Source organism: Gobio gobio, assembly GCF_949357685.1.
Source record: "Gobio gobio genome assembly, chromosome: 9".
In the NCBI taxonomy this organism is placed as follows: Eukaryota; Metazoa; Chordata; class Actinopteri; order Cypriniformes; family Gobionidae; genus Gobio; species Gobio gobio.
In genome coordinates, this window is record NC_137115.1 from 52613732 (window position 1) to 52685820 (window position 72089).

General features: G+C 40.4%; 1 protein-coding gene across 3 annotated transcripts; it reads right to left on the bottom strand.

Annotated features, from left to right (window-relative positions):
- Window positions 1-22256: 22256 nt before the first annotated feature.
- Window positions 22257-44218, bottom strand: LOC307131647 (uncharacterized protein). Of its 3 annotated transcripts, XR_013817189.1 has the most exons (12): window positions 44167-44218; window positions 44020-44068; window positions 40605-40690; window positions 39428-39562; window positions 39123-39293; window positions 39011-39038; window positions 32094-32113; window positions 31794-31879; window positions 31469-31689; window positions 24931-25277; window positions 24309-24817; window positions 22259-24218 (listed from the first exon to the last, which is right to left on the bottom strand). XR_013817189.1 is itself a non-coding variant. In XM_079825404.1 (11 exons), the coding sequence occupies exons 1-11, from the start codon at window positions 44189-44191 to the stop codon at window positions 24555-24557; spliced, it is 1431 nt and encodes a 476-aa protein (XP_079681530.1). In that variant the 5' UTR covers window positions 44192-44218; the 3' UTR covers window positions 22257-24554. The 3 variants fall into 3 exon arrangements, 2 of the variants coding, with proteins under 2 accessions (XP_079681530.1, XP_079681531.1); XM_079825404.1 differs by having other exon boundaries at window positions 22257-24817; XM_079825405.1 differs by lacking the exons at window positions 44020-44068; window positions 44167-44218 and adding an exon at window positions 40809-41181 and having other exon boundaries at window positions 22257-24817.
- Between the last annotated feature and the right edge of the window lie 27871 nt (window positions 44219-72089).

The window sequence follows — 72089 nt, forward strand, 5'->3', positions numbered from 1 at the left end:
CTCCCGGTCACCGTACTGAATCACATAAGTGTTTCCCGATAAATTATCTTCATTCACCAACCACTGTTAATTTTAACAGAAAATCAAGCTTAGGCTACTGGATGTTTGAGTTGGCATGGCAGAAAGCACGCAAAGAGCTGTCCCTTTATAATCACTAAAAATGTGTCCCTCGTTTTAATTACAATCTCGCAAAGTTCCATTATAATCTGTCTACACTGTACAATTAATTATTTATTTATATAGTACATATTGCTTTTATTAACATCAAAGTGCATACAGCACCATGTTATGACTGTTGGGAAAGCATTGGTTTGATAAATGTCTTTTTTCTTGTGCTTGCAGGTTCAATCTGAGAATAAACCCTGATGGCACCAAATGCCAATCAAAATCACAGATCAGCCTGACATCTGGAAAAAGGGTCCAGAGAAAAATCGCCAGCCTAAATCCCCTTGTGGTATCTTTCATCAGAGAGCTTGTTGACTTCGATTGGCAAAATTATTGAAGGCTTGTTCTGATTTTCAGCATGTTTACATTTTTAGCCATGTTAAATACACGGGATGAATTCAAACACATTTGTAAAATGTACTTTTTAAAGTAAATGTTAAACAGTTAAACAATTAAACAGCATATTTTAATGACAAATGTTCATGAGGACTCATTCATTTTTTGGGGGTAAAAAACATAGTTTACAGTGCTGTAGTGGTTTTTCATTATTTAATCATCAGTTACACCTGTTGTTAATTTCATTAATTGCTTTGTCTTTTTAAACTGTGTCTGGTTTGGTTGTTTTGTTCCTTTGTTTTCTGAGTATTTTGAGTTCTGTGTTAAATAAAACTGACCGCTGTGATTAGATCCGTTTCATCAACTTTATTGCAACGTTACCTATGGCATGTAGATTCAAATCAAATTAATTTTGTTTAAAGTAAATTAAGCTAAAAAAAAGTAAAGTAAATTAAGTAAAAAAAATTATAATTCTGTAATAGGAAATCAATTCTAATACTGTAAATAAAAATACGGTACTTGTACTGTAAATAAAAATACAGTATTCATACTGTAAATAAAATATACAGTATTATTACTGTAAATGAAAATACGGTACTTGTACTGTAAATAAAAATACAGTATTCATACTGTAAATATCAATACAGTAAACATTATTATTACTGTAAATTGAATTACAGTAATGATACTGTAAAGACTTTTACAGTAACTTACTGGCATCCAGCTGCCAGTAAGTTACTGTAAAATTTACAGTGTATATAAAACTGCTTTACTCCTCTGATGTCACTGACCCGTGGTCAAGACTTGTAGATCACATGTGTGTGGCAGAGCTCAGCCGGTTGTACCTTGTTTTGTAGTTGCTGTAGCTCTGGTATTTGTTAAGTAGCTCCTGGTTTTTCTGTCTTTGAATGTCCAGTTCATTTCCAGCTTCTCTTCTTAACTCCATCTCTTGCCGTTTCAGCTGTTTGTCCTGCTCAGCCTGTTTCTGCTGGAGTAAAGCCTCCATCTCCATCATTAACATTCGTGCGAATGAGGCAGAATCGCGTCCATTGCGCCGCAGGACCTCCAGACGTGCGTTGTCGCGCCTTTCCATGGAAATCACTCGCACCAGACTCTATTCGCGTTCGGTGTGAACGCAGCATGAAGACATCGAACCTAAAAGGCATACGTTCACCTTCAACCTGATTGGTCGGATTTTATGACGTATATTTTGACAGAACTTACCAAACACCCAAAACTATGCTGTGCGGCTAAATAAAACGTAGCTACATATGATGGTATTTTTACCAACTGAGAACTCGTGAAGAGCTTATAAAGCGTTTAAAAGGAGTCAAAACAAGCGTCAGGAAACCCTCCTTCACACACAAACCTGCGATGTGGCGCGGTTGTAACGAACTGTGGCGGGCAACATTGAGAAAAAAAAACAGGTGTGCTTGAGCATTCTGTCCATTTTATGCTGCGTTTACACCAAACGCGAATAGAGCATCTGGTGCGAGTGATTTCAATGTTAAGTCAATGGAAAGGCACATTGACGCGCGTCTGGAGGTCCTGCGGCGCGATGGACGCAATTCCGCCTCTGCAAGTCACACAGCCATAGGGTTTCAGACTAAATGGGACTTGCAAAGGTACAGTCAGTTCAACAACATTTGCAGAATAAGGCACTTTCCAGGTCAAAAGCAGTTAAACCAGACATGAAACAGTGACAAGTCAGATACAAGGAAGGATTGACATTAGTTTTATTGAGAAACTTTCTTTTGACCTTGAACAATTACAGGACCAAGAGTGGCCTTGCCTTCCCACTGAACACCTAGAAAGAGAGCAAAGTTAGGAGCACTTAAAAAAAAAGCAACCTTAAAAGCAAGAGCTACCAACCTCCATATGGAGAAGCAGCAATACCACCACCATGACCACATGTTGAGTCACAGCAATCACAAACTTGGTCACTTCCATCAGCAGCAGACCACCTGCAACAAGACAAAGCACTTTCAACATGAGCCATGTCAGCTTTAAAAAAAAAAAATAATAAACCCATTGGCGAAGGAACAGGATTTGCGCGGAGCGTCATTGGGTGCAGAAGCAATAGTTGCCTTCAGAACACATGTTATGTAGATCTGCAAAGGATGACAGACAAGTCACAAAACCAAAGCAGATGGGAAGAGAAGTCGAAGTAACTCGTGATATTCATAGTACATACAGAAGGACTATAGCTCTCCTGGAACATGAATGCCTCCAGCTGGAACTGGATCTTGTCAACCTGGGACCGAGGCATGAAGCGGGAGCTGGAAGCTGTAGCCTTGGCATCCACAAAGCACCTGATGACAAAGTCACCACAAAGAGACACATTAATGTCAAGTCTGAGTCATGGGCAAGATCTAGTTGCTTGATATAAATGACAAAGAGCAACCAAAACAGTCCTATAGCATCAAGGGCCATGACCTTACCCATGATTATCAATGAAGGAATATCTCGGAAGGGAGTTCACATCAGGTACTTGAGTGGCCACACAGCGGTCCACAAACACACGCAGAGGCACATGATTGTACTGCTCCACAGATGCCTCAATGTTAATAACGCCACCCAGGAAATAGGAGTATGAAGGCCTCTGGTAGGACCAATCGTCTACAAAGAGAAGGGAACACTTTAGGCACAATCACAAATTTAAAGGTGCATTAAAAAACCTGTACCAACCTATCATGAGCTTCAGGGAGAACATCAAGACTTCTTCACCAACCTTCGTTGAGGCATGAGGGACCCATGTTGGCCTCAAGGCATCACTACTTACATTTTGAAGCCTGCAGTTAATGAAAGTACTCATTAAACGGTCTCCCAGTTGCACAAGCAGTGAAAGTCAGAGACCACTTACCTTTGATAGTGGCATTGAACGCCAATAATTGCACCATCAGCCCGGGCAATTGGTGTTCCTGCAAGAGCCTCAGGGGTGTAGGTAAGAGAGAAGGTGTAGACAAGCTCATCCTCATTCATCTGTAAGAGACTGAAATTGTTAAAGCAAGACAGTTCCTCATGAAGAGGTCACATACCAAGGCGGGCTTATTGGTTTGAAGGGTTATTTAAAAGGCAAGTTTAAAACGTTTTGAGAATTCAGGATTTCCCCATTCAAATTGTTAGGACTTGGTCTTGCTACCCTGGCATTTCAAATGTGACACCCAAGTGATCTGACTTTCCTTAATCCTCTGCCACAACAAATAACCCATTTAGATTTAGTTCTTACCATCTGCACGCTGTTGCAGTCCTGTAATTCATATTCAAAGATGAGCACCCTAGACTCAGAGTCCTGACCAACAACAGGACATCCACCTAAAGACAAACCAGTTGGCTGGATCAACTGACCATTGCTAAACAAGTCCTGCTAGACTTCTACAAGAACCCGGTTCTCTCCGCATTGAACCGCTACGCTGCTGGGAGTCACAGGTTGCCTCAACTGGAAGTCCACCGCCAACTCGCTCTGCACCTCGGGAACGATGGGATACCTCCAATCCAAAGGCTTCACTGGGCCCTGCAACAGCTGCTTCTCCTGAAGGCCAAAAGGCTCCTGTGCAAGGACTCTGGAGGCAGGACCCAAAGGACTCTGAAACGGAGAAGCCACTTGCAAAGGGTTCCAGTGCCCTGGAGGAGAAAGGGCAGGACTTCTGGAAGCTGGATCTAATTCTGGCCCCATGCTTCTTGGACTTTGACCTCAAACTTCCCCATGCATCAGGCAGATCAAACGCAACAATCACAACCACCACTAACACACCTTTCGGAAGCGTCATCCTAGCAAACTTTGACACAAATGCCACAACACACACCAGTGCTTGGCTTTGCCATTTTGTACAGCTTTGAATGAAGGTGGCTCCTCCCCTTTTAGTTTAATTGATTGCCTTTGATTCTCCTCTGGACCTGTAGAGTTTATGCATCTCTGGGACCCACAGCTCTGCACAATTTGTATGTCTCTCTTATCTGACAAATTGAGAGGGACATTTACATGATACCAATTTCAAATAAAACTTTTAATGCATTGTGTTCATTTACACAACAACAGTGCTTTGTGGGGCAGTCATGGGCAGTTGTGGCCCAATGGTTAGAGAGTTGGACTTGTAACCTGAAGACCCAAGACCCTTAAGAAAGGCACCGAACCCCCAACTACTCCCCGGGCGCCGCAGCAATATGGCTGCCCACTGCTCTGGGCGTGTGTTCACGGTGTGTGTGTGTGCACTTGGATAGGTTAAATGCAGAGCACAAATTCCAAGTATGGGTTACCATACGTCACTTCGCTTCACTTCACTTGTGGGCCTTAAAATGCAAACTTTTAAAAACAGGATTTCAAAGTTCAAGTTTTTGAAAATGATACCATTATTGTCTCCATGTAAACTACAAAAAAAACATGAATTTGTGAAAACTGTGACATCATGCGCATACATATTGCCTGTTTAGTCTATAGGCACGTAGTGTTTTTTTTCAAAGTGTCATCGCCATCTACTGGATTCTCTGCAGTTTGTGCCATTTCCAGACTTTGTACTTTAACAATCTCCTCCTAGAGATTTAATCAGATCAACATAATATTTGCACAGTCTAATCTAAAGGCCTTGGTGATGTTAAATTTTGTGAAGATCTTGAGTTTTCCCTGAAGGGCGTGTCAGTGGCGGCCTCACAAAGTTCGATGGTTCGCCATAAAACAGGAAGTTGTTGTAACTCTGGCATTCAATTTCCTATCTATCCCAAACTTCACATGTTTGATAAGAGTCCTGGCCAGAAGACATCTACATATGAGTTTCAGAATTAGGCATAGCAAAATGGCTCGATAGCACCACCTACAACCAAGGTTATTTTCGTAAACGAAAACTGAAACTAAGACTAAAACTATTGGTCAAAAAACATTTTCGTAAACTGAAATAAAATAAAAAAATCATAATAAATGAAAAACTAAAACTAAACGAAACTAACAACTCTTACTGAAAAACGAACTGAAATAAAATAATAATTAGCAAAAATAAATATTCGTTTTCGTAATTAATAAGCTCTCTTTACTGTGGCGGAAAATCTGCCCTGTAGCGGTCGAGGGAGTGTCTGTATATGGCGCTACAGCGCGTGAAGTGAGCTGAGGAGATTAACCGCTGTCCTGTGACACAACGCGTTCAGTGAATGCACACCGCTAGTCCTGAACGGCTGCTCACAAAGAATACGTTCGTGGCAGTGAAATGGGAAATTACCTATATTTTTTACAGTCTATGGAAATGACACAAGGTAATGAGACGCACGTTGAACTTAAGCTCACTGCTTTTGAACGCCGTTTCATATGTGAGAGACGCAGGTGCAACAGCAGCTATAGTAGCAAGCGATACTGTGTGTTTGAGATTTCATGTTCGCATAATATTGACAGGCTCAAAGGTGTTATCATTGTTTTTACAAATCATTTACTACTAATAATATTGTCATCCGTGTGGAGACATTTCCCCACAAAGTAGGGAATACCAAGACACACACACACTTCACACACAATACACTTCATTATTTATTCACACTGTCTTCACAACAGTTTGTGTTGGCTGTAGTCAGATGACTTTAGCTGTGTGTTTTGCTTAAAGGTAAAGACCAACTTTATGCATGTTTTGTAAGATTCCCCTTTCTGTTAAACATATTTTGTTGGACTGTCCTGGGTTAAAACAAAAATGCTCTTGTATCAAATTATATCACTTTAAGGATTTATTTAGTAAGATTATGCATGAAAAGGTTTTGAATTTTTTTTATCATAAGTTGATTAGTAAAAATCTTGCATATGACATGTTGTGTTTGTTTGCTTGGTTTTGTTGTATTTTTTATGATATTTTTATTTTTGTCATTTAATTTTTGCCATGAATATTGACTCAGCTGCTGACATGGCATCAAACAAAACAATCTGTATTCCATTATTTTATTTATATTATTAAGATGTCTGCATAAGAGTAAATCAAATCGGTGCAAACATTAAACTTTGCTGAAATTAAAAATCTTGATTGGGTCTTTACACTTCGTTCTGGTAACTCTGCTAAACTATAATTACTAAAACTAAAACTGAAACGAAATATATAAAAACTAAATAGAAATGTGTTAACAAAATAAAAACTAAACTAAAACTAGCAAAATAATTTATAAAACGAACTAAAACTAAACTGAAATTTGTTGCAAAATTGAAAACAATAATACAATAAAAACTAATTTAAAAATGCAAAACTGTAATAACCTTGCCTACAACATTTCAACGCAGTGCCCCTCCCACTACATTTCATGTACAGGTATGAAATTCGGTACACACATGTAACAGCCCAATACCTACAAAAAAAATATCCTGGTACAAAACCAACGACAAAGAGGGAAGATAGTGAGGGAAGGGCATGAAAAAGTGAATTCATTCATTTTTGTCCACTTGCCCTCAGCTTCTTATTCTTTAACATCAGCAGTTTATGCAACTGGCCACAGACCTACGTTTTCTCAAATTTTCCACCAAAATGGCTCTAGGAAAAATGTGTGATACAAAGAGCAAGAAGAGTTAACAGGACTAAGACTTAAGTTGATGGGACACTAAAATGGTCAAATATAATAGGTTTGTGAAATAAACATTTCAAAATGGGGTCTAATACATCAACATTTAGCTCTTCAAACCAGTTAAACAATTAAAATTGGATGCATTTCCTTGACAGCATGGATACTAGTCAAATTGCCTTCCACGTTGTGTTTTTAATGGTGCAATAACAAGCACAGACAGTTAAACAAAGTAGCTTATTGTCCAAATATACAGAAGTGACATGGTTTGGACCAGTTAATGTCACATTCTGGAAACGGTTTATAGAGGACTCCTTTCATGAGTGACGGTTAAAAGTAAAAAAACAAGACAAGTTTTGAAAAAACTATAATAAATTATAAACCCCATTTACACCTGCATTTAACACGGTCCACTTGTGATTGGACTGATAAACGCTTTAGTACCAGGTGTAAACAGGCCCTCAGACAGCAACTCTAAACCAGCTTTTAAAGCACCAGTCTACTTTTCAATAAACATTGGGGCTAGCCTAAAAAAACAAAAAAAACAAAGGGACTTGGTTGGCATGCTTGAATATCAATACAAGCAGTTATGTTAGTCCAGCCATAAAGCCACAAGTAGAGACCAAAACAGATTAAACAACCCCTAATTTGATACCATTAAGAACAGGGACCCAGGTTAGCAACTGGAACTTGACAAATAGTCAGGTTTGGGCAGAAACTTGGCTTGTTTAGTTCAAGTCAAGCATAACCTTGAAGCAAAAAAGGGAACTCTGGTTTAGTAGTGTAGCCCAATAAATCAAAATGAGAACAGTCATGAAAGATCAATACTAAAGAGACAGTTGAGTTAAGTTTATTAAAACTACTAAAGTCACATGACCAGGTTAACTTCTCCACTAGACACCACAGTTTGCCCACTAGAGATGGTCTTGATGTTAGCATCTCTTCCTGGAAAAGAAATGTTAGAATCGTGATGCATTTAAAAACCAAATTCTCATGGTTCCTGAAGTCAGTTTACAACAAGCACTCACTTTTCCTAGTGCAGCTTTGCTCACAGGAGCCAGAAGAGGGATGGCACGCAGCTGTACTACAGTGGATGAAGATCTAACAGAGGGGGGAAAGGGTTAAGCCACAGAAAAGAAAATAACTTCTAATATTAAGGATTCAGGTAAGGCTGCAGAGCAAACAGTTTCCTGTAGAGGAGCCAGTGATGCTGGATCCACAAATGTGAACATCTTCACAACAAAGCGCTTGTAGTGGGTTGGGAACTGAAGACCAGAAGATCCACCCACGGGAACCAATGTGGTCAGGTAAAGGTCATCCTGGTAAGGGCATCTGAAAGGTAAAGAGGCAGTCAGAAGTGCCTTACAGCACACTAGATGGATAAAGACTGGCCTTACTCACCCATCGACCAGAAGGTCCCACTGGGGTAAACTGAGTGGACTGGGGGTTGATGTCGCCCAGCAACGTCCCAGCATTAGGAAAATGTTGGGGTCAGTCCTCTCCAAAATGCGCACCTCAACATACACAGGCTCCCGCAGGACTTTTGTGACGGGATAATCAGCATCACTGTAGTAGGACATGTATGCCTCATCCCCTGAGGAAGAAAATCAGCGTTTAACCACAAACTGGAGTTTCAGAAAATACTTATGCATACTTGGACACACTTACCTTCTGCACAGCCTTTGGTGACACATTGACCATTTGCCAGTCTAAGCTCCATCCTGAGGGGTCCAGAAGCTGCTACTGGTGGAGGTGCAGGAACAGAGTTGACCTCCACAACAAGAGCTTCCACAGAAGTAGCAGAGTACCTACACTGGAAGAGAAGCCTAGACAACAAATAGTGAGCTTGTAGCCTTTGTCAAGGCTTCTTAAAAATAAAAATAAAAACACCTACTCAAAATGGCTGTCCCTTGTGATGGAACCAAGTGGTCCAACACCCACTTCATACGAGGTGGTCATTCGGTTCTCATACACCACATATCCACCGTCCTCCTGCAAATAGTAACTGCCATCCAGGCCATTCTAAGCCATGCAGAACAGAACAAAAAGCAGCTACTCACCATCATGCTTGTGCCACATGCGGTGACAGGGAACTGGTATATAGCAAAGGTAGGTGTGGATCCCACAGGACTGCAAGGTGGGTCATTTCCTCCCAGGAGACTGACTGAATCCAGGCTCAAGCGAGATAGTGTAACATCTCTAGCCACCACTACCACAAACTGACCATCTCTTATACACTGGAACAAGGTACAAAAACAGGTTATTACCGAGTGGTTTAACATGAACACCTTTACATTGACTCACTCTTACCTGCCTTCCCATAGAAACACTGCTGTCTGTTAAAGCAGCAGTTGATAGTTTCACACTCAGCACCACTGATACCAGGTGGGCCACATTGGATCTGCTCATAATCAGCTACAGCACATTTGTCAAGGGGCTCTGCCTGCACCACTGGCTGCTTAGACTGAACCTGCTGAGGAAACTGTTGACTAGCTTGTTGTTGAACCTTCTGAGGAAACTGTTGACTAGCTTTCTGTAAGGATCAGTTTTGGTGCTAAGACAAAAGCTGAGATACACTCAGAAACTGTGTGACAACACCCTGACAAACATTTCTCCCCCCCTCCCCATTTTGCCCTCTCCTTGCCCTGTTTTCAAGTTACCAAATGCAGATATACCAGTGATGATGCATCTTGTAAATCTATTGTTTTATCCCTTTCATGTTTGATGTCTTTTTAAAGGTCTCGGTGCGAATGGTAAAATGGTCTCAGTTTCACTGCAGTCACTAGTAGTATTAGAAAGATTGAAAACTAATGAGAATTCAGGAGTCTCTTCAAATATATCTGATCCAATCCCCCAAAACCAGGTGGTTGTGTTGCAAATATTTACAACCCTTTTGTTCTAGTTGGAGTATTTAACCTAACTCTCGGGGGGAATATTCTGTAGTCAGAACTCCCATGTGGTGGGGTCAGTGTCTTTGAGACACTGACCCAAACTGCATGTATTGTGCCAGACATGATGACTCTTAAATTATTTTCATATTGCTTTGCAATTGTGTTGTATGTTTTTACGCTGATCAGTTGTGTACCATGGATTCTTGTTTACTTATTTACTTTTCCTGTCTGGCCAAAATAAATGTTAATCTAGATTTCTCTTGTATGATTCTGAAATCATTATTCTAGTATGGATCGATGTATACTCCTTTTTTACCTCAAAATCTAGGGTTATGATAGATTACACCGATGACGCCACGACTGAAGCATGGGGCGCAGTGTGCGCGATATTCCGATTTCTGACTAATCGCTGGATTGGCAAGTTGCAGTTCGTGAATATTACTAAAATTACACTTTGTTGAGTGAGCATGTGCAACCACTTAAAGGTAAAATATTCACTCTGCATCCTCTGACTAATTACAGAAGTAATTATTTAGTGCCCGTGAGCGCGCGAACCGGACTCGTCTGTCTCTGCGATATTGGGTCTCTCGATGAACGAATATGAAAACTAGGAAGATACAAAGAAAATCAACGATCTAAATTAAAATCGCAACTAATCGTAAAATCAGCTGATAAACTCTAAATGTAGCACACTTTATGGAGTCACTTAGAATTGGAGTCAGATAAAATTATTAATGGAGTCAGATTTAAAAATGAGATATCAATAAATTAAGAGAACTTCACCGAAAGGCTGAAAAGGCTTACACGCAGAATTCCTTTTGACCAAGCCATTAGCATCCAGTTTTTGGGCTAAATGGATGGAAGTTTACATTGTTGTTGAACCTTCTGAGGAAACTGTTGACTAGCTTGTTGAACCTTCTGAGGAAACTGTTGACTAGCTTGTTGAACCTTCTGAGGAAACTGTTGACTAGCTTGTTGTTGAACCCGCTGGTCAGTTTGCTTTAACATCAGAGCTTGAGGATTCTGGGGCAGATTACTCCACTGTGGAACAGCACGACAAAAAGCACAAAACCACATACAACGTGCCAGCGATTGAACAGCGCACCAGCTTCCTGCCATTGTTCAACAGCTAGTCACTCTATTGAGCTGATGCCCTTTGGTCATTTTGTATTCTACAGATTTTGGCTAATTAACGATAATCCCTCCCTCTTCATTAACAGTCATGATTCTCCAGACTTGCCCAAATGGGAGCTTATGCTACCAGAAAATTCTCATTGGTTCTCAAAATTATACGCATGGGATGTATCTTGACTCCAATTAGTCAGATTTGTCATATTAAAGACAAATAAAAAGGTTCATGCTCAGGTTTGCTACTGGAGCTTGCATCTACTTTGGGTAGATGTTTGGTGCATTCCGCTTTACTTGTAGACATGCAGAAATATTAACTAGCATTACTACTTTTACAATATCTTTATATGGCAGAAATAGTAAGAGTAGTCTGTAGTTCCAAATTTAGCAACACGCTCACAAACCTCCCTAGGCACTTCCCCTCGGGGCAATCCCTGTCGCCAGTTTGAAGTGTTCCACAAGTGGACAAGAGAGGTTTATTGTGACAGGCCCTCGACTCCTTGATTATGACAGAGGGGACGAGTCTACTCATCAGTGTTGGTCAAGTTACTTGGAAATAGTAATTAGTAACTGATTACTGATTACTTCTACAAGAAAGTAATCCAGTTACTTTACTGATTACTTATTTTCAAAAGTAATTCATTACTTTACTAGTTACTTTACCACGTTATTTTTCAAAACATGATGCACGACCTGAATACGATATAAAGCAATAGACATTTCAGCCTAATACTATTCTTTCTGCATATTCCATCATCTTAAATTGAATCAAATGAAACATTCTCTTTTTTAAACTTGTTTTATTAGTTTCAATATTTTAACTTTATGCACATTGCATCAAGCAAAAATTTAATTAAATGCAACTGTCTCAGACTTGTTGAACATTTAAACCTATTTTCTGCACATTCCACCATATTTTAATTAAATAAAGTCCTTCTTCTGTTAACTTATATTTCTGCATATTCCAGCATAAAAAAATAAAAATATTTTTTGTAAAATCCTTCCTTAGATGTAAATAAAATATAGCAATAAAATAATTAAAATGAAAGTCTCTCCTGACTGTATTACAAATTATTAACATTTACATCTTTTAACAGTAAAGTGCAGAGAGGAGTACAAATTAGTTTACCAAAACAGAAAATGCTGTTGCATGCCACATTTAGGCTGTTAGTCCAGTCTCATTTTATGGCTACCCTGACAAGGCCCTATGTTTTTTGTATTCTTTCGGAGTGAAACAGTGGTTATATCGCATCAGCAGAAGCTTCTCAAACCTCATATCCCACAGTCTGTTCCTTTTCGGGGAAAGCACCAATCCACATAAACTGAACAGCCGTTCCACTGGTGCACTGGATGGAGTTGGAGTGTTGTATTTCATGTACATCTTTTTGAGGTTTGGGAACTGATTCAGAATCTCAAGCTCATACCCTGACCTTAAATAGTCAGTTACTTCATTTTCTGCTGAGAAGCTTTCTGTGGGCTGGTTCTCAAAATCAAAAAAGTCAATTTCAGCTGGGCTGGCTGCCAGTTGGGACACATTAGCATTGTCAGCTGCAGGAGCAGCTTCACGACACTGTGTTGTCAGAAGCTCCTTCAAATGCTCTCTCCTACGCTCATCTTTCAGCCATCGAAGTTTGAACTTGGGACAAGTGGCCGCTGCAAGAAGTCCTTCTCGGCTATCCAGAACAGCATCAAAACGAATCTTGATGGCCTTTAAAATACAATATGATATAACTTAACTAATATATTTATTTTACTATATAAATTGGCTATTTTAACTATTTTGTGGGCTCTACTGACCTAAACCATCTCATGTGCTATCAATACTGTATGAGATTTAATTTAGGTTGAGGCTGTTTTTACCTCTTTATTTCAATCTTCTATTGATGTTAAGATTAATATTCATGATTAATGATGATCAATATCCCTGATATTGAACAGGGGATGAATCATTTATATTTTATTATATTCTATCATTTTAATAATTGTACTCACTGCTTAAAACAAACAATGTGTAAGATCTGCCCACCATGAATGGTATAATAAATTCAACAAATCCAACCAAATCAATGATCAAATAATAATCTTACCTTTACAATAACATCTGGAAGGCTGGCTGTCATTCTAGAGTGGTCATCTTTCAGGGCAAGTGTCTTTGACATCAGGCTGGTGAGTGTTGGTATTAAAGTCCCATAGGTGCACTCATCCCCTTGTAAGATGTCTAGTGCTACGGTCAGGGGCTTCATCACGGTGCAGTACTCTTGTAAGAATAGGTACTCCCTTTCATTAAGACACTTGATTCCCAGTTTTACGCACAGGGGATTCAGCTCATTCATCGGAATTGTGATGATTCTGGAAATGGCCTCGTACAGGGAATTCCACCTTGTGGATGTGGGTACCATTAGTTTCCTGCGGCTGACTTCCTCCACCTGTTCAGAGGCTAATGTTGATCGACTTGCTTTAGTCCAAAAAGCAGAGCATTTTGCAATACTACTCCTATATACAGCCTTGGTGTCTGCACAGGAATTTAGATGTTTGTCAACATTGCTTGTTGAAATTAGGTTAATTGTGTGTGATGCACACCTGTAGTGTGGAGGGAGGCTAAACTGTCCATCACCAGATGTGGTTGAAAGAGCTTCTATGACATCTGTAAAAGTCGGTTCCTCATCATCACCTTCTTCATTTTCATTTTCAGATTCAGACTCCAAATTACAGGGCTGACACACTCTGAATGCTTTGGCAAAATTAGATGCATTATCAGTTACAGTGGCAACAACTTTGCCATGTAGTCCATATGATGAATGGATTTCTTCAATCTCTGCTCCAATTACATCATAGGTGTGCCTGCCTCTAATTATCTTACATGCTAGGGCGGCCTTGTTGCGCTGTAAAGAGGAATTAATCCAGTGAACTGTTACACCCATAAAACTTTTCTTATTCACCGTCCAGATGTCAGCAGTGGTGGAAACAAAGTCTACATCTCCGAGTGCAGCCTTCAAATTAGCGTCCATTATGTCGTATTCTATCTCAAGGTATGCTGCAAATTACTTTCTCTGACACCGTGTTTGGTCGGTATTTTTTCTATGATGCGTCGGAACGATTCAGAGTCAACAGTGGAAATTGGCAGCATGTCCTCGACAATATAGCCAGCGATGAGCTTCTTCAGTTCCGGTTGAACTGGATCTAGCTGCGGTGGTCATGTCAGTTGGGGGTTCAGGGGTTTTTTCAGTAAGTTTAACATTTCTGTGCCGGCTTGCTAGGTGCTTGCTCAGATTTGAGGTAGAATTTTTTGCTGTAGATAGACGTTTTCTTCCCACGCAGAGTGTACAGCGGACGCTGATGTTTTTGTCTCCTTTAACCGAGTCAAACTCAAAGTAATGTCGGTACTTCCAAGCATTAAACGCTGAATGGTCCTGCTCTCTCCCGCGCTCCATGTTGTCTTGTTCAACACTAACGTTACACATGTCGCTGTTACCACTGACGTCGCGGCGCTCATACGTCATTGTCACGACTCACGCCACGGGACAGTCTCACGAAACAAAATCACGGTTAACGCAGTAACGCAGCCTGCTTACGGAGAAGTAACAGTAATCTAATTACTGTTTTTGCTATTTTAATCCCTTACTTTACTCGTTACTTGAAAAAAGTAATCGGATTACAGTAACAAGTACAAGTACAGTTACTTCTAACGCGTTACTGCCCATCACTGCTACTCATATATACTTAGCAGTGTTGGGGAGTAACTAGTTACATGTAACTAGATTATGTAATTTAATTACAATATAAATGTATCTGTAATCAGTTACAGTTACGGAGAAAAATTGTGTAATTAAATTACAGTTACTTATGAAAATGTTAATTATTATAAAGGGGGTTATATCTGAATATTTTCTGTAAAAAGCTAGGATATGTTGAATAATATTAATAATTTGTTGCTTTGCCTGTTTTTGATGTGCAGGATGCCTCTTGCCATTTACGGTGTTTTTTTTATTATTATAATTTTGTTTTTAAATATATATATATATATATATATATATATATATAGATACAATTGCTAGGACCCATTTCTTAATACTTAGGTCACTTTTTCAAAACTCTTCACACCGTTCTCCTAACAAACTTTTAGCTCGGCACAGCAGATAATTTCACAATAATTTTCACAAATGCATTTCAACCAACACACACACTTTGTCAATCCCCAAACGGACGAGGCGTTTATACTTGACGCACTCGCTGTTGTACTATTCTGTGAAACGACGGAGGGCGACTCGGAGTAATTGTTCTATAAACCATCAGGAAACAGCAGTGAGAGAAGAAGTAGAAGAATGTAGCTACACAGGTGACCATATTTATTTTAATACACTTCACCAAAAAACACACTACAAAAGAATCGTGTAAAACTCAGTAAACCTTGATATTATTACTTGTGACATGAGAACAAAATGTATGCACACATGTATACACCTAAATTAACGATCTCTTAAATATTTCCTAATTTCACTAAACATTTTCATTTAGTTTCGTGAAAATTTGTTTATTAAATGTTACTCCCTCGAGGTTTAATAAAGGCTCAAGTCGTTCCTGGGTTTTAACGGGCATTTATTCGATGACAACGTCTTCAAACAAAAATGTCTTTACGCTTCCTTATTGCCACATTTCCACATTGCCGTCAGAACTGATATAAATAAACACAGAAAATGTAAATTAACCTTAAATTCTTAACATACTTGCAGACAATACGAGATGAAATTACATATAAAAATAAAGGATACATTTATGCCATGTAAAATAATATCGTAATCGGCTTGTTACACACACACACACAGTCACGTAACCCAAATATAATGAAAAGGAAGGAAAAATATACCTCATTGGCCGCATGAACCCGAGAGGGTAAACTTAATGGTGCGTTCACACTGTTTTTTGTATTCTTTCGGAGTGAAACAGTGGTTATATCGCATCAGCAGAAGCTTCTCAAACCTCATATCCCACAGTCTGTTCCTTTTCGGGGAAAGCACCAATCCACATAAACTGAACAGCCGTTCCACTGGTGCACTGGATGGAGTTGGAGTGTTGTATTTCATGTACATCTTTTTGAGGTTTGGGAACTGATTCAGAATCTCAAGCTCATACCCTGACCTTAAATAGTCAGTTACTTCATTTTCTGCTGAGAAGCTTTCTGTGGGCTGGTTCTCAAAATCAAAAAAGTCAATTTCAGCTGGGCTGGCTGCCAGTTGGGACACATTAGCATTGTCAGCTGCAGGAGCAGCTTCACGACACTGTGTTGTCAGAAGCTCCTTCAAATGCTCTCTCCTACGCTCATCTTTCAGCCATCGAAGTTTGAACTTGGGACAAGTGGCCGCTGCAAGAAGTCCTTCTCGGCTATCCAGAACAGCATCAAAACGAATCTTGATGGCCTTTAAAATACAATATGATATAACTTAACTAATATATTTATTTTACTATATAAATTGGCTATTTTAACTATTTTGTGGGCTCTACTGACCTAAACCATCTCATGTGCTATCAATACTGTATGAGATTTAATTTAGGTTGAGGCTGTTTTTACCTCTTTATTTCAATCTTCTATTGATGTTAAGATTAATATTCATGATTAATGATGATCAATATCCCTGATATTGAACAGGGGATGAATCATTTATATTTTATTATATTCTATCATTTTAATAATTGTACTCACTGCTTAAAACAAACAATGTGTAAGATCTGCCCACCATGAATGGTATAATAAATTCAACAAATCCAACCAAATCAATGATCAAATAATAATCTTACCTTTACAATAACATCTGGAAGGCTGGCTGTCATTCTAGAGTGGTCATCTTTCAGGGCAAGTGTCTTTGACATCAGGCTGGTGAGTGTTGGTATTAAAGTCCCATAGGTGCACTCATCCCCTTGTAAGATGTCTAGTGCTACGGTCAGGGGCTTCATCACGGTGCAGTACTCTTGTAAGAATAGGTACTCCCTTTCATTAAGACACTTGATTCCCAGTTTTACGCACAGGGGATTCAGCTCATTCATCGGAATTGTGATGATTCTGGAAATGGCCTCGTACAGGGAATTCCACCTTGTGGATGTGGGTACCATTAGTTTCCTGCGGCTGACTTCCTCCACCTGTTCAGAGGCTAATGTTGATCGACTTGCTTTAGTCCAAAAAGCAGAGCATTTTGCAATACTACTCCTATATACAGCCTTGGTGTCTGCACAGGAATTTAGATGTTTGTCAACATTGCTTGTTGAAATTAGGTTAATTGTGTGTGATGCACACCTGTAGTGTGGAGGGAGGCTAAACTGTCCATCACCAGATGTGGTTGAAAGAGCTTCTATGACATCTGTAAAAGTCGGTTCCTCATCATCACCTTCTTCATTTTCATTTTCAGATTCAGACTCCAAATTACAGGGCTGACACACTCTGAATGCTTTGGCAAAATTAGATGCATTATCAGTTACAGTGGCAACAACTTTGCCATGTAGTCCATATGATGAATGGATTTCTTCAATCTCTGCTCCAATTACATCATAGGTGTGCCTGCCTCTAATTATCTTACATGCTAGGGCGGCCTTGTTGCGCTGTAAAGAGGAATTAATCCAGTGAACTGTTACACCCATAAAACTTTTCTTATTCACCGTCCAGATGTCAGCAGTGGTGGAAACAAAGTCTACATCTCCGAGTGCAGCCTTCAAATTAGCGTCCATTATGTCGTATTCTATCTCAAGGTATGCTGCAAATTACTTTCTCTGACACCGTGTTTGGTCGGTATTTTTTCTATGATGCGTCGGAACGATTCAGAGTCAACAGTGGAAATTGGCAGCATGTCCTCGACAATATAGCCAGCGATGAGCTTCTTCAGTTCCGGTTGAACTGGATCTAGCTGCGGTGGTCATGTCAGTTGGGGGTTCAGGGGTTTTTTCAGTAAGTTTAACATTTCTGTGCCGGCTTGCTAGGTGCTTGCTCAGATTTGAGGTAGAATTTTTTGCTGTAGATAGACGTTTTCTTCCCACGCAGAGTGTACAGCGGACGCTGATGTTTTTGTCTCCTTTAACCGAGTCAAACTCAAAGTAATGTCGGTACTTCCAAGCATTAAACGCTGAATGGTCCTGCTCTCTCCCGCGCTCCATGTTGTCTTGTTCAACACTAACGTTACACATGTCGCTGTTACCACTGACGTCGCGGCGCTCATACGTCATTGTCACGACTCACGCCACGGGACAGTCTCACGAAACAAAATCACGGTTAACGCAGTAACGCAGCCTGCTTACGGAGAAGTAACAGTAATCTAATTACTGTTTTTGCTATTTTAATCCCTTACTTTACTCGTTACTTGAAAAAAGTAATCGGATTACAGTAACAAGTACAAGTACAGTTACTTCTAACGCGTTACTGCCCATCACTGCTACTCATATATACTTAGCAGTGTTGGGGAGTAACTAGTTACATGTAACTAGATTATGTAATTTAATTACAATATAAATGTATCTGTAATCAGTTACAGTTACGGAGAAAAATTGTGTAATTAAATTACAGTTACTTATGAAAATGTTAATTATTATAAAGGGGGTTATATCTGAATATTTTCTGTAAAAAGCTAGGATATGTTGAATAATATTAATAATTTGTTGCTTTGCCTGTTTTTGATGTGCAGGATGCCTCTTGCCATTTACGGTGTTTTTTTTATTATTATAATTTTGTTTTTAAATATATATATATATATATATATATATATAGATACAATTGCTAGGACCCATTTCTTAATACTTAGGTCACTTTTTCAAAACTCTTCACACCGTTCTCCTAACAAACTTTTAGCTCGGCACAGCAGATAATTTCACAATAATTTTCACAAATGCATTTCAACCAACACACACACTTTGTCAATCCCCAAACGGACGAGGCGTTTATACTTGACGCACTCGCTGTTGTACTATTCTGTGAAACGACGGAGGGCGACTCGGAGTAATTGTTCTATAAACCATCAGGAAACAGCAGTGAGAGAAGAAGTAGAAGAATGTAGCTACACAGGTGACCATATTTATTTTAATACACTTCACCAAAAAACACACTACAAAAGAATCGTGTAAAACTCAGTAAACCTTGATATTATTACTTGTGACATGAGAACAAAATGTATGCACACATGTATACACCTAAATTAACGATCTCTTAAATATTTCCTAATTTCACTAAACATTTTCATTTAGTTTCGTGAAAATTTGTTTATTAAATGTTACTCCCTCGAGGTTTAATAAAGGCTCAAGTCGTTCCTGGGTTTTAACGGGCATTTATTCGATGACAACGTCTTCAAACAAAAATGTCTTTACGCTTCCTTATTGCCACATTTCCACATTGCCGTCAGAACTGATATAAATAAACACAGAAAATGTAAATTAACCTTAAATTCTTAACATACTTGCAGACAATACGAGATGAAATTACATATAAAAATAAAGGATACATTTATGCCATGTAAAATAATATCGTAATCGGCTTGTTACACACACACACACAGTCACGTAACCCAAATATAATGAAAAGGAAGGAAAAATATACCTCATTGGCCGCATGAACCCGAGAGGGTAAACTTAATGGTGCGTTCACACCGGACACGATTCGCGCGAGTGATTTACATGTTAAGTCAATGAAGAGACGCGAAATGGCACTCTGCGGCGCGATTCGCGCGATTGAGGCGACGCGAATTGAGCGTTTTGAACGCACGAAACGCTCAAGTTGAAAAATCTGAACTTTGGCGGATATTTCGCGCCGCGTTAACCAATCAGGAGCTTGCTCTAGTAGTGACAACAATGAGGAGAAAATCTGTATATTAATATCTGGTTCAGACAATATGATTATCACTGTGATAACATTAAATTACATGAAACACAACCCAGTCTCTTTTTGTTAAATGCAAGTTTATGTATGATCAATAATACAAAAGTATAAGTAATGTATAACAAGCTATACATGAAATAAAGCAAACAATGCAGTCAAACATTCAAAGTCAGTGCTAGTAGGCTAACGTTACAACTCCAACGTACCGTTATAGCCTAAAAATATAAAGTAATGAAACTTATCTTTGCCCTCAGCCTAAACGATTTGCCAGGGAACAAATTATAGATCCATGACACCAAAGATTGGCCGTTACAAGACGAATTATAGCTCGAGACACACCACAGAGACATCAGAGCCAGCGGCAGACGGCAGAAGGACTGGCCGAGGAAAGGTTGCCCTCGCCGGCTTTGACGTGCGCTGAGCACCGCTGTCCGCTGGAGCTCACAACTCCGACAACGGCAGATAAAATGTTCAAATAGGCACTCTTTATATAAATAAACCACAGATTTGAGCTTTAAACAACTACATTATCGACTGAAAAAGTCTTAAAACTACGTTTTGTCACACATTAACAGTAGATTTTAACAAAAAAAAGACATGTAAACACAGCCCATGTCAGCCATTTCTCAACGAGACGAGCTGCTGGCAGAAGCCCCGCCCATGACGCGAATTCGCGTCTGTTGTGCAGTGAATGTCACGCGCGATTCGCGCGAGTAAACTCAAAATGTACACGCGTCCACCTTCGCGCGATTAGCGCGAATTATTCGCGCGAATCGCGTCCGGTGTGAACGCCACATAAGGGGGTTTCATCTTCACGCTTCAACGTCAAACTTAAAGATAACTTTGCAATCTTCCGTGGCTTTCAGACAGCCGGCTCGCAAGCCGCAGCACATATCTCACTGATCTTAGCGAGTGCACCCATACAGCGTCCACATAGCAACAAATTATAATTTCCACACGGAACAAAAAAATAAGTTCCACCCTTTCTCTCACAAAAGTTTTTAACAGAAAGAAATAAACATGAAATTATTATTTATTGGCCATGAGATACTATTTGCCTCAAACATATGATTTTTAACCTCTGAACTGTGAACCATATTAAGCTGAAATATGAGTTACCTTTGATGGCAGCTACATTAAACATGGATCTTTATTTTCAATAAAAGGGAAAATGTATGCTTTTGTAGGCTCATTTTGTAAATATAAGCAACTAATCGGTATGTGCAAACTAGGTGCCGGTGTAATGAGACGTCATGCTTGGCTTGATTCGCCTAGAACTCGTGCATCTTCGGATGCAGAACCGCGCGAAAAGTTGTGCTGTACACCACCACGCGAAATGGGGCCTCGCACACTCAACCCACACTACCGCCCACTCCGCGATAACGTCATTTTTGCTGCGCGCTCCCTCGCGCTCGTGTGGACACGTCGAGTATAAACAAGGCTTAATTCACTGCAATTTATGTGACATAGTCCATTTTTACATTTCAGTACAAAATTATTCCTACGTTTTTCTTTTGAATGGATGGTAATGTGTGGGTGTTCCGCTGTGTAGGTGTTTGGTTACATCTAGTTTCTTTGATTTTTTTGTATTCAGAATATATATCAATATGATATTACTGTAAAAAAGGTTTTTTGTGCAAATTTCTGTCTTATTAGGGCCCGAGCACCGATGGTGTGAGGACCCTATTGGAATTGCTCTCTCTATTCTTCTTCTCCAAAATTAATCGCATTTTGGAGGGCCTAAACATGCTCGAAATGAAACTTTGCACACACATCAGAAGTGGTGGAAATCTACATCTGATACGGGTTTCAGAATTAGGCGTGGAAAAATGGCTCAATAGCACCACATGCAAAATTTCAATTAAGCGTCATTCGCACTACGTTTCACATACAAGTATGAAATTTGGTACACACATGTCCAATACCTAAAAAAAGAGAATACCCCGGATTAATTGTTAACCATGGGAGAATTCTGAGCAGTGTGAAGCAAGTTAACCCAGGATTTAGTTTAGAGTGACCCAAGTTTGAAAAGCCCTAAGGTGTCCAATAATAATTTGTAAAGCGTATATGGATTTTACAAAATTATATTTAAAATACAGTATGAAAAAAGTAAAAGTAACTTTCTTTTTTTTTGCTGAGTTTATGAGTACAGTATATACAGTACTCAGCATAAATGAGTAAACCCATCTGAACATAAAGATATTTCCCTATTACTTAATGATCACTTTTGCAATTCATGTAAAGATGACAAGCCTAATCTCCAACTGTAATCAAAGCTAATCAAACTCTTCATGATCGCTTGAAGATAGGCTACCTACTCATGAAGCAGGTTGGACATAAGCAGTGTTAAAGTCCTGATAAAATATGCAGTCTATGTGCTTGCTCAAACATTTTTATTTAGAAACAATAGATTTGATATACAATCACAAATGACAATATATTATATCATTTTGGCAAAAGTTTGGCAGAAACCCGAATGAGTAAACTTTCTTCACACAACAATTAATTGGAAAGCTGTGATTAGCTTGTCTTCACAGTTATAGCTAATACAATTGAACAGTAGCCTACAGAAAAAGAAAAGTTTAAAACACCCAATCCCCTACATAAAGTTCATACTTTTTGTTAAAGAATTTGGTTTGTGTATATGTATATATTGCAGTGACATTTAAAGGCACCTTTGAAGGTTCATTAAACCCTTCAAATTGTTAAAACATGGAACAGACCTGAGACTATTAAAATATCAAAATACAGTACGGATAAACATGCTTATTAGCTATTGCAGTGCACATTAAGTGATACATAAAATTATCACTGCACAGCTATTTAAATTGTAAAAAAGAGAACTCAAAATACTGAACTACAATCTTGAAAATCACCTGAATGACTAAATAGCTTAATGCATCACTCCAAACAGGATCAATCCATTAGACCTTTATCACAGCGGAATTGAATACCGGAAGTGCGCGTCAAAGAAAGCAGTGTGTCGATTATTCCGGGTATGTTAAGTTTAAATGTGCCATTAACTCCTGGTTGAACAAGCCCCTCTTAAAATAAGCATCCGGAGGATGATTTCAAAATCCGGACATTTCCAGTGACAGGAGAAGAGATTAACTGATAATTAGTGTGTACAGGAGGAAGAGGAAGCCGCAAGGGTCGTAAACATACGTGATTATTTCACCACATGGTGTGTCAGTGCTTGTCTAAATCAGTGTGTGAGACCTGATGTATAAGATCTGAATTAACATATTTATTTGTTTGTATTAAATTGTTTAGTCATCATTCTGTCATTTGTCATTAACAATCATTTCGCTGTATGTAATTCACACATTTATGCCAAAATTAATTCATATTCAAAGCAGTCGCCCTGTCAACACATTACTGTTTAAGATTAATCAAATGTTTAACATCATTAAATTTCTTTAAGGCAGTTACCGCGCATTCATTCATCAATTTTAATACTGCATACTAAAAAAAACATGGTTATTGTAGTTTAACCATGGCATTCGTAATACAAATAATCAATCCACGAAAAAAAAAACATGGTTACTACATTTTTACTATAATAAAACCATGGTTAATTTTCGAAAGGGTGTTTATCAGTCAAATTCAATTAAAAAGGGAACATTTGGAAGGCAACATTTCAGTAGGCGGAAGATATGAGATGTAAAAATCCTCACATACTCCCTCATATTATTTTAAAAGGAGCCTCATCCCGCCATATCAGTCTCACCCACGCTTTCCTCTATTCTTTTAGTGTCAGTAAATGGTGAAATCGGAGGTAAGGGTGTCGTCGTTTAGAATTAGAGCACCAGATGGCTGCAGTAATGCCGGCGAGACATTCGTTTTGATTGCGTTGCGATGCGATGGGATTTGATGTAGTGGTACACTGCTTCACTTACCAGAAACAGGAAGTGTGATAAAGGTCTTTTGGGATGAAGAAAAAAATCCCAAAGAGGGAAAAAAAGCCCAGATGCACAACATGCAATGCCTCTGCATAATGCTGAGACTTTGTTAACTTGTCTTAAAGGGTTAGTTCACCCAAAAATTGTAATTACTCACGCTCAAGCCCTCCTAGGTGTAAATGACTTTCTTCTTTCAGACGAACACAATCAGAGTTATATTAAAAAATATCCTGGCTCTTCCATGGCAGTGAATGTTGCTTTGTTTCCCATTAAAGTGCATCTATCATCATATAACGGCTCCGGGGGGTCAACAAAGGCCTTCTGAAGCGAAGTGGTGCATTTGTGTATGAAAAATGTCCATATTTAAAACTTTATAGACTACAATATCAAGCTTCCGGCGGTCAGCGGTACACGAGTCGACTAAAAGAGTAACCCCTGATGCTACGTTTTGTTTTGCTCTATCCTCTGCGCGTCTGCGTTTGTTAATACGCACGTGTCAAGGGTCAAGGGTTACTCTTTTAGCGCAAGTCGTCTGAAAGAAGAATGTCTTATACAGCTAGGATGGCTTGAGGGTGAGTAAATCATGGGCTACTTTTCATTTTTTGGGTGAACTATCCCTTTAAGAAAAAAAAAGGTTCTAGCTTTCAAATTTAATGGCTTTCACATACTGCGTTAATTTAGCATTAATGAAGGATAATATTTCTCTTCAGAACAGACATCTACTGAAAATCAGCATTGGAAATGACTGGAAATAGACCTCAATCCATATTTCTATCCTCCTTTCTGACACTTGTGATGGTAACACACAGTATAGAACATGTTGATGTCAGAGACTGGGTCAACAGAGATGGAGAGAGGCTTGTATTCAGTTTTGATTTTCTCCCAAAGGTAGGTCATGCCGATCTCCAGGGCAGGGGAGCGGCAGTGATTCAGGGACACGTGAAGCCAAGGGTCCTTGCTGACAACGACAACTTTCAACACAATGTGACGATGAGATGTGTCAAGTGCCATACTCTCCACTCTGCCAAAGAGCACTAGAAACACACACACACACACACAAACAGACCATTTGATCATTTAGTCGAATTCCAATAAAAAGTATTTAGTTTTTCAGGTTGTGCCACAATAAATTTTTCAAGAGCATCACCTGTTTTGTTGCATATGCCAGGAATCAGATCCATTAGTGGTTGAAGTCTGTTTTTGGCGTGAGAGCTGTTATGGCTTGGTGTTGGGTGGAGATGTTCAGCACAGCAGCTCCACAGGGACGTGTTGTAGTAGTAATGCCCACAGCAACTGTGATTTGTTTTGGTGTCATAAAGAATGGCATGGGTTGAGGAAGAACAGCATGTTTTGTTGCTATTATATTCCAGTAAGAGGTTTCCACAGCACTCTGATTTCCCTGTTAGGTTGTAGCGATGACCCGAGCAGCACCTCGTGTTTTTGTGGTCATAGACTTCTGAACCACAACAGAAAGTACCATCCGTCCTGTCGTGTCTGGATAGAAAAAAGTAGGATAGAAAAGTCATTTAATAGGCAGCAGAGATACAAAATGCCCAAGGTGGAAATTTAGCAAGTCAGTTTCACCAGCACATGATCCCCAGAAAAACACTGCTGTAAGGGAAATCCCTGTATTCTAACATGAGAGAAATTTTCCTTCACAGCATTTTTGTGGCCGTGTCGTGTGTCTGCAATGCTGTGTGGAATGAACTCCAATTATTCATTTTGGGGTGTTGATTCAAAAATATTTGCTCTAACATGCCTTTTTTGGGAGATCTTTGATAGGTTGTTTATGAAAGCCTGTAGACTGATTTTTATGGGAAGGACTCGTGTCATTTTTGCCAGGAAAATCAAAAGCATGTGATGTTTACATGCAGTCAATAGCTCCTGAGAGCCTCTCTTCCGTACAGTGACACATGAAATGAATGCTTATACATAATGTACATAGTACATTCTGTACTGTAATGTCAATGTGTCATGCAAAGAAAAGGGATTCATTCAAACTATAGTCTCACATAGCCACATCTATATAATCCATAGTCTTAAATATACTTTATAATCCAACTATCATAACAATGTAATTTTAACGAGCTAATCTGTCGACATGATGCCGGAGCTGGTGTAAACAAATCCACATCGCTATGATCAGATGCTTTCTTAACTGCTGTTTTCTCACCGCTGTCATTTCTGTTGTGTGGCGCCATTGGCAAACATATTTTAAACTTCTTTTTATCTGTAAGCCGGTGGTTACCAAACTGGGGGGTGTGGAGTTATAAAAAGGGTGGCACGGCAAGGCTGAGGGATAGTGTACAGTCAGCAGATTATTATGCAAAAAAAACCTCTGCATGGTGATAAAAGACTACACTGTGCAGTTATCCCACTTATTATGTGGGTACTTAGCAGATAAGTAAATAATTTAAGACAAAATATTAATTTGACATATTATTAATACCTCAAAATGACACGGTAAACACTAATGGTGAGTTCACACCGATTTACTTGTTAAGTTAATGCAAAGACGCGAATAGACATTTCGTGGCGCGATTTGCACGAATGACACGATCCGCGCGAATGACACGGCGCAAATTGAGTGTTTGACACATGATTCGCGCGAATGCCGCCCGAGTTGAAAAATCTGAACTTTGCCGGATATTCGCGCCTCGTTAACCAATCAGGAGCTTGCTCTAGTAGTGACAACAATCAGGAGAAAATCTGTATATTAATATCTGGTTCAGACAATATGATATCACTGTGATAACATTAAATTACATGAAACACAACCCAGTCTCTTTTTGTTAAATGCAAGTTTATGTTTGATCAATAATACAAAAGTATAAGTAAAAGGTATAATAAGCTATACATGAAATAAAGCAAACAATTAAGTCAAACATTCAAAGTCAGTGCTAGTCGGCTACAACTGTAACGTAAAGTTATAGCCTTAAAACTAAAAAAGTAATGAAACTTCACTTTGCCCTCAGCCTAAACGATTTGCCAGGGAACAAATTATAGATCCATGAGACCAAAGATCGGCCGTTACATCTACACAAGACGAATTATAGCTCGAGACACCACAGAGACATCAGAGCCAGCGGCAGACGGCAGAAGGACTGGCCGAGGAAAGGCTGCTCTCGCCGGGGTTAACGAGCGCTGAGCTCCACTGATCCACTGGAGCTCACAACTCCTAAAACGGCAGATAAAATGTTCAAATAGGCACTCTTTTTATAAATAAACCACAGATTTGCGCTTTAAACAACTACATTATCGCCTGAAAAAGTCTTCAAACTACGTTTTGTCACACATTAACAGTAGATTTGAACAAAAAAGACGTGTAAACACAGCCCATGTCAGAGACGAGCCGGCTGGCAGAAGCCCCTCCCATGATGCAAATTCGCGTCTGTTGTGAAGTGAATGTCACGTGCGAATGAAGCGAGTAAACTCAAAATGTTCAAGCTTCCAACTTCATGCGAATAGCGCAAATTATTCGCGTCATTCGCCTCCGGTGTGAACGCTACATTAGACTTGGACAGTCTGTTATTAGTTGTAGCAATTGTTGTCGTCCAATAACTCGCGATTGAAGGATCAGAATTGAAAATATTTTTCTCTAAAAATGGGTGGGCTGGCAGAAAGAAATTGGGAATTACTGCTGTAAGCTCAGAAAAGAACTTTGCATTGAGTATATTGGGGCCTTAATTCTTTAATCACCAGAAAAACTGCCACAAAGAAGAATTATGGCCAGTGACAGAAGAAAATAACCAGATGTTTCCTGCTACATATCTTGTGTTTTTGTAGGGAAGAACATTGTGTTACATAGTGTACTAAGACCGACGGAAAATTTAAAGTTTTTAGTGGATTGATTTTCTAGGCCGATATGGCTTGGAACTATTCTCTCATTCCTGCGTAATAATCAAGGAGCTTTGCTGCCGTACCATGAGTGAAGCGGTGCAATGATATTATGCAACGCCTGAAAATAGTCCCAGCTAGGTAACTTCCAATGTGACAGGCGCTAAGTTTGTGTAGTTGCAGAGTTGCAGGTATTCCGGTTCAAATAGATACGGTTCAGAATCTGCACCAAAGTAAATATCTTCTGAATCCTCTCTCACAAATGTCTCCATGTTTACAAGGCACGCTCTCTGTGCAAGCAGGTTGCCACGTTGGTTAAGTTGACGGAAGTTAGCCTATTGTCAGGCGCTGCGTAATATCATGCTAACGTTCTAATCAGATTCAATGATCTATGCTAAGCTATGTTAAAAGTGCTACCGCCAGACCCGGAGATCGGCGAAAACGGTAAAACTTAACTGGGTAACTCTAGGGGAGTTGGAAAATGAGCCTATTTAAAAAAAAAAAAAAAAGTGTAGTGTTCCTTTAAGGTAAATTATGCTTTCAGCTTTTTTTTGTTGAGGTTGTTAGTGGTTATAAAATGTTGATTTATGCCTAAATGACTGAGAGACTCCCGTTCTCGAGCGGTGCCATGAATTAGTCTTTGCATTTGCCTCTACATGCATCAGTTAGACTTGAATGTCCAGTTAGAGACAAAGACTCATTTGTCAAGACAGCATTGTACATTCTGCTATTTGTTAATGTTTTGTCCTTAAGCTATTAGATTTTCAGAGAATCACACAGTACTACTTTTTGTTCTCTGACTTATTAGAACAGGATTATACATGTTTTTTTTTACATTGTACAAAATGCTTTACGCCTAAAGAAATGATCAGTACTTTCAAGTATGTAATTCCACACCTCATGGTTGCTGTGTAGTTGAAATAATGGGTCAAGGTTTGGCTTTTTAGCAACTTATCCCATCCTGATAACTATACCATCTATATCTGGAATTTTGCCCATTAAAGTTGAAGTATTGCAGATGGCCCTTGAGGATGATAATTGCACGAACAGCCGCATGCCACTTACATTTGGTTGATAAGCAAAAAATACAAAGTGCACTTTTAAATCCAATGATGGGAATAACACTATCCGCATTACTTTTTCCAGTAATGAGTAATCTAATTGATTACTCTTCTCATCTTAATAACGCCGTTACCGTTACTGCCAAAAAATGTGGCGCGTTACTATAACTGATGAAGCTGTTTTTTTTTCATCAGAACAACTAGATCTCTGAGCGAGAGGCAAATATTTTTTTTTACTGTTCTTCCTTGGTTAGTGGGCAGAGCACGAGACAAGCGCATACATTCTGACGATTGGCTGAGGTAGAGTACAATTTAAATTGTAAGCCAATCAGAGGTAGAGTTGGGCAGGTGTTCGAAAGCACGCATAGTAGTGATGGGCATTCGGCTCTTTTGACTCAGCTCACTGAAAAGAGCCGGCTCTTTTGGCTCACAAACGGCTCTTTAAATGACTTTGACTATAATATTTCAATTTTTATTACATAATTATTTAATTTCTATAGGCTAAATTTGTAAAAAAAAAAAAAATAGAGTCGACTCTTCAGATATGCGAGCAATTCACCTTATGCGACGTTCACCTAAAAGAGCCGGCTCTTAGAGTCGGCTCATTCGCGAATCGCGAACGACCCATCAAAAGCTCATTCGCGAACGAGTCGATCCATCATCACTAACGGTCATTCGCGAACGACCCATCATTACATTAGTAATGCTCATGAATTGCGAACGACTCATCATAATAACGCATAGTCAGACAGGACAGGACACACAAGAACAGGGCCGTGCAGAGAGTTCTTCAGGGGCAGGGGCTCAAATGTAAAAAAGGGGCAATATATATATGCTCATCAAGCCTGCATTTATTTAATAAAAAATACAGAAAAAACAGTAGCCTACTATTGTGAAATATTATTACATTATGTTCTTTTTAACTTTGTATTAATCCAACAATCTTGAAAAGAGTATCAGTTTCCAGCATTGACATTAAATCCTCATATTAGAATGATTTCTGAATGATCATGTGACACTGAAGAGTGGAGTAATGCTGAAAATCCAGCTGTGATCACAGGAATAAATTATATTTTAAATTATTTTAAAATAGAAAACCATTATTTTAATAATATTTCACAATATTGCTGTTTTTTTATCAAATAAATGCAGGCTTGATGAACATAAGAGACTTCTTTCATAATGCTGCATAATATTCAAAAATGGTAACGTTAAATAAAGTCCTTTCACGTAACCATTTCGCCAGCCTACACTTCACATAATAGGCCTGTGGCACTTGGGTTTTGATAGTTTCATTAAATAGTAAAACGTGTATCAATATACACAAATACAAGTGAATTTAACACTACTTACCATTAATGCGACTTTTGCTGCTGTGGTTTTGTACAGTGATTTGTTTGTTGTCTGTTAAAATCCATTTTGTCAGTGATGCAATTTATAAAATGGGACAAACCGCAGGAAATCGTTCCACAAACGTTAGTTCGTCTTTCCATGTCATTTTCTACCGATTTATGAATAAGAACAGAAAATTACCGTTTCACATCGCCCAATGGAATTTGAACTTGCTTTGCCAGATCACGATTGGTTGGTGTATATACATGACAAACGGGCATTGGTGAATTGTGTAATACTTTAAAATATATAATATATAGATTTGTAATTAAATCAACACATTAGCTCTGATTATGGATGAAAAAAAAAAAATATTGGTTTACTTTTTTCCCGCGAGGCCACACGCTCTCTGAAAGGACCATATTTGGCTCGAGAGCCGTTTCCGAACAGTGGAAAATCAGCAGTCAATCAAAACGCACGCGACCCATAGCAACGCGTTATGGCAACGCCTCAACAGAAATTGTCCGACTTTTGAGCCGTTCGTTACTATTGTATACATTGTCATGTTATAACATTCACATTTATTTAGTTTTATTGACCACGATATTATCATTGTGTCTGACAGGGGCACTTTTGATTCATTTTGAAAAAGGGCAGGGGCTCGAGCACCCAAAGCCCCCCCCTCTGCACGTGCCTGCACAAGAAGGAACAACACAAGCCAGTCAGTCAACGAGAGACAGGTATGGCGACGAGCCCAAATAATCCAAAAGTAGCCTTCTCTAAATGGAAGTATAGACATTACTTTTTCCTTCAAGAAATTAAAGGAACGAATGTAATCGTGAAATGCACATTATGCCCTGGGCAAAAGTGCCTATCCACGTCAGTGTCAAGTAATTCAAACTTACTCAAACATGTTAATTCTTTTTGGTATATTGCTTAACAAGCTTAATTTAATTTTGCCCAGCTGTGGCCTGTTGAGGGGCAATAAATATCAAAAGTTCCAAAACATCTATTGTGTTATTTGCATTGATCCACTATATAAACATAATATCTACATACATGGCATTTGATTGGAGGCTAGTCTCACTTTGTCCCACAGCAAAACATTTTTTAGATGTGTACATATGTTTCATGTTTCTGTTAATAATGTATCGTATTAAGTGTCCATTTCATTATAATATTCAGATTTATCATAAATAATTGAACATGCACATGTATTTTAAGTTCCATTAAAGAGGGGTAGAGGTGGGGTCACATTTGAGCATTTAAAATTTAATTTTACTTGAAAGTAACGCAACAGTTACTTTCTTAAGTAACTAGTTACTTTTAAAATTTGTAACTGAGTAACTAATTTAGTTACTTTTTGGAAGAAGTAACTAGTAACTGTAACTAATTACTTTTTAAAAGTAACTTGCCCAACACTGTTTAAATCAAATCAAAAGTTTGTTCTCCTACCTGTGTCCATTACAGCAAATATGCATGTCAGGTTTGTAGGGTTGTCTTCCACAACAGTGCTCGCCAAGACGGGGACGGGTTGACAGGTGGCAGGTACTGTTTGATGGAGCATATACAATACCTCCGACACACTCAGACTTCTTAGGCACATCGCGATGAAGGGTTCCATTACAGCACAGCACATTGTCTTCGAACGGAGTGTAAGCATGTTCACCACAGCACTGAAGGACACAGTATATTAATGTATGTATGGGATACCATGATGTATTTGTATGGGATGTTCTATAAAGCCTAAGCTAAGCATCAGGTCAAAAGGCAATACTACCTTAATAAGAGCTGATAACCCATAAAGATTCCCTGAGCAACATATTTCTTCCTTGGGATCGTAGGGTTCTGATCCACACATAAATTCTGGAAGAGAACGAATGAAAGAGTGGATTTATTGCTACAATAACCATAAAAAAAAAATCACCATTATTTCCAGTGAGGGCGAGAACAAATTATATAAGTTAAAACACCTCAAAAATATCAGCGTGGGCAACTATCAAAAGTTACTAAAACTCAATCGTCTCTGTAAGGGAGATGTATAATTATAAGTAGACAATGATAATGCCAAGAGCTTTACCTGTGACTTTGGGGGGAGTGCTTGTAGAGATTTCCAGTAACACATAAAAACACACACACACACAAACACACACACACACACACACACACACACACACACACACACACACACACACACACACACACACACACACACACACACACACACACACACACACACACACACACACACACACACACACACACACACACACACACACACAGTGAGTTAATGCAATTAGTTATTGTACTTAAGTATCTTTTTGTGCTAATTTGTTTTAGTCCAAATGGCTTTATATATGATAAACAGATTTAGGCTTTTATTCATATATAAACACTGATTAGCAAACACAAGAATTAACCTCATTGGTTCTTGCTGAAGCTCAAACGTGCTGTGTAACACAAGAATGAACCTCATTGGTTCTTGCTGAAGCTCAAACGTGCTGTGTAACACAAGAATGAACCTCATTGGTTCTTGCTGAAGCTCAAACGTGCTGTGTAACACGAGAATGAACCTCATTGGTTCTTGCTGAAGCTCAAACGTGCTGTGTAACACAAGAATTAACCTCATTGGTTCTTGTGGAAGTTCAAACGTGCTGCGCAACACGAGAATGAACCTCATCACCTAAAAAATTTAAGTTATGAAACTTCTCTTTGCCCTCAGTCAAAACAATTTGGCAGACAACAAATTATAGTTCCCTTTCAGTCGGTCACGTTCGACGTACGTCGGAACTGACCGACGAATTGGGATCTGTTTCAGAGACCAATCTACTTCGAGTGTATTAAAAACGAGCCAATGGACATTGGCATGCGGTGCACGCATTCCACGCACCGCCCCGCATTGCGGGTATAAATACGGAAGTGGAAGTACCGCATATTGCTTTCAACTTCGGAGCCGAGCTTTCATGCTTCCTGCGAAGAGTGTGTTCTACGAACGAGTTTCAAGACATTACGAGAGAAGATCAGCTTACCTGTTCCTGTGTCGGTGTGACGGTGCTGTACAGCGGTGGTCGCGACCAGAAGTGAAACTGTTGGTTCGCTGGGCGTTTCCCTCTGAGTGCTTACAGCGGGCTTGCACCTTTAAACCGCTGTAAGCCGCGGCTATTCCCCTGTGTGCCTCGGCACGTTCGGAGCGGTTTTCTCTTCTCTCTGTCACTAAAAGAGCAACACGGTTTGACCCTGCGTCTTTTTCAAGATGTCATTCAAACCGTGTGTTTCTGGATGCGGTTGCTGACGGCCACGCTCATTGTCTCACTTGCCTGCTGGTAGCTTACAGATGGGATTGCTGGTCCTTTTAAAAAAAATAAATAAAAAAAAAGGGGATCTAGCGTTTCATTTGGCGCCCTGGCGGAGGACAGATGTCAATTGCTGCATCGGAGAGAGGGCTGTTATGCGCTGGAAATGATAATGCTGAGTTTCCCACTATAATGGTGTGTGCTCATGCTGAATCAGATTCAGAGTTGTCAGCAATGCTTTCCGGGGTGGCTGCCCGGATGTGCATTTGAAAAATTTAACAGCATGGAACTATTTGGTGTCAAAATATGGTACACCAAAAGGGCCATAACCTGTATAAGTTTTTCCCTCTCTCACTGCCCTCTGTCCTGCATGCATGAGGGTAGTCCCGACCCAGGGGTTATGCAGGAACTGCGTGCGGTGATGGACCTCGCTCTCCGGAGTGACGAAAGTCACTACACGCTCCCTGGGTCAGGCGATGTCCACACCAGTGGTCCAGGAAGCTGGGGCTAAACCTGGCAGATATGCGTGAGCCCGACGAAGTTCGGTTCCTCATCGCCCCTGTCTGTCAGGCTGGCCTCTTCGGCGACGCCAACGAGAACTTCGCCCAACAGTTCTTGGTGGCCCAGAAGCAGACGGAGGTGGCAAAAAAATATAAAAAAATAATAATAATAATAATAATAATAAATAAAAATAAAAAAAAACCTGCCCCGACGACCAGCTGCTGCCTACACCCAGTCGTCGGCCGCAGCACCTCCATCTGCTTGTCGCCGAGGGCGCCACCCTGCGTCCGCCTCCACCCAGGCAGCAGGTGGCCGGGCGCAAGGGAGGTGCCCAACCCGTCCAGGGTCCCGCGAGCCTGCTAGCAAGCACAAGGGCAAGCAACCCTGAAACGGGCACCCCAGCGAGAGAGGAATTGCTCGGGGAGACGGTGTCCGCACCCCTCCCTCCCCCGGAGGAGGACCGGGGGGAGAATATTTTTTGGTTTCGGTCCTGCCGCTGGCTCCCCGGAGTCCAGCGGTACCCACATTCTCAGAGCAGTTCTTCCCTCCCTGAGCCCAGAGAGGGACAGGTTGGCAGTGTGCGACGCCCCCGGGCCTTGCCACTCCTTTCCTCCCCTCTCACCCCTCGCCAGGCGGCAGCAGATTGGGCACCGAGAACGCCCCCGGGCCTTCTCACCCACTCTCTGCCCCACCTGGAGTATTCAGGCAACACTCCGGGCCGCCTCCGGGCCTCCCGAGTCGGGTCTGAATACTCCACCTCGCTGCCTCACCCCGGGTACGTCTGTGGTGCCGTTGATCCCGCTAGTTCGGTCTCTGGGGGCCTGGCTAGGTCTCCCCAGGCCGTCTCGCTGGCTCATCCGTACCATCAGACTCGGCTATGTGATTCATTCGCACGCCGGCCTCCCAAGTACAGGGGCATCCTCTTCACCTCCGTGCGGAGCAGCGATGCCCATGTCTTGCGGTCCGAGATCGATGTCCTGCTGGCGAAGGGCGCGGTCGAGCCGGTTCCTCCTGCCGATATGAGGTCGGGGTTCTACAGCCCCTACTTCATTGTACCCAAGAAAGGGGGTGGGTTAAGACCAATCTTGGACCTGCGCATTCTGAATCGGGCCCTGCACAAGCTTCCGTTCAAAATGTTAACGCAGAAACGCATTTTCCAATGCATCCGTCCCCGAGATTGGTTCGCAGCGATCGACCTGAAGGACGCGTACTTTCATGTCTCTATCCTTCCTCGACACAGACCGTTCCTGCGCTTTGCGTTCGAGGGGAGGGCATATCAGTACAAAGTCTTGCCCTTCGGGCTGTCCCTGTCGCCTCGCGTCTTCACGAAGGTCGTCGAGGCAGCCATTGTTCCGCTCAGAGAACGCGGCGTTCGCTTACTCAACTATCTCGACGACTGGCTCATACTCGCCCAGTCTCGAGAGCAGTTGTGCGAACACAGGGACATGGTGCTCAGTCACCTCAGCCTGTTGGGACTTCGGGTCAACCGAGAGAAGAGCAAACTCTGCCCCGCGCAGAGGATCTCTTATCTCGGTATGGAGCTGGATTCGGTCAGCCGGACAGCGCGCCTCACTCCAGAGCGCGTCCGGTCCGTGTTGAACTGCTTGAATACGTTCAATGGCAGGACAGCGGCCCCACTGAAACTTTTTCAGAGGCTCCTGGGGCATATGGCATCCGCAGCCGCGGTAACGCCGCTCGGATTGCTTCATATGAGGCCGCTTCAACGCTGGTTACACGACCGAGTCCCGAGATGGGCGTGGCAGAGCGGTCAGTACCGGGTCCTAGTTACTCCTTACTGTCGCCAAACCTTCAGTCCGTGGTCAGACCCCTCGTTTCTCCGGGCCGGAGTGTCCCTAGAACAGGTGTCGAGGCATGCTGTGGTCTTCACGGATGCCTCATCCACGGGCTGGGGGGCCACGTACAACGGGCACGCAGTTTCGGGTCTGTGGACGGGGCCCCAACTGCGTTGGCATATCAATTGCCTAGAGTTACTGGCGGTACGTCTTGCCCTGGCCCGGTTCAAGAAACCGCTTCGGGGCAAGCACGTACTGGTCCGTTCGGACAGCACTGCGGCCGTTGCGTACATCAACCGACAGGGTGGTCTACGCTCCCGTTGCATGCTCCGGCTCGCCCGCCATCTCCTCCTGTGGAGTCAGAAGTTTGTGAGGTCACTTCGTGCTATTCACATCCCAGGTGCGCTGACGAGGCGCCTCTATGCTCTGAAGTGGAATCTGTTCGTCGTTTGGTGCTCTTCCCGCCAGGAAGACCCCCGGAAGTGTTCGATTAATGTTGTGCTTTCCTTCCTGCAGGATGGGTTGGAGCGGCGGCTGTCACCCTCCACCCTCAAAGTGTACGTCGCTGCAATAGCGAATCGTGCCTAGAATTCGGGCCGGCCAACTCTCACGTTGTCCTGAGACCCCGGCCTGGATATGTGCCCAAGGTTCCTACCACTCCCTTCCGGGACCAGGTAGTGAACCTGCAAGCGCTGCCTTCGGAGGAAGCAGACCCAGCCCTAGCTTTGTTATGTCCCGTCCGCGCTCTTCGCGCTTACGTTGACCGGACTCAAAGCTTCAGATCCTCACAGCAGCTCTTCGTCTGTTACGGAGGTCAGCAGAAGGGAAAGGCTGTCTCCAAGCAGAGGTTGGCCCACTGGATAGTGGATGCCATTGTCTTGGCTTACCAGTCCCAAGACGTACCTTGCCCGTTCGGGGTGCGAGCACACTCAACAAGGAGTGTTGCTTCATCCTGGGCGCTGGCTCAAGGTGCCTCGCTGACAGACATTTGTAGAGCTGCGGGCTGGGCGACACCTAACACGTTCGCTAGATTTTATAGCCTCCGTGTAGAGCCGGTATCTTCCCGCATCCTCGCCCCCCAGGGCCAGTAGCGCTAAGTACCCGTTCTAGTGTCGGCTTGCAACGCCACTCCCGCCTCCGGGCCGGATACGTGCGTCTATTCTTGCTCCAGTTGTGTTCCCCGGAAACGGCTAACCCTGTGAGTTCCTCCGTCACCCCTGCGGTGCCAGACGTTGCGGCCGTCTGGCGCCAGGCCTGCACCCGTATGCTTGTGGAACGTGTGTGTAGGCTGGGTTCCATATGTTGCGGTCCCCTCACGGCTACCCCATATGTGTATTCTCCACGGTATCTGCTACCCTGCTCGGTTAGCCCCGTGTCTTTCCCTCGACAGAGCCCGCTCTGTCATCTCTGGGATGTGTTCTTCCCCCCCTGGGATCAGGTTGGGTCCACCCCAGAGATTTTCCATAGTTGCACTACCCTAGGTTAGGTTAGTCCTGATGCGTATTTCCACCTCTCCTTCCATTGAAGGATGTGGCTCCGCAGCGTACCATCTCCCGAGACGGGCACGCTTTCCCAGCGTTATCCAATAGTCACGCTGAGTGGGTCTTGCAGGAACAGCAGTGACTGTCCTTCCCTGCCGGGAGCCCTGACTCCCACTCCAACTTAGGAGTGGTCCAGTGAGCTCAGGCAGGGCGCTGGAAGGGCCAGCATCCCTGGCGTTTTGGTAGGGATCCCAATTCGTCGGTCAGTTCCGACGTACGTCGAAAGTGACCGACTGAAAGGGAACGTCTCGGTTACGTATGTAACCCTCGTTCCCTGAAGGAGGGAACGGAGACGTACGTCCCGTCGCCAGGTGCTGTGCTTCAGCTGAAGGCCCGAGCCACTCTTCTCGGCTCCTCAGTTGAAAACAATATGCGGTACTTCCACTTCCGTATTTATACCCGCAATGTAATAAACCCGTGCACCGCATGCCAATGTCCATTGGCTCGTTTTTAATACACTCGAAGTAGATTGGTCTCTGAAACAGATCCCAATTCGTCGGTCAGTTCCGACGTACGTCTCCGTTCCCTCCTTCAGGGAACGAGGGTTACATACGTAACCGAGACGATTTATGACACCAAAGATCACCCGTTAGATCCACACAAGACAAACCACTACAGGACATCAGAGCCAGCGGCAAACGTCAGAAGGACTGGCCGAGGAAAGGCTGCTCTCGCCGGGGTTAATGAGCGCTGAGCGCCCGGTGATTCACTGGAGCTCATAACTCCAAAAACGCAAGATTTTTTTTTTAAAAGAATAGGCGCGAATCGAGTCCATCGCGAGAATCGAGTCCATCGCGCTGCGCCAAACGCTGCTTTCCCGCTGCAGGACCTCCAGACGCATGTTAATGCGCCTTTCCATTGACTTAACATTGAAATCACTCACTCCTGACGCTCTATTCGCGTTTGGTGTGAACACAGCATTAGGGTACAATTAAACCATTGTTTTCTTCTACTTAGAGCAGGGGAAGGCAAGTTCAGTCCTAGTGAGCCGCTGTCCTGCAGAGTTTGGCTCCAACCCTGAAAGACGTCTATAAAGCTCTTATTGCGAATTACCAGAGGTTTAGATGTTGATGTTTAATTGAAAACACCATTATGGTGATCAGTGTTTCCTTTAGTTGCAGTTTGACTCTTGGCTTTTTATGTGAGTTTGTGGTTTTTGTTACAGTGTAAACAAAACACATAATCTGTTCAAATCAAGAGAAGCCATAAACAAAAATATCATGAAGAAAAATGTATGACTAAACTCATCACTGACTAAAACTTAATAAATAATATTCACCAACAATACTTTATTGACACAGATCAGACATTCTGAGTTTTGATTTTTAAATACATTCTAGGGGGGAAAAGTTTAGATGCACACAGATATCAAGAATCAGCATATGAATCTCAACAGTGGTAATACTTAATGCTGCAATGCATGCTGGGAGCCATGAGTTTTATACTATGGCGGTTTGGTAGGGTTGGAGCTAAACTCTGCAGGACATCAGCTCTCTAGGACCGAACTTGCCTACCCCTAACTTAGAGGTACAAAAATATACCCTTAAGGGTACCACCCCAGTGACGGCCACTTGTACCTTACAAGGTACAATTTTGTACACTTATTTTTGAGAGTGCAGCTGTGACTAGAATTAACTTTTACTTTGTTGTCTCTAGCACAGAAGCGCTTCTGAAGTTTTTACATAGACTCATTAATGCTGCTCAGAGCTGGCATTAATGCATGTACACAACAATTTCAATAATATACTTTTATACAAGAGACTATGGCGTCTTTACACAGAATTTTGATCAGGCACAGAGCAGCCTTAACTCAGCTGTGTAAAGATGCCATGTAAAGAGATCATTATTAATCAGGTCTGTATGACTCACCAGGTTGTTGTAGTTTTGTTATCAGAATCTGTGAGAATAAGATTTAGATTATAACCTGCTAAAAAAAAAAAAATCAAACAGACATGAAACTGTAAGAGCTGTATACACACACCTGTTTGATCTGTAGTGCATTTCTCATTTAAAGGCTTCACTAGTAGTTCAGGGGTGACACAGCAGTGGTGGGTTCTGTTGTCATATGGTTCTGCGCCACAACAAACATGATTTTCCTCCTGTAAAATCAGTTTGTTGTCACAACACAAATGAGTCGTCGGTAGGAAGAGCGCTGTAAGAGAGAACAGGACATCCTTGATCTAATAGGATGAAGATCAAACAATCTCGATAAAATCAAAACCATGCTAAAATGCGTCAAAACTGAACAATGCGTGGTGTTCAAGTCACATCAAGCTGAATGTCTACCTTTGCCACAGCATTGCACTTGAGCGCTGCTTGGAATGAAAACGCTGCCTTCACAGCAAATCTCATTTAGGCGATTGTAAGCTACAGATTCACAGCAGTCAGCCACCAGATGGCTTAATCCCATAGTTAAATTACCTGCAACACAATAAAATACAAGCAAAAACAGCCTACAGTGTTTAGTCTTTGCAATTTACTTGTAAATCATTACATATGTCATATACAGGAGCTGGACAATGAAACTGAAACACTGGTCATTATAGAGGGTCTTGGCCCCCTCTTGGATATCCCTGTGCCCCCCTCCAGAGAGTCCGGACCGAGGGAGACGCCACAGACTTGATAACAGCGTGTAATTTTCTCACTCAATCCACTTCCACCTGCTTCTTCTACTACTGATTGTTTTTTATAGGGAAAAGCTGCCCAGAACTGCTGGTCTAGGATCTGTTTTCTTCGCAATAATAGCATATTAAAAGATTTGGCAAAAGATCCAGTGCGTATCTGTATCTATCGTGTTTTCACTTCGGTGAGTAATGTAGCCAATCACAGACATGTTTGTTGATTTCTTGAACGCAATGGCCAATCACAGGTGTTGAAGTTAGAATCCACTCACCGCTCGAGATTTTGTCCAGTGCTGAGTTCTGCATGCACGCAGAATCGCAAATCCTCTCTAACAAAGTGTAGACATTATGTAAATAAGAGATACATTGTGTAGTCAGCTTCACTGATTAATATAACGGAAGTTTGTGAGATCAAAACTTTATAAACTAAAATATGTATTTTTCAATATAACTCTGATTGTGTTCTTGTGTTGAGATCTAGGATGGCTTGAGGGTGAGTAAATCATGGGTTAATTAAAATTTTTGGGTGAACTATCCCTCCCAGAGTGAAGCATGGCGGTGGATCAGTGCACAGTCACCAGATCTCAATATTATTGAGCCACTTTGGGGTGTTTTGTCAGAGAACGTTCTTCCATGCATAAGGAATGACTCAAATCCATCTGGCCACTGTGCAGGACTTGTATCTGTCATTGCCAAGAGGAATGGAAAAGGAGAACGTTGGTTGAATTTATACTAATAAATAAAGTTTCAGTTTCACCGTGCAACCGCTGTATTTCCTAAACTCGCGAGTCACTTCTTCCGTAGTGCAGGCAAAATCAAGGCTTGCAGAGAGTCTTTCCTACCATTACAGCAGGAATTTCCTGTTCTGATGTAAGACATGTTTCCACAGATTCCCAGATGATGGCTGCTTTCCCTCTGTCCAATGGCACTATAAATAGGACAGATCATCTTTACCAAAACATTTGGTTCATTTACACTTAAGTGATGGCAAAACATATGTGTAAAGAGGCTCTCTTATTTTTAAGGTTCTGTGTAAGGTCACTTACTGGCTTCCTGTGTCATGTTGAATTCACGAGGAACAAAGAAACATATAAAAAAAAAAAAAGAAGATGAATAATGATTAGTGCCGTTTGGGGAAGTTACCCAAAAATGCTATTAAAGATTAAATTCAGTTTGAATATGAAATTGACTTGTATTGCGAACAGTTCATCAGCGCAAACTATTTGCAATCTTGATTCTAAATGCAATCATTTGATATGCCTCTGATTGCAATGATGTCATCATAATGGCAGGAAAAAGGACACGTGAAGGGACATCCCTCCATCCTGGTATGAAACACCCACTTATCCAAATTCCTGGCAGAAAAAAATAAACCTCTCCCTACATTTGTTTTTGTAAGAAAACCGCATTGTGAACAGCACTTGATGATTTCATTTGACAAAAATGTTTTGAGTTTTTTTTCATCTGTGGAATGCCCAAAAGAAAAGTCAGTTTTTCTTCTTTTCTTTTCATCCATGCAATTGGAAGCGGTCCAAAACAACTGACTTTCATTGAGTGGACAAAACAGTTCTTCTGTTTTCCACAGAAGGAAGCCACACAAGTTTGTAATGACTTGATGGCGAGTAAATTATTTGTAAATGATTTTAATGTTCAGGTGAACAATCTCTTTAACCTAAACCCTTGTGAGATCAGTGTGTTACTCTTGTCGACGCCTGTTGGTGTTGGTCCTTGCTTTAATGTTTTTGCAGACTGAGTCAGCATATCTGCTGTAATCTAGTGGCTGTCAGTGCAGTGTAAACTGGTTTAAAGACAGGGTTGCCAACTTTTGAGTTTAGCTTGGAGGGAGAATTATGGAGGGCGGAACTTGGATTCAGACTCTGATCTCCAATATCGGGTCATTTGGATAAACATTAGGCACAGCCGCTAAGTGTTCACGAGTTTGCACTTACATATCATTTATAGAGAGTAATTTAATGCGTATTTGGCGTGCTGTCCGGGGGGAGGGCTTCTAGTGTGGCGAAGGGGTGGTGGAGGGTTGCTGAGAACTGTCAACAAGCGGAAGTAGGACTGCTGCATATATATATATATATATATATATATATATATATATATATATATATATATATATATATATATATATATATATATATATATATATATATATATATATATATATTATTGTTGATTAGCTGAGCGCTCTCCACCATGTGTCAATCTGAACGTGCTTCTCCCGAACCATTACATTTTTCTCACGGCAATGTTTTTATGAACTGTGTGTCACAGGTGGTTGGCAGACAGATGAGGAAGACATATACGATTCAGTTCAAAGGGTTTATTCTTTACAGATCCAACAGCAAGGCAAACGGACAGCAATACACACTTAACATAGACAATACCGGCCACTGACCTGAAACTGAACTGAACATACAAGTGTTAATAATGGTTCAGTGCACAGCTGAACGTGAGAAACTAACGTGAATGTGACACTATATAGGCGCATTCTTGCTCTGTGCATGTATTGCCTATTCTCAAATGAGCGAGGTATTCTAGCGTATTTCAACTGTTGAGGTAGGCTATTTGCAATTGTTTGACCCCTTTTAATGGCAGCCAAATACCACTTTAAAATCCGTCAGTAAATATGAAGTTACATAATCATTATGCCGCCGCTCCCATTACGCGCATCACGCGAACCGCCACCGCGGGCATCATAAAGTGATCGCGCTTAGGGCATCAAAACGGCCAGCGGCGGGACTGATCATTATTAAACTCCCCGTATTTCTACCCGTTTTCGCTCATGTGATTGTCAGACTGAAGCACATTCAGCTAATAAAAGAAAAATACTATACATTTCTATTTAGACTGGTTGAGGTATCAGCCATTCAACTTCTCAACACACAGCCCGCCTCATATTGTTTTTAATCCATGCACAAATCATTAAAAAAGTACTCAATGTTTTTGGAAATTGTCTGAGTTACAATAAAAACACTCAAACTATGACTTAGCCTACACTTACCACGCACACTACTGCAAGAACGGCTCAACTTTATATAATGCGACGCACAAACATGACCTCGCCACATATTGTGAATACAATTACAATCTATTAGAAATGAATGGTTAAGCGTGTTCCTCCAACAAGCCTATTTAAACATTGAATATTATATTTCTTTCTCAGCATCACACTCAACAAAGCAGAAACAAATACAACAGAAAGCAAAAACATCGGGAATGCATCTCAACATCTAAACCAATCGTTTGTAAGCTGCACTGCAGTAGGCCTACAGTAAATCTTTTTCGCGTTATTAAAAACGCAAAAGTTGTGCTTCTTTTGAACGTTAGACGTTTTAGAACGCCGTGTCCCGCTGCAAAATAAGCGCGCGCTTACACAGAAAAACAACAAAGTTGCGCAGTGGAAAACAAAAGCGCGTTCGCTCCCAAATCATGCCAAATGACCGCGGTGATAAATACTGTCCCTCGACGCCCAGTTACCACGTATCCAGAGTCGGTGGGTTTTAACCGTTTCTTGTTCACTGGCTGCCTGTATTTGCTAAACTTCCAGCGTTCTCAGCGCAACTCCGAGAGCGCAGGAACCTCCTCACTCACACTGGTGCATTGCTCGTGACCAGAGACAATTAAAAAAAAAGCACGAGTGCGTCAAAACGTCCCCGCCTCCATCCAGAAAAAAAACACTGACACACTAAACTGAGGCTAATCAATCTCCACATTAGTGGTTGCACAAATAAATCCATAACAAGCCACTGCTTTATATAAACCACTAATATCAGACCCACTTTAGCTATATTAGGTGGCCTACTAACATTTAATTAATCAATTGATACAATGCACCTATTTCATGTTTACATTGCATTTAAAAAAAATACGTAGGCCTACATCTGTATTAATTGCTATAGTTATATTTATAATGACACTTCCCTTACACCTAACCCTACCCTTAAACTTACCCATACCACCACACCTGTCCCTAACTTTACCCTTAAACTGACCCATACCACCACACCTGTCCCTAACTTTACCTGTATCCCACCTCAATATCAGCACAAGTGTTTTGCAATACAATATAAACACAATAAGTACATTTTACTTTTTTATAGTAGTTAAGGCCACTTAATATAAAGTGGGACCATCAGACTTTCTCAATTATCAATTTTAACGGATTACTCTTATAAATGATTATTAGCTGACACTAAAAACCAATAGAAGCCTAAATACTGTCTAAAGTATAATTATGGTGTTTACTTACTTTGTGAAGAGGATATCCAGGCAATAATGCACATGATTGTCACACCTGCAATAAAAAAAAAAAAAAAAAAAAAATGTAATTTTAAAATAATATTCATACAAACAAAAAAAAACAAAAAAAACTTAAAAAATCGGTTGTCATACCTGCAGTTGATGTGCAGACAACCATTGTGTATCCCTGTTCAATAAAGCTTGAATATCCAAAGATGATGGGATGAGAATTTATTCACTCCAAATTTAAACTTTGCTCCGCCCTCTTCAGGCTGCATCATTGAATAAGGAAGGACCATAGATTGTGAGACCCAACAGCACACAAACGGAAGTAGCAAGTATGGACATGAGTCATTCATATTTCATTTGACGTATGACACCTCTTGCATCATTGCATGTGAGGTTCATTAGTGAGCAGGTACTGAGATACTCTAGTAAAGATCTCTGGTAAAAATTTCTACTAAGTGGACTGCAAGATGCTTTAGATGTTTGTTGCTCTGGCATGCATCCATTGAGCATTGTTTATTTACAGTACATAATAATCCAGTTGTTCAGCCCTATTCCTGGATCTGTGGGCATCATGTTTCACTTAAGAAGCATTCAAAAAAGTGTATGGTGAACAGTGGCTAGATTCCTTAACAGGAAATGATCTCCACGTTTTGCAGTTTGTGCACACAAGTTACAGGCATAATAACTTCTGAACTGTGATTGTCAGCATGGTCTAGAGCTGATGTGTGGAAAGTGTAGTGAAGGTATTAGCTAAAATGTGAAGTTGCTTATAGCGCCACCTTGTGGCTGATTTTGACAAAAATTGGTACACATATTGATTTTTACAAGATGTACAAATAGTCTGTATTCTGCACTGTATAGTATGTACAAATATGTCATGCATTCTGACTTATTTACACTGTTAAAGAGTTGATTCTCATGCTAAACAGGGCCAAAGTTTCAAAAAATTAGTTGGACGTATGACGGAGGATGGACTTCAGGATTCGAATACGTTTCGGAAAGTTTTTTCGAGTATGGCCCTGTATTACTAGCCTGGTACTACCAGACTCTCGTACATTTCATTTGTACATAGAGTCTGGCCACTCTCCATTGACAAGCGTTTACTTCCCTGAAGGCGGGAACTCTGTTGAAGTTTAAAACTATTGAATCTACCTAACCAATCGCTAACGTTTGGTCGTGACGTATGTCATGCGCCGTTCGCCTTTGATTTTCACATTAACTGTGCACACCACCTCAGTGTCAGTGATAAAACCTCATGCATTCGGATTGTGATTTATTCACGGTGGAGAGGAGAGTTTTGTGATCGGAACGCGCTGCTCTCGTAGTGCATATCTCGTGCAATCATAACATGATTGTATATGCTATAAATAAAATGTCATACGCTTGGTATGATAAGAATAAATGCTGCCGTAAATAACAGCCCAATTCAAATGTTTACATGCTTTTCTTCTTTTATTTTTTGAGCGGTGATGAAATATTTTGCTCTTATAAACACTTGCCAGCATTTAAAGAAATACAAGTCTAGAAATGCATCCAAATTACAGCGAAGCACAGCCGTACGATGCTCTGCAGTGGTCAAAAAGGATATAAACAGTGCATTTTGAAGTTATATATTTTTGAAAACTCACACGTGGATTCGGTGAGCAATTACATTACCACACGACCTTGGTGTTTGTCAAAAGCAGTCGGTAATTCAGCCTGTGTTTTTCTTGCGGGTGGTAGGAGACGGACGGCTTCAGGCAACTCCTTCACCACTAACGGAGCGAGCTGAAAAATACTTTTCCCAGACCACAACATCATGGTCACCAACAAAACTCAGCAGTGATTGTTCTTGCTCTGTGTGTTCAGGAAAGAAGGAGGCGGGAACCGGCGAACGTTTAACAACTTTTAATCAAATAATAAGCACAAAATGAAAGTTTTGCCCCTCACGGACGACTGCCGCGCACATACATAACAAAACGTAAACAAAACACAACTTAAAATCCAGGCCTGGTCCTCTCTCGTCCTTCACCGGTGTCGCTCGTCCTTATATACCCCCGTGTTTCAACAGTACTTTCTCCCTCATGAGAGGACTCGAGACTGGTGTGTCTCATTCTCAATCACGCACACCGATCTCGCTCGCTCCTCCCATGTCTCGCTTGCTCGTCCACCTCACCACACTCCGGCTTTAACTTCTGGACATTCGTCAGCGGTGCCACAGACTCGCATCTTTCACCGCCGCCATTACTGAACTACAACTCAAACTAGCGTACGACATCAACGTCATCGCTCTCAGCCACTCCCTCTGTTCACTGATTGGACTGGTAAAAAAATTGTTCGGGAGAAAACCTAATCATATACAGTAGTCCCAGATGGAGTACTGAAGGAAAATGAAAATTGAGCGGAAGTACGTAGGAGGGCGGAGCCAGGCTACTGTATAACATCATAAGGGGCGGAATTCCTTGTATGGGCACTTCTCCTAGATGAGCACACGCACACACACACATGCATACATACATACATCAACCCGAGCAAGAGCCACTCATCAACGAGCTTTGTTCCGGTTATGGGAGCCGTCGGCAGTGCTGGCATTTTGCTTTAAGACCACAAAATCAACAATATCACTAAAGAAGTGTGTTTCTGGTTGTGAGGGAATGATAACCTTGATAACCTTGCAAGACAAGCTTCCCAAATAATCCAATGCTAAGGGAACAGTACGCATGAATCCATCCAATATATCCAGCCATTATAAAAGTACTCCACACGGCTCCGGGGGGTTAAGTAAAATATAAGTAAAATATCTAGCTTCCGTCGGACTGCCTATTCATCTTACGGAAAAAATGTAACTTGCGGGACGATGACGTTGAACATAACGTAAGCATTTTGTACTGCGAGAAGCGTTACACTTTCTTCATAAGTTCAATACAGAAGGCGGTCCACCGGAAGTTAGATATTTTACTTTATAACGTGTGGATATTAAATGTGGATATTTTTCTACCCATCGATTCGCTTTTAGAAGGCCTTTATTAACCCCCGGAGCCGTGTGGATAACTTTTATAATGGATGGATGCACTTTTTTGGTCTTCAAATTTTGGGCTGCCATTCACTGCCATTATAACACACGTGACAGCCACAGACACACACACAAAAACTACAGGACACAGAATCCACAGACCTGCAAACCGTGACAAAATACACCTAGGATGGCTTGAGGGTGAGTACATTTTTGGGTGAACTATCCCTTTAACTTACAACAAATCAAAATTTGTTTAATAGCTTTTTGCCACCACCGTCCTTAGCTGAGGTGTGCCTATTTTGGTGAAGATCGGACCAATGGCCTAGGAGGATGTTTTTAGGGAAATTTTTGGTGGAAATGAAATCGGAGATTTACATTTTTTAGGGCTAAACTCAAGGCAAAATTAGTTTGTAGCCCTCAGGGTTCCAAAGTTATCATGCAAAATGGAAATTGCTCTATTATAGCGCCACCTAGTGTCAGACTGTGGCAGGGTGTGTGTCTAGCGATACCTGCAGTACAGCACCTTGCAGATTCTTATAAATCCTCCTTTGACATTTTATTCATTTGCAGAATAAAACAATGTTTTTCTGTACCCCACATTGTTAAGTTCACTGCTAACTCTTTCCCCACCAGCGTTTAAAAAAAAAAAGTTGCCAGCCACCGCCAGCGTTTTGATAATTTTCCAAAAAATGTTCATGGCCCCCATAATATTTTGTTGTATGAATATCTGAACATGCATTATATGGGCTATCAAAGAAAGAACAGAGCCTCTGCTTTTAAACAAAACAAACAAATTTTATTCTAACTTAATTTTTCATTTTTTAAAGCAGAGAAAATCGCCTTTTTATCAAAGACTACATCTGTATCAGATTCAGAGCGATGATCAAACACAGATGAGAATAGATGAACTCCATCAACACCCCAAAGCTTCACAGTCCTAGAGCTCGTCCTGGGTCGACATTTCATTCAGTAACATTAGATTGTTTTGATTTATATGATGTTTAATGTTGATGATCGCGTTATTTTACATTTTACATATGCTCACATACGATATCGCTTGTCTCTGCTTATTCTTTGCCTGTGTTTTGATCAGGAGATTCCGTACTCTTTCAGAAGATGTGTAATAGCGCCCCCTACCGTATAACAGTGAAAACACAGAAAGCCGGAAAATTCCGCCAATGGCAGGGAAAGTAAGTAAGTAAAATTTATTTGTATAGCACATTTCACAGATAAAAATCACAAAGTGCTTCACAACAGTACAGTACCTAATCAAACAAGTAACAAAAACAATAAATAGATAAGAAAAATAAACAGAAATGCACAAAAGACCGACCTAACCACCCTACAGTCTAGGTGAAAGCCTCTTTAAATAGAAGAGTTTTCAACTGTGTTTTAAAATTTTCCACTGAGTCGAGGCAGCGTAAGGAAGGAGGCAATGCATTCCACAGCCTGGGTGCCATAGCTTGAAATGAACGGTCCCCTCTAGTTTTAAAATGCGTGTGGGGGGCCACTAAAAATCTTTGACCTGTTGATCTTAGACTACGTGACTACGTACGCAGCTGTATCAGGTCAGAGATGTAACAGGGCGTCTGTCCTTGTAGGGCTCTAAAAGTAAGAACCAGAATTTTAAAGTGCATTCTAAATTTCATTGGTAACCAATGAAGTGAAGCTAAGACCGGTGTGATGTGTGCTCTTTTAATTTAACTCTTTTAACTCGAAAGAGTTAATTGCATGTCAACGATTACATAAAACACGGTTCACTTGAAATGAAGTTGGGCGTCCTGGTGCCCTGGTTTACCAACACTCACATTCTGTTGCTAAAAGACAGGTAACTGACACAGCTTTCTCAAACCCAGCCTCTCTGTACGGGGAGAAGAACATATTACCGATCATCCTGCATTGACATCCTTATATCAGAATTTAACTGAGCTGGATGATTACATCGTTTTATCCAGGGGCCTATTGCACAAAACTAGGATAAGGGATTAAGCTGGGATATCTTGGTGATCCTGGCTCAATTTATCCGTGATCCGGTTGCACTAAAGCTGGATAGGGTGGCAGTTGGATGTTATGGTATAAATTACCATGGAGATTTATTCTCTGGAGCTAGCCTGCTCCAGACCAGGCTAAATTCCAAGATCTATTTAATCTCATCCTTTATGTCAGTCAGCAGTCACCACAAACGGAAACCAATAGTTATTCCACTTCCCACTATACATTGTTATCACATATAACTAGACCCACTGTCATTATTTAAATGTTTGTGATCATAGTTTCAATCATTTTGGATAAATTATGATTTTTAGATGATGTTGCTAACATTAGATCATTTACGGTTTCCCATAGACTATACGGCTATATATAAAAATGATAGAATATTAGGGCCACAGAGGAAAAAAAAGAAAATTCACAGACTTCGATAAATTAAGTGATAATATTGTAACCCGTTGTTTTAGAGGAAGACGGTTGTTAAAATGACAGCTGTGGGGCATTTCGTGGAATTGTTCTTCAGTATGGTTTCACAAACAAGGACATATACTTAATCTTTTGGCACATCAGCGTCACATTGTCATAAGTATTAGGACTGTAAAAAGAATATACATCTTTTCCGCAGAAAGAACCAGCCTCATAAATGTATGACCTTTTCCTTCTTCCTCAGTGTGGCCCTAATACTCTGTCGTATAAAATACACATTCCATATAAATATAAAAACACAAAGTGTAACATTAGGTTCCTTTATTGAATAAGGATAAAACAAAGCAGGTAAACCATCAGCTCCTTTCGAAACTGAAGTCACACAGTGACTCTACAAGATGAAAAGCACAGAGTCAAAGCATATTATACAACAGAAGGATAAATACACATTCAAAAGGTCTGTATATAACACACCCCGCATGTCTGCACACTGAAATAAATGCAGGACAAATCAATACACATCAACTGAACAGACAAATGAATGGATGCAGTAGCCTCCCTGCAAGCTTGTATTACACACAGTATACAGCACAAACATCATAAGAGGCCAAATCAATACAATAAAAAAAGGAACACAAAAAAACCCTAATTCCTCTGCCACCACAGGACTTATTTAACCAAAATTGAATGCACACATACTAACAAAAATAATTCAACACATATTGGTCCCTTAGCAGCCGACCACTATCGTCATCAGGGAAGATTGCCGGATTGTCCCAGTCCATGGCTGGTGGCCTCTGGGGGCCCTCTCCTTCCTCAGGCAGGCCACATTGTGGAGGACAGGACAAGCCACAGTAATGTCACATGTAGGGATGGGTCGCGATTTTCGAATATTCGATTAGTTATTTAATTATAGAATATCGAATAGTATGTGCGATTATCGTCCAAAAAAAATACCCATGTTGTCGGTGCTGATGTGGTGCTGACGCGTTCATGTAACCAGAGGCGCTGCCAATAACGCTCCTCAAAGCTGCCAGTCAGCTCTAGGCATGTGCCAGTATCAAATTTTCATGTTGCGATTAATTGCTGAAGCTTTTATCACGGTATACGGTATTATCACGATATTGAAATAAGTTGCAAAAAAAGTGTTGTCATACTATAACAGGTTAAATCACGTTCTTATAACAAAAGAACCAAACATGTAAATACAATAAAGCAATACACAAAAATGTATAAAGTAAACAAATATTTAAAACAGATTAAAGTGCAAAATAATTATAAAGAACAATAGGTATGCTGAAATGTACATTTAACTAAGATTAATACATGCTTTAGAAGTATTTTTCATTGTCAGTTTGTTAATGAAGGAACTAATGTTAAATATTGGAGCCTTGTAAAGTGTGTGATTGAACAACAGTCAGAACATATTCAAACAATATCTAGGGCATGTCATTTAGTCCAGATTAAAATATAAAATGCAAGTTTGAAAATGAATAGCCTTAAGTCTTTAAGTAGGCTATTATGTATTAGGTTATGTGATTACTGGGGAAACGGCTGCATTTCTGCTGTTCCGTCAGCGCCCTCTGCTGTCGAAGAATGAATGTGCACTTCAGTGCGTCTCCTCATTCCGCCATGTGCTCGGCTCATGCACGGTCTATTTACATCAGTGCATGTTCCTCTTTGACGTGTTTTTCATTTTAAACGGTTGATGGGTAAAGTATTCGTAAAATTCATTCTAAAAATCGGAATAATTCGTAATAAATAATTATTCACGGTATTTTGAAGTGCCCACGATAACAATATTGTGCATGTTCATTATTGCGGTATATCGTATTACCGTTTACCGGCACATGTCTAGTCAGCTCTCAGGGTGTTTTATACTGGACACGTTTGCTGCGGTCCGAGTCTGATTGTTCCCTCCGCCTCCGCAGTGTTGGTCTGGTTTCACACTCAAATTGAACCCTGGTGCGTTTGCGTTCATCTTACGTCATCACAAACGTGCACGGGCGTGATAGAAAACAGAACGCGGGTCAATATATTGAGCTTTTTTCAATTAATTTGGTGCTATTATGTGCAACTGAGTAAACGACACTTGGGTTTACCGTATGTGTGTCGCTTGAAGGCGGCTTTGCTGCTTGCAAACAGACTCTTTTGAGGAGACGGTGAATTGCCATTCATTTGCTGCCCTGATTGCACTCTATGCGCGAATACACTGCAGGCTCGCTCTCGCGATCGTATCTCAGCTAAATCATCAACACTATCATCTCTTACGTGTATGTTATTGAACTAATGACATTGTAATCGGCTAAAACGCATGCGCTGGTTACTTTCTTCCACAACAAGGGCGCACCCGAGTATTGTTTGCACATTCACGTGAATCACGGCTCAGCTCCGAGAGCAACCGAACTCCGGTTGCGTGTTCTCGGGTTCGGTACCTCTGTGCACACCAAGCTCTGTAGGTAAGCTTTCACATTAGCAATTTTTCATGAAAGCGTGCCTTCAAGAGCCCAAAGGTCAGTTCAACTCTGGCCCTGGTCCTGGCATGGTTGTAGGCCTGCTGTGCTTCCTGATTGTCCTCTGAAAGGTGCTATATAAATTAAAGTGATTATTATTATTAGCTCATCTATTCATTTCAATTTGAATTTAATTTATACAGCGCTGTTCACAATTGTTTCATTGTTTCAAAGCAGCTTTACATTAATAAAAGCAGGAGAACACACAGAAAAATCGGTGGACAACATAAGAAGCAGAGTACAACGGCTAAGATTAAACCGTACTACTGAGCGTAGTAATAATGTAAGGCTTTGATAATAATTTATCAAAGCCTTATACAGTGTGATGAAGTTACTTTACACAATTTCACTCATATCTGCAGTCCATTTCAATACAAAATTAAACTGTTTCATAATCAGAGTACAACTGCATTTTTGGAGATGTGAATTAACTATTTGGATTGTAATTGTGATGTTTCAGCGGAGCGGTGAGTGTGTAATTGTGCACTACTTACGCATTCAGGAGGTCTGCAATACTTTGCCATGCTTTTTCTCTTTGCTTTATCACTGTGGCGGTGTTGCCTTTCTTCTTAATTATGTCTTTTACCTCCTCGTATGCCTCCATGAGGATTTGTGCCTCCGACCAGGAAAAGTACGCCGCTCTAGTTGCCATGGTGAATCTGTGATCGGTGGCAGGTCTATTTGAGTGAGCCATGAGCGCGCACCTATCCAAGATTGGTTTAACCTGGCTTGATGAATCCGTATCTGCTCATCCTGGCTTGGTCTTTGTGCAACCAATTAAGCCTGGACAAACTTGTTTTGGCTTCATTGAGCTCAGCTCAGTCATTTATCCTGGATGTCTTAATTCTACTTTTGTGCAACGGGCCTCAGAGCTGCTGTACAGCCAAAACAAACTGTTGCATTATTTTCCTGTTATCACTGCAAAGCTGATTCAGTCATGAGAAAACCCCTCTGGTTGTTCAGCTTTGCTGTAGCCTGACGTCGTCATACTCAATTCTAGTCAGAATATGAGTCTGAAACTGCTCCGTTGGGCTGTGATTATGGGACGTGTTTCAACCGAACCAGGAAAGACCTCAATTGGATAGACCTACAACCAATCAGAGCAACGGAGCGACGCATAACGTTAGTTATCAAATGTCAACAGATCTCAGCTGCACTGTGTTGCCATGTCCGCGGGTTGAAGCGACCCCAATTATGTGACATACAGACCCAGGAATGCGATTTTTGGCTGCCAGCCCTGCCAAAATAACACATATTTTACCCCCCAAATGCCTTTTTTCCCGGAGAACCCCCCCTGGAAAGCTATTGGGCTTGTTTTTGGCTAGTTTTTTTCAGGAACGTTAGCAATTGGGCGGGTTTTGTTGTAAAAACTTGGCAACCCTGTCACACAGAGTTTACTTACCAACACGATCATCATTTCTGAGAGAAATAGTAAAGGTGAATGCATATACGAACAAGTTCTCCGTTTAGGATTAGAACAAACTCAACCCAAGCGCCTTTGACGACGTAGATGATTACGTTACTGTTGATCATCTGTCCATCATCGTCTAAAGCCCGCCCTGACAATTTCATTGGTCCGAACAGTTTCTGTTCGGGCATAATTACTTCTCTACCGATCAAGTCCAGACCGAACTGCCCGAGTAAAAATGTTGTGGGCGGGGCTAAGTTTGGCTGGCATCCAGGCTAGCTTTGCTGACCAGTGCACAAGAACAAAAACTGTGTGATGAAATCAAGCTAATTATGAAGTCAAGGGATCATGCACACGATTAATCTTCATTAGTGTGTAAATGTATGAGCAGTAAATCCTTTGCACACAGGTGCAGAGCGTACGTGCTAGTTCACATCATTGTTGTTGTTCCGGAAATGTGAATCTCTTTGGGCCAGATACAGTGGACGTGAGGAGACTCGGTCTCACTAGTTTGTTGATGTTGGTTTGGTGTGTCTGCCTTTAAAACTTTTTGTTTTTTGTAAGAAAGTCCTTGCAGAGACTTGCATCAGCTGCCTAAATCTCTGTTATAAAAGAAAAAAGTCAATCTTGACTCAGCCACATCCCTGAAGACCGCTGAAACCCAAACGGCTGCACATGTGTAACTATTGTATGATCTGGCTTTAACACTGCAGCAAGAAACTATTCTTGGTTTCTTAAAGGTAGAGGCAGAGTTGTTTTTGTTTTGTTTTAGTTCTGGTTGAAACCCTTTTCACATCCTGATAGCAAACAATAATAGAAGTGGTCTAAATATAAAATGTTTTTACATATAATCCTCAGTGGAAGTCTTAGGACAAATCATTGCATTCAGTATTCTATTCAGAAATAGCTGAAAGCTAATAGAAAGCTATTTCTATTGCTAGCACCTCCAAAATGACCTACCCTACCTTTAAAAGGATGGGTTACACAAAAATAACTCAAACACTGAAAGTAATTGTTTGTGGGGAAAAAGACATAATAAAATAATTGTTTCATTCCCTGTCCCTGTCATCCCTGTCATTCACACCATTACAGTCAAACGAATTAAATGAGCTGTGTCAAATTTGACTTTTTATTTTTATTTTTATTTTTTTTTACTATTACATTTTTGACATGAATTACACTGGTCTACAGCCAAAATGCTTCTGAAATAAATGAAGTCAAACTCATTGTTGATTGGCTCTAGTTTTCAAGATATGTTATTGGGTCAGTATATATGACGCTGACTTGACTGAGGAAAAGCGAGTAATAAAGTGAAGGGATGACTAAATGGATCTATGAATAAATCCATGACTGGGTTTCAACACTACTTGCTTTTTTTAGGTAAAACAATGACCTATGCAATCTGAAGCTGGTATTGCGTCATACTTGATCATATCAGGGATGACATATTACCTACACTACTTCTTTTCTTTTGTAAGATTTGTGACACCACAGTATTTATTTCCATCAAGAGGACACATACATTTTTGTTTGAGATCTTGTATCGACACTGCACTAATCTAGCACTATGTAAAGTCTCCTCCAGCACATACCAAAAGACTTTCAATTAATTTAAGGTCTGGACTCAGAGGTGTCAAATCATGTGTGAAAATGATTCATGATGCTTCCTCCCAACCATTATTTCACAATTTAAACCTGATGACTGATCATCCTGGCATATGGCCATGATGTGTCCTCCTACATGGCTATCTTAGAGATGAAAAGCTACACACGCCATCAGTTAAAACTGTTGCCAAACATATAACATGATAGAAACATAGCAATCACTGCAATAATGATCAAATCATAGACTCTTAAGCATTTGCCTATGTAAATCCAAACAGCGACTTAACTAAAAAAATGTTTGGGCTGGGCAGTTTGTTACTTGGACTGTCGTGTTATGTAGGGAGCTGTTCATGGAAATGATGTTTGTTTGTTTGTTTTTTGGGAATGGATGACTTTGCCATCGAAGGAGCTAAATAACATTTTGACCTGAATTATCACAGTAACACAAATTCACTTATTGGTGACATTATACCCTTGGGTGTCAAGCACAGCAGATTTCGCCATAGTCGTTGACTGTTGCATACCATATATGAGTCAATGTGGGGGCAGAGGCAACAGATAAACGGGCGTTTTTTTTAGATGATTTCAAATACTGTATACACAGCGTTTACCAGAAATAGCTTTCTGCACCTGGACAACAACACATAGACATAGGCCCCAATCCCATGGGTGCTCGAGAAACAGGAACACAGGAACTTAAGTAATGTATTTGCCCTCCAGTAAATAAAAAGAAAAAGAAAAAGAAAGAAAGAAAGAAAGAAAGAAAGAAAGAAAGAAAGAAAGAAAGAAAGAAAGAAAGAAAGAAAGAAAGAAAGAAAGAAAGAAAGAAAGAAAGAAAGAAAGAAAGAAAGAAAGAAAGAAAGAAAGAAAGAAAGAAAGAAAATGATGAATCACAAGCAGCTTTTTGGAGGAATATCTAATATATAGAAGGTGCACAGTGTCATTCACAAAAACTCTAAACACCATCATGGTAACACACATGACATTTAAAAAATGCAATAAACATTAATTTAACTACATGAAATGTAACATAAAACCCTAAAAAAAACCTAAGAAGAAAGTTATTTCAACGAAAATACATCAACTGTGAAGTGTCAAACAGGGAACAGTTTTTCACTGTAAATTACACAACAACTTGTTCTTTTTCACTTCCTAAAATGGTCAATTTAATGGTATTTTACTTTTTTAATTTAAAATTAGTAAGGTTAGATCTTATTCAGCGTATATAGTACAGAAACGTTCTGTTAACCAGTTAACCGTTTTTAACCGTAGCATTTTTACAGTCTTTATCATTAAAATCACGATAATTTTTTACAGTGACAGGGGGACTTTAATGAATACACTAAATAAGACGAAAAGATTTCCGCCGCTGGAGAAACTTAAGTGAGAAGGCCTGAAAACTGACTCCAAGGTTACATTGTTTTTGCTCCATATGTGAGTAATATGAGTCTTGTTATTTTTAACAGGGCCAATGTTATTGTAATGTTAGCTGTAGTAACAGGACAGTTTTGAGTGTCATGGATCTGGAGCTGTTGTGCAACTAACAACAATTTAGTGCCTCCAATGCACTTATCATGAATGTTTTTTAATTACAATGGAAACCAACATCAACATTGGGAGAACATGCATAGCCTACTCCACCAAAAATGCAGGGGAAACCCTCTTCCTAAAAAATTTTTTAAACAAATGAAAAAAAAAAACCCAAATGCCTCCGATAAGGTACCAGAGGCATTTTACTGACTTGTAAAAACATTCCAGATAACATTGCTTCCTTTTTAAAAAAAAAAATGTATCTAGTGTTGCATTGTGCCCCATTCTGTGGTTATTCATTAGCCTTCATTAGACAGGACATTGCAGAGAACAGAAAACAAAGTTATTGTACAATGTAAAAAATCCAACTTATGTTTTGTATGACAAATTCAGCTTTTAAAGTTTATTCAACTATTTAACATGAAAAAATTTGAGATAACTAAGTGACCCTAAGTTGAGAAAACTCAAAAATGTTCGCCAGCTGGTCTCCTGTTTTCTTGGCAAACTCCATGCAGGGGAGCAGCTGCATTTTGACTAGAAGAAGTAAGTGTCGTACATATAATGTGACTATCAGCTTGCACTGCATGAGCCCAGCCCTTCCCATCATGAAATAAAGAAGACTTTTGAATGTTTTGTACATTAATAACCTCACGCATTACGCGGCTATGTGATCGCTCATCGTGAAAAACTGCTATAGATAAATAAAATTGAGTCCCGTGACAAGTATGACTTTTGCCATTGCAATTAATGAATATTTTTCGACTCTTTTTTTTTTTTTTTACAATAATACCAGCATCATGTAGTGCAAATGTTTAATTGGAATGGACGTATTGCACAGGCTTTCGGAATTGACGAACGGCTCTGTCTGTTTATTTGGCAGTATAAAACTTCAGACCAGGGTTTTTGAACTTACTAGAGGTGCAGAACGCCACATGGCAACTTTTCGGGACTGCATCAAGCAAAAATAAATCGTAATCATTACAAAGAGTAAAGATAAAGTGTCTAACAAGGTCTACATACATTCATTCTAATGGATTGTTTTCCCCCACGGCATTTGACGGATATGACATTTTGCGGGCGGTCTCAGTAATGCCGACCAAGTCTATACAGCGTGCGCGCATCCACAATTGAAGAGCGCGCGCCGCACTCACACCAGGCTAATGTTGACAAGAAAGCAAAGTAAATTTTTCTGTATTAAACTTTTTATTTCGTAACAAGTTATGAACATATAATGTTGGAATAATGACACAAACATAGCCTGGCTAAACCATTTCTTAACAGTGTTTGTCCTAGGCTTCAACTGCGCCTGACAGAAGAATTTATTATTGCGAGGTGATTCTTACATTTTACAACAAAAAATAAATAGCTTTTATAAAACTGTATAAGTCCTGGTGGCCATTGAGAGTTGCCATGCCAACAGGGAACATTCAAGCTGCTGGAGAGGAGGACGTGTCGACATTTCTCTCTGTTTCTCGTAAGTTATATATACAGGTGCTGGTCATATAATTTGAATATCATCAAAAAGCTGATTTATTTCACTAATTCCATTCAAAAAGTGAAACTTGTATATTATATTCATTCATTACACACAAACTGATATATTTCAAACGTTTATTTCTTTTAATTTTGATGATTATAACAGACAACTAAGGAAAATCCCAAATTCAGTATCTCAGAAAATTAGAATATTGTGAAAAGGTTCAATATTGAAGACACCTGGTGCCACACTCTAATCAGCTAATGAACTCAAAACACCTGCAAAGGCCTTTAAATGGTCTCTCAGTCTAGTTCTGTGGGCTACACAATCATGGGGAAGACTGCTGACTTGACAGTTGTCCAAAAGACGACAATTGACACCTTGCACAAGGAGGGCAAGACACAAAAGGTCATTGCAAAAAAGGCTGGCTGTTCACAGAGCTCTGTGTCCAAGCACATTAATAAAGAGGCGAAGGTAAGGAAAAGATTTGGTAGAAAAAAGTGTACAAGCAATAGGGATAACCGCACCCTGGAGAGGATTGTGAAACAAAACCCATTCAAAAATGTGGGGGAGATTCACAAAGAGTGGACTGCAGCTGGAGTCAGTGCTTCAAGAACCACTACGCACAGACGTATGCAAGACATGGGTTTCAGCTGTCGCATTCCTTGTGTCAAGCCACTCTTCAACAACAGACAGTGTCAGAAGCGTCTCGTCTGGGCTAAAGACAAAAAGGAAAAAAAGTGGTCCAAAGTTATGTTCTGTGATGAAAGTCAATTGTGCATTTCCTTTGGAAATCAGGGTCCCAGAGTCTGGAGGAAGGGAGGAGAGGCAAACAATCCACGTTGCTTGAGGTCCAGTGTAAAGTTTCCACAGTCAGTCATGGTTTGGGGTGCCATGTCATCTGCTGGTGTTGGTCCACTGTGTTTTCTGAGGTCCAAGGTCAACGCAGCCGTATACCAGGAAGTTTTAGAGCACTTCATGCTTCCTGCTGCTGACCAACTTTATGGAGATGCAGATTTCATTTTCCAACAGGACTTGGCACCTGCCAAAGCAACCAGTACCTGGTTTAAGGACCATGATATCCCTGTTCTTAATTGACCAGCAAACTCGCCTGACCTTAACTCCATAGAAAATCTATGGGGTATTGTGAAGAGGAAGATGCGATATGCCAGACCCAACAATGCAGAAGAGCTGAGGGCCACAATCAGAGCAACCTGGGCTCTTATAACACCTGAGCAGTGCCACAGACTGATCGACTCCATGCCACGCCGCATTGCTGCAGTAATTCAGGCAAAAATAGCCCCAACTAAGTATTGAGTGCTGTACATGCTCATACGTTTCATGATCATACTTTTCAGTTGGCCAAGATTTCTAAAAATCCTTTCTTCGTATTGGTCTTAAGTAATATTCAAATTTTATGAGATACTGAATTTGGGATTTTCCTTAGTTGTCAGTTATAATCATCAAAATTAAAATAAATAAACGTTTGAAATATATCAGTCTGCGTGTAATGAATGAACATAATATACAAGTTTCACTTTTTGAATGGAATTAGTGAAATAAATCAAACTTTTTGATGATATTCTAATTATATGACCAGCACCTGTCTATAAAAAGTTCAACAACTGCTTCAAATTGGTTAAGTAACATTCCCAACAGTCTACTTTAAGTACTTTTGTTAATATTTATACCTCTGTGATTATGGTCTTTCCTTAATCATCTGAAATATATATGCGTTTAGTAGCTTCTGTATCTACTAGTAATGATGCGGAGCACGTCTTGAATGCTTTCATTCATGTTTCACCGTATATCCTGTTTTTATTAATAATTTGGGGCCATTTTATTGTTTTATTGTGTTTTTCAAAATAAATTAATTGAATTCATTTTGATTCCGCATTCATCATTCACAGCTTTTGAAATAGCCATTGTATAGGACATAAATTAGGTTATACTACTGCATGTCCGAAAAAAAATATATATATAAAAATTACCAACACAGAACTATTGATCCACAAACGTCACAGTTTATATATCTGGCAACGTTACTAATCTGATGCGGCAGACAAACTGTGTGCGCATGTCACAAAATTATTCAGATTGAAAGCACATGTAAACACCAAATCATGTAAACAGTCCACTGAATCTTTTAATCGGAATGAAAAAAAAAGTGTGCATGTAAACGTGGCTAATGCTTCATTTTGTTCATTCTGTGGTGTCAAAGGTCACATTAGCAATTAAAGAAAACACACTTCAGCAAAACATCGTCAGGTCAAAGTGTCTGAATCATTTTGGACCCAATTTTTTAAAATACATTTTACTGGTAGTCCACCCTATGATAAATGTTTGGGTATAATATGTCCATTACGGTTTGGCTCAGGCAGGAAGACAAGGAGAGGCAGAGGAGTATCTCAAACGTAGTTTACTGAGGGAAGGTTGCAGGGATGCATTGCAGGACTACATAACAGGTATAACGGATATAACGGTGACCGGACAAAGACAGAGTGAACAATGGGAACTTATAAACAAACACAGATGACTGAAATAACGAGGGGCACAGGTGAACTACACACAGCTGAACAGAACTAGACTAACAAGGGTAACCAAGGAAACAGAGAAAGTGGTGGGAAAGAGAACAAAGGAACATGACAATGAAAGAAAACACAACCAAAACAGACTGGACATGTGACATAACGCCCCCCTCCTGGGAGGCGCGTCCTCGCACCGATTCCGCTCCAGACTCTTCTGTGCCCGCTCTGGGTTTCCTGGATTCCGCTCCAGACTCTCCTGTTCCCGCTCCGTGTCTCCTGGATACCGCTCCAGATTCTCCTGTGCCTGCTCCATGTCTCCTGGATTCCACTCCAGACTCTCCTGTGCCCGCTCCGTGTCTCCTGGATTCCACTCCATGTCTCCTGGATACCGCTCCAGATTCTCCTGTTCCCGCTCCATGTCTCCTGGATACCGCTCCAGACTCTCCTGTTCCCGCTCCGTGTCTCCTGGATTCCGCTCCAGACTCTCCTGTGCCTGCTCTATGTCTCCTGGATACCGCTCCAGATTCTCCTGTGCCATATGCCATTGCAGTTGGGGCCCCGTCCACAGACCCAAAACTGCAAGTCTGTTGTACGTGGCACCCCAGCCGGTGGATGAGGCATCCGTGTAGACAACAGCATGCCTGGACACTTGTTCTAGAGGCACTCCTGCCCGTAGAAATGAAGGGTCCGATCACGGGCTGAAGGTTTGGCGGCATCTCTGCGTCACTTGGACACGGAGGGATCCGCTGTGCCACGCCCATCTCGGGACTCGATCGTGTAGCCAGCGTTGAAGCAGTCTCATATGAAGCAATCCGAGCGGCGTTACCACGGCTGCAGATGCCATATGCCCCAGGAGCCTCTGAAAATGTTTCAGTGGTACCGCTGTCCTGTATTTGAATGAATTCAAGCAGTTCAACACCGACTGGACGCGCTCCTCTGTGAGGCGCGCTGTCTGGGCGACTGAGTTACGAGGATACTTGCGGCCATTTTGAAACAAGCTTGTGTATTTGACGTTCAAGCCCAATAAGGCTGCAAAAAAAAAAACAGTTCAGTACTCATGCACTGTATGAGCCACAGCTATTTATGTGTTTGTTTCAGGTGTACGCGATCAGAAACAGTTGGTCAGAGAGCTTGCGCTTATACTGAAATGAATCCGTTTTCGCTGCTTATTGCACTTGAATGGTTTAAACCACTAGTTATAACTGCAAGTCTTAAAATGCATTCAAATTATACGATTTTGTAATGCCGCATAACGGCAACGTCACATGAACGTAATCATGATAGAGACCATAATCCAAAACCTCTACCGGTTAATCGTATCTACCAGAATATCGCCCACCCATAATAAAGGTTATGATTTAAAGGAACATGCCACTTTTAAAAAAAAATAAAAAATAGGCAAATTTTCCAACTCCCCTAGAGTTAAACTATTTTTGAATCCATTCAGCTGAACTCCGGGTGTGGCGGTAGCACTTTTAGCATAGCTTAACATAGATCAATCAATCTGATTAGACCGTTAGCATCTCGCTCAATAATGACCCAAGAGTTTCGATATTTTTCCTATTTAAAACATGACTCTTCTGTAGTTACATCGTGTACTAAGACCGACGGTAAATGAAAAGCTGTGATTTTCTAGACCTATATGGCTATCACAATGATATTACGCAGCTCCTAAAAATAGTCCCCAACACACTCTCTGTGCAAGCAGGTTGTCATGTTGGTTATGTTGACGGAAGTTAGCCTTTTTCCAGGCGCTGTGTAATATCATTGCGATAGCCATATCGGCCTAGAAAATCACAACTTTTCATTTTCCGTAAGTCTTGCTAATGATGTTAACAGTCTAATCAGATTCAATGATCTATGCTAAGCTATGTTAAAAGTGCTACTGCCAGACACAGAGATTGGCTGAATGGATTCGAAAACTGTAAAACTTAACTGTTTAACTCTAGGGGAGTTGCAAAATGAGTGTTCCTCTGAGATCCTTGAATCATAACCACACCGTGTTGGTTTGTCTGGTCCCCCGACTGAGCCGTGTTTCTCCAGTGTTTTTTCTCCATTCTGTCACCAATAGAGTTATTATGGATGGGCGATATATACATGTATATTGTGGATTGATATCATTCAATTATTTTATCCAGGTCCTTTTTCTTGAAAGATGCACCCCATAATTTGCTTGAGTTGCACTTTTATGGCAGTCATTGGCCCTTTACTGACACCTAGTCCAAGCCTCAGACAGCACACCTCCACTATCCAAAGACATATGGTACACTAAACTTGGAATAATGAATGAAGGTAGAAAGTTCTAATCAGTTTGGCCAACTTCTACAGGATTTCCAGGAGCCTACGTGTGGTTTCCATTAGTGGTGCGCCAGGAAACAAAGCTGTGCCAATTCCAAGACGGCAGCAATGGGATATGGAAAAGTATATTTACAGTTGAGTGGATGTGTAAATAACACAACACAACACAACACAACACATAAAATGTTAAATTCAACTTGTCATAATACAATCCAAACAACCACAGACATCACACACACACAAAAACCTGAGAGCATAAGATGACATATCAATGGCCGATGTGTTCTCTCACATCATAAATAGAAGATAATGTGAAGTACCTCACAAACAACAGAGTATCTTTGGCATTTGCAAATGAAAATATGGACACTGGAAAATATGGACTAGATTATTATTTGTTAAACTATTTGCTATTGACTTTTCAAATGTGAAGTGTTGTGCACTGTAGAGTAACACATATTGTTTGTTGTTCTTCCGATCAAAGTGCAGAGATGGATCCTCTGTTCTCATTACAGTGAAGAAGACATATTAAACCATTATGACATCGTATCTGAAAGGTAAGGGAGTTTCGAATTAAAAACTTACCACTGTGAAAAGTTGGTTGTGATTGATTGGCGTGATCATCCGCATTTTCGAAATTCGACTCGGGCTTGAACTGACACGATAAAAGTAATGACATTAAAGTGATAGTTTACCCAGAAATGAAAATTAGCCCATAATTTACCCCACCCCCCAGGTGTATATGAAGTTATATTACAAAAGTCCAGGCTAATCCAAGCATTATAACAGAAGTAATAGTTGCTCTGTTTTTGAAGTCCATAAAAAAATGCATCTGTCCGTGTTTACTTGAAAAAGTTTTAAATATGTATATTTTCCTACACAAATGCATCGATTTGCTTCAGAAGGCCTTTATTAACACCCCAGAGCCGCGTGGAGCACGTTATTTGATGGGCAGATGTACTTTTTAAGGACTTTAAACAGAGCAACTATTAATCCAATTCTAATGCTTGGATTAGCCTGGACTTTTGTAATATAGGGGAGCGCGGGGCACAACCTAATGCAGGGTTAGTTGTAACGGGCATATTTTAACCCTTTCCACACATGCCAGAATGACGAAACTTAGTGTATTTACTAGTTGCCATATCAACATTATTTAGAGAAAAAATAGCGCCAAAATTAAAAAATCTCTGGAAGATATCACCGAACATGTATTTCACCATAGCAAAAGTAAATTTCTTACATAAGTTTAATTTTCATCTCTGTTTTGTGTTTATTTAAAATAAGACAAATCCGATATTATTTTAATCTTATATCTGTTATTTAACAGTTGATATAGTTCTTTAATGTTGATCAAACCAGCAGAAGACACGAGCCACGGTTTAAATCCCAGTTGTGCAGGTGGGGTGCGTTGTAACACTGCGTTACAATGAGCCCCTATTAAAAATATGCCATTATATTCTATACTTTTATGAATTCTTTTGAGAAACCATGAGAAAAGGGTGAATAATGACTGAGAGTTAATGTTCAGAAATTATTCATTATTATTATGTTTTGAACTATGCTGTAAAGCTGTATTTAGCGATGTGTTTGTAGTCAAACTCAAAAATGCTTATATTTTTAATGATTAAAAATGCCATTATTATATTTTAAAACGTTTTTAATTGTATTTTGTTGACAAAATATTTTAGTTTGTCTTGTATATTTTTTTTGATTATATCAGGTAACATTTTAAGCTGTCATTTGGTCATGTTACAATGTGCCCCACCACATGTTACAATGTACACCACCTACGGGGCATGTTGTCACATTTCACTTCTATTATTCAGGGTAAATCAAGAAAAAAGTATACACTGAATTAATTAAACAAAACCACATAATTGTACTAGACATGTGTGCAATTAATGTGGGAAACAATAAATACTCTGAACCCCAAGTGGATTTACACAACGCACTGGGTCAGCTGGCCAATCAGAGCACACTGTGCTTTTCGGAAGTAGAAATCGACGCATTTTAGAAAGAGCTACAATAATGTACACTGTAAACCCTAATGCTCAAAATAATTAGAGAACAGTAAACTTAAATTAAACTGATTTAATTATCCAATCAAACTTTTATGAGTATTTAGAACTTTCTTTTTCTTTTGAGTTCACCAAACTGACACATTTGAAGTAATCTGAATTGTTTCATTTTTATGAGTTTTATGAACGTAAATTTAACTGAAACTGGGCTGGGATTTCTATTTCCCAGCATGCTTTGCCATGACACTCGAAAGGGAGAGTAAAGTAAAAAGTAAAGTGTTAAAGCCAAAAGTAAGTGTTGTATAATGTTTTTTTTTTTTTTTTGCAATAGTATGTTAAGAGGGAGATTTAGTAGTGTTTTGCTATGGTGGTTTAGAAGAGTTTGTTATATTGGGTTTTTGGGGGATTACCATCATGGAAACAAGTGGAGCATGAGATTGGTTCGAGACAGGTATGTTAAGTGTTAAATTAGAAAGTTAGCATTTACTGAATTAGCTAGTTATCCAAGTTTCCACAACAATTTTCTTTTCTTTTTAAACTGAGATGATAATTTTAGGTTTATTACGCCTAAATTAGCTTATATTATAATTCAATTTATGAGTACAGTTCCTTTGTCAGTTCTTACTTAAACTTTGAATTTCTTAACTTTTAAAATGTGGATAGACATGTTCCGAAAAGATGTTATGCACACTCAGAAAAAAAAGGAAATAGCTAAAATTGCACCTTAATTGGTACAACTGCTTGTCGCTGGGGGCACTTGACCCTTGACTCATAACCCTTAACCATTAACTTTGTACCTTATTTAACTTATTTACTCCTAAAATGTCAATGTCAAATTTATTTTGAGAGCACAAATTAAACAAAACACAGTGCAGGAGTTCTGTCAGGACCACTATCATCAAAGATGATTGATTGACTATTAGCATATAGTTTGGATTGGTTCTGTTCTGGGCAAGAACTCCCTGCACATCCAGGCAGCCTAGCATGGATAAGAGCAGGGAGCGCAGCAATAACCCCCCTTAGGGTAAACAGAACAGAACCAACAATGTATTGCAGATATCATTAATGTCAATATTAAAATGTACAACCTAATTCGGGAATTTAGTCTGATTCAGGGGGAATCAGAATGCCAAATTCTGACTGACAAGAGGAGGAGCTGGGGGTGGAGGAGGGTAAATGAGCGCTGGAGAAACGCGATAGCTGCTGATAGTACTGAGGAGGAATTTATATGCGGTGATAGACGTCGGATTCCTATAGGTAGACGTGATCAGCTGCAGACAGCTGATGCGAGTTTGACTAACGTGACCTGCCAGAACTGATGCTACGCTTGATATTACATCAATCTCTATAATACAACTGAAGATCTGAGTGATCTCAATGGATTGTGCAAGGACAGAAGGCAAATAAGTGCTAGTCCTTTCAAAGATTAAAAAAAAAACATCTTAAATCAATTGTATAGCGGGCTAGGGACATTAAAATTGGGTTAATATGATCATGCTTGTGTACATCCAACAAAAAGTCTAGTCGCAGCATTTTCGACCATTTGAAGTCTAGAAAAAGACAAAGTGTTTATACCTACGAGGGAATGAAGTTAGGTAGAAATAAAGGCATGAATTAAAACAACCAAGTTTTTGTTTTTACTGATGGTTTATAGAAGGAACACAGATGTTCCAGATTAAGATTTTGGAAGCATGAATGAAGAATATGTCGTTTGTTAGATACCAAAAATAAATGGAGCCGCAGCAGAACAAAAATTCCAAAAAGATAAAACAAATAACAGATAAACTGAGAAACTTGGGTTTGACAGATAAGAGCTAAACTATTTTATGGAACTTATCTCCCTTCACAGTGATGACAATATTATGGTCTACAGTATACAATGCTGCACTCAAGTCAAGTAATATGAGAAAAGCATGTTTACATGAGTCCACAGTTAAAAACTTTCAGTAAAGTAGTCTCTGTGCTATTTTATTTCTTAAAACGTCTTTAAGCTTCACTGTGTAACTTTTTTTTGTTTATTCTTATCTAAAAACACTTAGTTCTTTCAAAAAAATATGTGCTCATTAATGTATGTTTACTTCTTTCAAGTAATAAAGTATTATTATATTAATATAAGTATTATTATATTAAGTATTATAATATAAGTTTATAATATGCCATTGAAAATACATACGGGTGAGGGGTTCGAATGCGGGTCGCCATGTTGCCCCTCCATCTTGAAAGTACATTAGCCAAAGAGGGATATACCCGTAAATTCAAGCTTCGCCTTTCGCGTTTTAACACTCGATGGCACCGTGTCGAATGTGGACGAGGTCGAACTGGAAGCCATGTTAAACTTGGACTAAATCGGCCACCGTAGGAGTTAAAACGAAATCGGAATTGAGAGGAAGAGAAACTAATATTCACTGGATGGTCATATACCTTTTCACTGCTAAATGGGGGAAAATATCACACAGTGTAGCTTTAAAGACGTTGTTTATGTTCAAATAACTTGTTGGAATTCAATTTTCCAGAATTTTTTTTAAATAAAAGTTAGTTTAGAAAGAGGCCTAATTTGACAAAACGGGATTTGGTTTCTTAATAATAGGTTAGACAACAGCATGTTTTAAACACATGGGCATAGTCCATATGACAAGGCATTTATGACCTATGGACAGTAGAATAGGTCCTGTTTCAACAGATATGTAGGAATTTTGTTGTGGTGGGAGGTAGTAGGCTTCAAGTGATTAACCACTTCTTGAAGGGTTTCAACTTTCAAAGGAAGGGGTTCAAACCGTGATAAAACACCAGATCAAACAAGGAAGGTTAGATATGAGATCTAATCTCTCAGTTTGAACAGTTATACAATCATGTGAAAAAGTTAGGATACCCTATTGAATTCCATGGTTTTCTGTGTCAGGACATAATTTAAAAAATCATCTGATCCTTGGCAGGTGTTAATTTGGAAAATAAAACCTCAATTGAACAACAACACATGACATATCACACACTGTCATTATTTATTTAGCAAAAATAAAGCCAAAATGGAAAAGCCATGGATGACAAAGTTAGGACACCCTTACTGTTAACATAGGACCTCACACTCTACAGGCCTCAGGTAATATGGTAAATGTTAAAGTTCATGACAGTACAATTAGAAAAAAGATGGGTCAAATATGGCATTTTTTGAAGGGTTCCCAGGAGCAAGCTTCTTCTCTCTAAAAAAAACATGGCAGCACGGCTTAGGTTTGCAAAGTTGCATCTGAACAAACCATAAGATTTCTAGAACAATGTGCTTTGAACAGACGAGACCAAAGTGGAGATGTTTGGCCATAATGCACAGCGCCAAGTTTGGTGAAAACCAAAAGAGCAGATCAGCACAAACACTTCATACAAAATCTCAAGCATGCTGGTGGAGGGGTGATGATTATGGTCTTTGTTTTGTAGCTCCCTGGGCACCATACAGTCATTGAGTTGACTATGAACTCCTCTGAATACCAAAGTATTCTTGAGTCAAATGTGAGGTCATCTGTCCGACAGCTAAAGCTTGGCTAAAATTGGACCACGCAACTGGACAATGATCTGAAGATCACCAGCAAATCTACAATAGAATGGCTGAAAAAGAAAAGAATGAAAGTTTTGCAGGTCCAGTCGAAGTCCAGACCTCATCCTGACTGTGGCCAGAGCTGTGCAATAAACAACTGTCCGCAAACCTCAACAAACTGGAAAAATGTTGTAAAGAAGAGCCAAAAATCCTCCAGAATGACATAAGAGACTGATATAGTCATGAGAAAAGGAATACAGGCAATTGAATGATAGGGTGTCACCCATGGTTTTTCCGTCTTGAATATATATATATATACATATGCCTTTTTTTTTTTTTCCTCCACAGGCTTAATTGGTTCCTGTGCAGCACTATAAATGCACATGCCCATGCCCATATATATAAACGGCACCTGTTAGTGGCTGGGATATATTAGGCAGCAAGTGAACATTTTATCCTCAAAGTTGATGTGTTAGAAGCAGGAAAAATGGGCAAGCGTAAGGATTTGAGCGAGTTTGACAAGGGCCAAATTGTGATGGCTGGACGACTGGGTCAGAGCATCTTTAAAACTGCAGCTCTTGTGGGGTGTTCCCGGTCTGCAGTGGTCAGTCTCTATCAAAAGTGCTCCAAGGAAGTAACAGTGGTGAACCGGCGACAGGGTCATGGGCGGCCAAGGCTCATTGATGCATGTTGAAGAGTGGCAATTCCTCATTTATTATAGTACAATATTTTCAATATACATTTAAAAATAATATAGTGATAATATATTTTCTTTGCGTAAAAGGTGACAAGCTGATGTACCCCACCCAATTTTTGCAATTTTTTCTCAACAAAGTACAACAAAGCAACTCTACAGGGAATAAATTATCTATAGTTTCTATTTATCACACTGGTCTTCCCTGAAGATGACATTGAAGAAAACTGTCTTGGTCATTTTACAAGCCTGACAGACAACATCTTCCTGTCTTAATGGGTGGTTATTGGCAAATTAAAGCTACGATAGAGCCCAGACCATTTGCCATTAGTGAATAACAGGCGCTTACAAAAAAAAATGTGAGTAGTAAGCGTCCCATATCATGAAAAACACATGTATCATCAAACACAGGGCGTGGGGCCGAAATCCGGCCCTCCACCTTTCATGTGGCCTTCAAGTTAACTTCATTATACTGTGATCAAGTAGCCCACATCATCTGATATCATCTTCTCTTGCTTTTCTTGCCTGATGTCACATCGACATACTGTTCCTGCAGGGAAATGTATGACTGATACCACATTTCACAACACATCATGCTCCAGCAGACTTATTTATCCTTTATTTTTCCAGAAAGATTCCATTGTGATAAAAAGAAATCTCTTCTTCTGGGGAGACCTGGAGATAGGACATAGTGGAGTTGAGGAGGCTCCGCCCCAGTAAAGCAGCCGGCCCAGACGGAGTATGTCCATGACTACTCAAAGCCTGTGCTATAGAGCTTGGTGACCCTCTACAACATATCTTCAATCTGAGTCTGCATTTAGGGAGGCTTCCTGCATCGTGCCAATCCCGAAGAAGCCACACTCCAAGGATCCAAATGATTTCAGGCCAATCGCCCTGACATCACATGTCATGAAGACCATGGAGTGGCTGTTGCTACACCACCTCAGACCACAGGTCCGTCATGCACTCGACCCTCTGCAGTTTGCGTATCAGGAGAGGGTGGGGGTGGATGATGCCATCCTCTACCTGCTTCACCGGTCTCTCTTGTACTTGGACAGGGGCAGTAGCACTAGCATTGTAAGAATCATGTATTCCTTATTTCTCCAGCACATTTAATACCATCCAGCCCCCTCTATTGGAAGAGAAACTGAAAGGGATGGGTTTGGACTAATACCTCATTAAGTGGATTATAGACTATCTTACTAAGAGATCTCAGTATGTCCGACTGAGGAACTGCACCTCTGAGACTTTTGTCAGTAGCACGGGGGCACCACAGGGGGCAGTGCTCTCCCCAGTCCTGTTTACTTTGTACACCTCCGATTTTAAGTACACCTCAGAATTGTGTCACATGCCATCGTGGGGTGTATTAAGAATGGAGATTATCGGAGCCTAATTGAGGACTTTGTTAGGTGGTGTTTTTCTAACCACCTAAAGCTTAACTCTTCAAAAATGAGGGAAATGGTGGTCGACTCCCGGAGGCATAGGCCCCACCTGCAGTCTGTGTCCATTGAAGGTGCCTGTGTGGAGGTGGTTCAGACCTACAAATATCTAGGTCTGCAGTTGGACTGGTCCAAGAACACTGATGTCTTCTCCCAGGAAGGGACATAGTCGACTTTATTTCCTTAGAAGGCTGGGGTCCTTTAATATCTGTAAAAAGCTGCAGCAGATGTTTTACCAGACAGTCATCGCTAGCGTCCTCTTCTAGGCTGTGGTATGCTGGGGGGCAGCATTAAGAAGAGAGGGGCTACACGGCTTGACAAGCTGGTGAAGAAGGCTGGTTCTGTGATGGGTGTTGAACTTGACTCCTTAACAACTGTAGCAGAGAGGAGGACCCTTAGCAAGCTTTTGTCCATTGTGGACAATGTCTATCACCCACTGCATAGTACCATCTCTAAGCAGAAGAGCACCTTCAGCAACAGGATGCTGTCCCTGTCCTGTTCTACAGACAGACTGAGGACATCTATTGTTCCTCAGGCGATACGACTTTGTAATTCATCCTTGTGAGCAGGGCATAATATTGGGGGGTTAACTTACCGTCAGATATACCTTGAACTCTCGGTTGACTAACCCAAACCTTGCTTACTCGAGGTATGCTGGTTCCAAAAACGAGTAAGTTCAGACAACTCAGAGTATGTTCTCGGTTAATACATAAGACAGTCTCAACAGAGCGACCAATCGATTATTCACCATGGAAACAGACGCTAAGAAAAGGTGCACCATTCAACTTCCTCCTTCTTTTGTTTAATGCCGATTTACAAAACCTACTTAGTGCACATTGCCACCTATTTGGTGGTTGTGCAATCATTTTTCAACCTTTTCGTTTAATAAGTAATCTTAATTCACTGAGAATAAGGGTTATATTGTTTGTTTGATGCTAATTAATTGAATGCAGATCCATGTGTGAGATGACAATAAAATAAAAAATAAATATATTTGACTTGAATTAAAACATTACCTTGTTAAACATTACCTTGTTATAATAGTGCTTTAGAATTAACATATGATATTGAATATTATAACTGCAATCATATAACAAATTTAATTATATTAATATAACTATATTAAAGGTGCGCTATGTAACTTTTCCGTCCACTAGAGGTCGCCTATTCAAAACAAAGCGTAGTTTGATGACGCTAAGTTTGAGCGCAGAATCTTGGGACATGTGGTCTCCACCTCACAGCCGGTGGAAAAGAATTGGGATAGAACTCGGGCAGAAATCATGTTCATGGATGTGATTATTAACGTTACTGTAGTATGAAGCAGAGCAGGAAAAATTGTTAATAAGAAGAGCGCAACACAAGCCTCGCGAGCAGCGGGACCTTTATTATGGCATAGTCGCTGGCGGGACTTTTATTATGCCACAGTCGTCTGCGCCATTTCCGCTTTTCCGGCCATGAGTGTGAGGTAACGCAGCTCTGTTTATCATATTAGACACATCTGAGTGTGTTGAAAATTATGTTATGACTTTACTCTGTGGGTTCGCTCGGCGGCTGCTATGACACTTTTTCACACTGCAGTGAGAGTAAAGCGTTTCTGCAGAAACCGAGGGGAACGCAGATAAGA

Coding starts and splice junctions, on each gene's coding strand:
- LOC307131647 (XM_079825404.1), bottom strand. CDS start 44,191: ATGGTTGTCTGCACATCAACTGCAG. Junction 40,691..44,019: donor ATATCCTCTTCACAAAGTAA/GTAAACACCATA, acceptor TCCTATTTATAG/TGCCATTGGACAGAGGGAAA. Junction 31,690..31,793: donor GGTTATCAGCTCTTATTAAG/GTAGTATTGCCT, acceptor TGTGTCCTTCAG/TGCTGTGGTGAACATGCTTA.